The 72,089-nt window shown below is 39.9% G+C and overlaps 1 protein-coding gene and 1 non-coding gene across 2 annotated transcripts; both read right to left on the reverse strand.

Annotated features, from left to right (window-relative positions):
• Positions 1–4,342: 4,342 nt before the first annotated feature.
• trnar-ccu (transfer RNA arginine (anticodon CCU)) lies at positions 4,343–4,415 on the reverse strand. The gene has a single exon. It is a non-coding gene; the product is annotated as a tRNA-Arg (tRNA).
• A 17,252-nt stretch (positions 4,416–21,667) lies between these two features.
• Positions 21,668–37,157, reverse strand: uqcrfs1 (ubiquinol-cytochrome c reductase, Rieske iron-sulfur polypeptide 1). The gene is made up of 2 exons (XM_072279655.1): positions 36,860–37,157; positions 21,668–22,635 (listed from the first exon to the last, which is right to left on the reverse strand). The coding sequence occupies exons 1-2, from the start codon at positions 37,068–37,070 to the stop codon at positions 22,025–22,027; spliced, it is 822 nt and encodes a 273-aa protein (XP_072135756.1). The 5' UTR covers positions 37,071–37,157; the 3' UTR covers positions 21,668–22,024.
• Positions 37,158–72,089: the final 34,932 nt, after the last annotated feature.

Here is a 72,089-nt window from a genome sequence, read left to right on the forward strand (position 1 = left end):
ATGGTCTGCATCCCAGAGTGCTTAAGGAAGTAGCCCAAGAAATGGTGGATACATTAGTGATAATTTTTCAAAACTCATTAGATTCTGGACCAGTTCCTGAGGATTGGAGGGTGGCTAATGTAACCCCACTTTTTAAAAAAGGAGGGAGAGAGAAACCAGGGAATTATAGACCGGTTAGCCTAACATCAGTGGTGGGGAAACTGCTAGAGTCAGTTATCAAAGATGTGATAACAGCACATTTGGAAAGCGGTGAAATCATCGGACAAAGTCAGCATGGATTTGTGAAAGGAAAATCATGTCTGACGAATCTCATAGAATTTTTTGAGGATGTAACTAGTAGAGTGGATAGGGGAGAACCAGTGGATGTGGTATATTTGGATTTTCAAAAGGCTTTTGACAAGGTCCCACACAGGAGATTAGTGTGCAAACTTAAAGCACACGGTATTGGGGGTAAGGTATTGATGTGGATAGAGAATTGGTTGGCAGACAGGAAGCAAAGAGTGGGAATAAATGGGACCTTTTCAGAATGGCAGGCAGTGACTAGTGGGGTACCGCAAGGCTCAGTGCTGGGACCCCAGTTGTTTACAATATATATTAATGACTTGTATGAGGGAATTAAATGCAGCATCTCCAAGTTTGCGGATGACATGAAGCTGGGCGGCAGTGTTAGCTGTGAGGAGGATGGTAAGAGGATGCAGGGTGACTTGGATAGGTTAGGTGAGTGGGCAAATTCATGGCAGATGCAATTTTATGTGGATAAATGTGAAGTTGTCCACTTTGGTGGCAAAAACAGGAAAACAGATTATTATCTGAATGGTGGCTGATTAGGAAAAGGGGAGGTGCAACGAGACCTGGGTGTCATTATACACCAGTCATTGAAATTGGGCATGCAGGTACAGCAGGCGGTGAAAAAGGCGAATGGTATGCTGGTATTTATAGCAAGAGGATTCAAGTACAGGAGCAGGGAGGTACTACTGCAGTTGTACAAGGCCTTGGTGAGACCACACCTGGAGTACTGTGTGCAGTTTTGGTCCCCTAATCTGAGGAAAGACATCCTTGCCATAGAGGGAGTACAAAGAAGGTTCGCCAGATTGATTCCTGGGATGGAAGGACTTTCATATGATGAACGACTGGATGAACTTGGCTTATACTCGTTGGAATTTAGAAGATTGAGGGGGGATCTGATTGAAACGTATAAAATCCTAAAAGGATTGGACAGGCTAGATGCAGGAAGATTGTTCCCGATGTTGGGGAAGTCCAGAACGAGGGGTCACAGTTTGAGGATAAAGGGGAAGCCTTTTAGGACTGAGATTAGGAAAAACTTCTTCACACAGAGAGTGGTGAATCTGTGGAATTCTCTGCCACAGGAAACAGTTGAGGCCAGTTCATTGGCTATATTTAAGAGGGAGTTTGATATGGCCCTTGTGGCTAAAGGGATCAGGGGGTATGGAGGGAAGGATGGTACAGGGTTCTGAGTTGGATGATCAGCCATGATCATACTGAATGGCGGTGCAGGCTCAAAGGGCCAAATGGCCTACTCCTGCACCTATTTTCTATGTTTCTATGGATCTTATAGAAACATACAAAATTTTGAAAAGGATAGATAAGGTAGAAGTAGGAAAGTTGTTTCCATTGATAGGTGAGACTAGAACTAAGGGACATTGCCTCACGATTCAGGGGAGAAGATTTAGGTTGGAGATGAGGAGAAGCTGTTTTTCCCAGAGAGTGGTGAATCTGTGGAATTCTTTGCCCAGGGAAGCAGCTGAGGCTTCTTCACTAAATATATTTAAGATACAGTCAGATAGATTTTTACATAGTAGGAGAATTAAGGGTTATGGGGAAAAGGCAGGTAGATGGAGCTGAGTTTATGGACAGATCAGCCATGATCTTATTGAATGGTGGGGCAGGCTCGATGGAACAGATGGCCCACTCCTGCTCCTATTTCTTATGTTCTTATGTTCTTATTTTGACGAAATTACCAGAGTAGTTGATGAAGACAAGGCAGTGGATGTTGTCTACATAGTCTTTCACAAGGTCCCACATGGGAGGTTGGTCAATAAAGTTCAGACATTCAGCATTCAAGATGAGGTGGTGAATTGGATTGGACATTGATTTTATGGAAGAAGCCAAAGAGTGGTAGTAGATGGTTGCCACTCTGACTGGTGGCCTGTGACTAGTGGAGTGCCACTGGAATCGTTGCTGGGTTCACTGTTGTTTGTCATCTATATCAATGATCTTGGACGATAATGTGGTTAACTGAATCGGCAAATTTGCAGATGACACCAAGATTGGGGGTGTAGTTGACAGCAAGGAAGGCTATCATGGCTTGCAGGATCTGGACCAAAAGGAAAAATGGACTGAAAAATGGCAAATAGAATTTAATGCAGTCAAGAGCAAGGTATTGCAGTTCTGTAGGTCCAATCAGGGTAGGACATACACAGTGAACAGTAGGGTGCAAAGGAGTGTGGTAGAACAAGGGAATCTGGGAATACAGATCCATAATACATTGAAGGTGGCATCACAGGTAAATAAGGTCATAAAGAAAATTTTTGGCACATTGAGTACAGGAGGTGAGATATTATGTTGAAGTCATATAAGACATTAGTGAAGCTTAATTTCGATTATTATGTGCAATTTCCCTACAGGAAAGATGTAAACAAGATTGACAGAGTACAGGGAAAATTTACAAAGATGTTGCCATGTCTGGAGGACTTGAGTTATAAGGAAAGATTGAATAAATTAGGAATTTATTCCTTGGAATGTAGAAGATTGAGAATAAATTTGATAGAGATATACAACATTTTGAGGAGTATAGATAGGGTAATGCAAGTAGGCTTTTTCCACTGTTGGGTGGGACTACATCCGTAGGTCATGGGTTAAGGGTGAAAAGTGAAAAGTTTAAGGGGAACATGAGGGGAAACGTCTTCACTCAGAGGGTCATAAGAGTGTGTGTTGAATGAGCTGCCAACACAAGTGGTACATGCAAGCTCAATTTCGACATTGAAGAGATGTTTGGATAGGTACATGGGCGGTGGAGTATGGAGGCCTATTGTCAATATAAGTAGGAGTTTAAATGGTTTCAGCATGGAATAGATGGGCAGAAGGCTAGTTTCTGTGCTGTACTTTCTATGACTTTAAGCGAAGATGCTTTCAAAAATAAAGAAATGAGAAGTTTCTAAATATCAAAAAATACTATGAAGAGCAGTAAACAGTAAAGAACAAAATCAAATCATTATCTGCTATGATCACTCTTTGCCTTTAAAACTGCATCAATTCTCTTAGGTACACTGTCATGCAGTTTTATAAGAAAATCAGCTGGTATCTTGTTCTTCGAGAACCTGCCAAAGATCTTCTACAGACTGTGGCTGTCTCGTTTAATTCTGTCTCTCCAGGTAATTGCAGACAATCCTGATGATGTTAAAATCAGGGCTCTGTGGAGGCCATACCATCTGAAACGATATTAAAAACCTAGGATGCCGAAGACTTTCGCACAGTACTGTATGTAGATCTTACATTTGGTACCAGGAGGGGTAATAAAACTGTTTTGGCATCAATCCTCTGGAATTGCTCCACTTTTCTTGATCAGAATTTATTTCCTTTATCGTCACTCCCAAGACACTAAAAAGGCAATTGGCTGTTAGGCAGTATTTGAGGGGTTGGTCCATAACTACGATAGAGCTGCATGAATATGGGCTGCACCCATACTAAACTCCCTTTAAGTTTTAGCATGCAGCCATGAAAGTCCTTGTTTCCATAAGTTATCAAGTGGAGCCACGAGATGAGACTTGTGAGAGTCTGGAGCTTAGAAAAGTGAGTGGGAAGTGATTGAAAGTCATATCACATACAATGTTGTCTTCAAAGACTGGATGGAGAGAGGAAATATTTTCTTATGGGAGAATCTAGAATTAAGGCTCATTGGGTAAACTCATGTGTCATCATTTAAAACAGAGTGAAGATGTTTGTTTTTCTCCCCACCCCAGAGTAACACAGGTGTTTGTAACCCTCCTCCTCAAAAGCAGATGGAAACAGAATCTTTCCGAATAACTTTAAGGAACAGGTAGAGAGATTCTTAATTAGTAAGTGGGGGGGGGGAGGGAAGTGTGGGGTTACCATGAGTAGATGGAAATGTGGACAAGAGAAAACTTGCAGCTGCTGGAAACCCAAACAAGACACACAAAATGCTGGAGGAACTCAGCAGGCCAGGCAGCATCTATAGAAAAGAGTACAGTCGAAATTTCAGAATATAGATTATCTTAATTGGCATCAATAATGCTTACTGATGTGATTAGACTCACAGAAAGAGAACTCAGGACAAGGAAAAGCTGCATTTATAAAAATTCATCACCCCAGATGGGACTCGAACCCACAATCCCTGGCTTAGGAGGCCAGTGCCTTATCCATTAGGCCACTGGGGCCAAACATATCATACTTTGCATCATTAAGTGTTTTTTTTTGCTTTTTCTCCCTTTTTAACATATAGAAAAGTAGTTTGAGTTATGGAATATCAATGTTTATGTAAATCCTCCCGTAATTTTGAAATGATTTATTTAAAATTGAAAAGTTTGCTACAGAAAAGCAAAGATCTTAAGAAGTTGTGAAGGAGGGGTAGCAGCTAATTAATTCAAAAGACAAGCAGCACACATAAGATGCTGGCGGAACTCAGCAGACCAGGCAGAATCTATGGGAAAGTGTAAACAGTTGACATTTTGGGCCTGATGAGTTCCTCCAGCATTTTGCGTGTGTAGCTTGGAGATACAGAGTTTAGTTTGCAATTATCTTATTAAATGCCGGAAGAGAATTGAGAAACTATGTGGTCCATTGCTGATCCTAATTTGTTATTTTTGAAAGCAGATATTCCCAGTTTTCAAAGACTTTCTCCAGTAAATCTCTTAGTTGTAAAAGAGCTTCTTTAAATGGTACATGAACCCCTGTCTGCCATCAGACAAAATAGTGATGACCATTTTTACAGCTCAGTCAATGTCAGAAGTCAATGATGTAACACACAATAATTGTAATTGAGACAAAGTATAACTGTGTCAGGCTCCAATGGATTGGAACTTGACTGCAAAGTTAGCTTTATTTATGCATCTAGATCTGTGGAATCTTAGTTGAATAGAAGTAGAACAACTAAACTTCCCCAACCAGAAAGCAAATTAAGATGTTTAGAGGCCTGAATAGGCAATACTGATTATGAAACAAATACCACTCTTCAAATCTATAGCTCCGTGGAAGTTAACAAAGACATGGTATCTATCTTTTTGCTGAAACTGTCATCTGCTAAAACAAGAGTACAAAAATAAGCTGGTAAAAAAAAGTTTGAGCCAACCTAGAAAAAGTCAGCATTAAATGTGGTTCTTAGTCGAAGTCAGGCAGAACTAAAATCAATAATCAAAACTGAAGGAAAGGCAATACTTTTTCTTACAAATGTTGGAGCACATCAGAAATGAATAAAATGAATTGGATTGGAACTTCAGCCTGAAAGACTTGTGTATTTTTGTAACATCCCAAGTGAAATATTTTTCCCCCAAAAGACAACAAGTTTAACAAAGTACACAACTGCTGAATAGATATATAATGCATTTATACTTGCTTTCCTTGATGCCACTGGATAAAACACTACTTTTCAGCTGACTGATCGAATATTCTTGAATGATGGTTTGATTAAATGGAGAACATTGCAACTTCACTAAATATAGTCAGCTAATGCAAAATCAGTCTGTTTTTAGCTGTTTTTGTTGTATTGATTTCAACAGCAATTCAGAAAGGTTAATTTGGGTTATAAACCAACATTTGCAGAAGATAGATCTCAGAATATCAGCAGCTGAAGCCAAATTTGTTCTCTTGAAGGAAACTTCAATATAAACACTAATGATATTGGATTCAGATTCTTTGAAACTCCTTGTCTGAGAAGTATGGATTTGTTGTCTTTGTTATCCTTTCAACCAGACAGGCAACAATACTGTAAATTGAAATCAATAGGCAAGGTAAAGATATAGACTGTTATAACACACTCTCAAAACTGTAAGATCACTTGCAGAGGTTTCCAACCTTTCATTTGTTCTTTAAACATTGTGATTTAAGACAGAAATAGCAGCCCAGCTCTTTAATGGTTCTCAAAATGTAGCTTAAACAGGACCACTCTTTTAACTATAGCACGCAATGAATCTGATTTGTTAGTGAACATCATTCTGGTTATTTATCCACCAGAAATTACCAGGGATCCATCCAGTATGGGAGTTTTACTCTGCTCTAATATAAAATAAAAAATGCTGAAAATACTCTGCAGGTCAAGCAGCTTCTGTATACACAGAAAGAAAATTAAATGTTTTAGATCAAGGACCTTGTGTTGCCCTTAAGGCATTTATTTGACTTTGTTGGGTCTACGCTTTAAATGATTTGTTTGTAACTATTTTCTAGTTAAAGTTAAAGGTTGATAATTAAGTTACAGTATAACAAAGGTAAATTCATTGTCTATGGTATATCGCGGCATGCGGTGACGTCACCTCCAGTTTTGCCACATCTTATGTATTACCTCCAGTTCGGGAAGGTGTAAAGGTGGGTGCCATGCGTGCAGCATGATCATGTAGAGCTCCGTTTCTACCCACAAAGAAACATTATAGAAGCAACGCCTTTTCACCATGCGATGTTAATATGGAAGAGTGAACAGTAAATGGTTAACCTTACTACGACTCTGTCTTCATTGGCTTCAGTTTAACTTGGTGTTTAGTCAGAGTTTCAACACATTGCACGAGAACACTACAGACCTGAATGGGAAAAGTTGCAGGTACATCATTTTGAGTTCCAGAGAAATGGGGAATGAGCAGTGAAAATAAAGAAAAAGGTCTGTGAAAGAAAGAAACAGGAGAGGTTTGAGTGACAGATGGTGATGGTTCCAATCGGGGAGAAAATTAGTGATTCAGTCACCTTTTAATTTTTACTCAGTTATGCTCAGCCAGTCAAGAGTATCCAGGAATTAATTGTGAACTTTCAGAAGGGGACGACAACAGAGAACGCACACCAGTCCTCATTGAGGGGTCAGCAGTTGAAAGGGTGAGCAGCTTCAAGTTCCTGGGTGACAACATCTCATAGGATCTTCCCTGCAACCAGTACATTGATATAATCATGAATAAGGTAAGCCAGAGGCATTTTGAAGAGGTTTTTATGTGTCACCAAAGACTCTTGCAATAAACAGGATCACAACAGCCAATGTGCAAAAGACAACAGATTGTGCAAATACAAAAAAAGAAAAAAATATATAATATAATAAATGAACTCCAAAACCTGGGCTTCTACATCTCTCTCTTTAACTGGATCCTTGACTTCCTCATTGAGAGAATACATACAGTGAAGATCAAAAATAACATCTCCTCCTCACTAGCAACCAGCATAGGTGCACCTCAAGGATGCGTGCTTAGCCCACTGCTTTACTTTCTCTACACCAACAATTTGTGTGGTTAGGCACAGCTCAAACTCCATTTATAAATTTGCCAATGAAACAACTATTGTTGGCAGAATTTCAGATGGTGTTGAGCAGGCGTACAGGAGTGAGACAGATCAGCTGGTTGAGTGGTGTCACAACAACAACTTTACAGTCAATGTCAGTAAGACCATGAATTTGATTGTGAACTTCAGGAAAGGGAAGTTAAGGAAACATACACCAGTCTTCATCGAGAGATCAGCAGTGGAAAGGGTGAGCAGTTTCTAGTTCCTGGGTAACAATATCTTTGAAGACCTCTCCTGGGCCCAACATATTGGTGCAATTACAAAGAAGACATGTCAATGGCTATATTTCATTAGGAGCTTGAGGAGACTTGGTATGTCGCCAAAGACACTCGCAGATTTCGAGAAATGTAATTTGGAGAACATTCTAACTTGTTGCATCACCATCTGATATGGAGGGGCCACTGCACAGGATCAGAAAAAGCTGCAGAAAGTTGTAAATTCACCAGCTCCATCATAGACACCCCCCGCACCCCCAGCATCAAAGACACTTTCAAAAGGCGACATCTATTATTAAGAACCAACCAAACACCCAGGACACCCAGCAATGTCTTCTCATTGCTACCATTGGGGAGGTGATACCAGAAGCTTAGACACACACCCAGTGTTTCAGAAATAGGTTCTTCCCCGCTGCCATCAGATTTCTGAATTGACAATGAATCCATGTACAGAACCTCACTAATATTTTTTTCTTTTTTTTGCTCGCTTTTTGCACTACTTGTTTAACATAATTTATATACAGTATATTTCTTATTGTCATTTGTATTTATTATATCCTTACCATATGCATTGCAATAGGCTGCTGCTGCAAAAGAACAAATTTCATGACATATGCCAGCAATATAAAACCTGATTCTGAAGTAAATATTGAGAACAGAAGTTGCTGAGTCCTTGAAAGTGAGTCAGATGGTTGTGGAATCAGTTCAGTGTTGGAGCGAGTGAAGCTACTCCCTCTGAATAAACACTTCTTGGGCTTCCAGCCAGGCACAGGTATTGATTATAACCAATGTTTTGAAGACAAACTCGGCCATCTTCTTCAGGGATGATGCCTGGGTCTGTCTAGCCTAGTAGTATTTATACCCCTGTAGCCTGTCCCCCTGATTGGTTAATCCTCATCTAATCAGGTTTTCACTTTCCCACCTTGTTTACGATCGAATTCATTCTTATTTAGAATTAGATCTTCACCTCTGTTAAACTTCTTTTCCTCTAGATTTATTTCAATGGTTTCTTTTACCAGGCGGTTACAAAAGCCACTGGCATAGCAGAATAGTTTGTGCCATTGAAGACAATCCTATGGCCATTGCAAATGCAGTGTTCTGCTATCACCAATTTCTCTGGGTAACACAAATTGATACATCTCCTGTGCTTCTTGATGCAGAACACTGCATTTGCAATGGGCATAGGATTGACTTCAACTAAAACTAGAGAAAAAGGATTTTAACAATGATGAAGGTCTCACTGTAAGAATTTGATTGAGCAGGTGGGTACTTCAGTCCACTGAAGCGAGAAGTTAAAAATATCAATGAATCAATCAGCCAGTTGGTTAGCACAGGTCTTCAGTACTTGGCCTGATGCATTCTGCGGGTTCACCCTCCTGAAGGGTGCTCTCACCTTAGAGAATGAAATTACAGGGCCCTCGAGGGTTGTGGAAATTTATAAAGATGTGCTTGTGTTTTGCCAAAGCGAGCATTAAAAAAAAATCACTGAGCTCCTCTGTGAGCGAAACCTTGTTGTCACATATATCAATTGGTCATAGCACATTTTCTACTTCAGTGCTATTTTTCTGTATTGTCTCCATGTCTTCCTTCTCTCAAACTCCAGAAATCCATTCACTGTTTTCAATGACGTGAATGATGGAGCTTTCAGACCCATGCACCACTCTTCCTTTTCCCTGCCCTCTGGGAAGAATTCCAAAGAAACTCAATTGTTTGTGCAAAGAATTTTCTGTTTCAGCTCAGTTCTAAATGACCTACTCCTTATTCTGAGACTGGAACCCCTTTTAATAGTTGTGACTTTTGTGGAGACTACCAAGATCTCTCCTCACTCTTCTAAACTCGACAGAACAGACACTGTGTACTCTTCGTTTCCTCACATGGTAACATTGTCTGGTATTAGTACAGACAAATCCTCATTGCATTCTCTCCATGGCAAATATATCCAGTTTTAAGCAGGGATACATAATCTGTAAATAGTCTGGACTGAGTTTCCTACTTTCACTCCTCTACTCAATCCTCATAATCCAACATATCAACTGCCTTCTGGACTTATTAGGCCCCTTTGAGCTTCAATATTTCCTACATCTCACTGTTTCAAAGATTATTCTGCTTTTCTGTTTGTGTGCTAAAGAGGATAACTTCATTTTTTCTACTTTATATTAACTCTGAGTCTCATTTGAGAACATATGACATCGAGCTTGCTCTGCTTTTTAATAAAATCATAGCTGATCTGGCTGTGGACTCCGCTCCACCAAGTTGTCTTTTCCCCATTAACCTTAATTCCCCTGCTATGCAAAAAAAAGTCTAACTGTATCTTAAATATATGTAATGAAGTAGTCTCTACTGTTTCCCTGGGCAGAGAATTTCACAGATTCACTCATTTCTGGGAAAAGCAGTTTCTTTTCATCTTCATCTTCAGTCCATCCTTCCAAACCTTGAGGCTATTTCCCGTGGTTCTAGTTGAAACAATTTTCCTGCCTCTATCATATCTAGCCCTTCCATAATTTTATGTTTCAATAAGATCCCCTCTCATTCTTCTGAATTTTAGCAAGTATAATCCAGGCAACTCAATCTTACCTCAGAGGCTAGCCCCTAATGTCCAAAATCAGCCAGGGAGATCGCCCTTTCATTACGATAAAGGGTCTCAGCCCAAACGTCAACTCTTTATTCCTGACCTACTGAATTCCTCCAGCACTTTGTGTGTGTTACTCTACATATTCTATGCAGCTTATTTTACATGCTCTCCAACATGCAATTATTAAAATCTTGTGTATCACCTTCACAAAAATACTACTCCCAATAGAAATGAGGAAACATTTGCCCCAGTAGCAGAAATGGAATCACAGCTGGATATGCATATAAATTCTGCTTTGAACTGTTTTTTTTGCATGAATTACAACTTTTTGGAGGAGCTACAAAACTTCTCTGTTCACTAACAGTTCTGTTATCACGTTTATTGTACTGAAATGCTTTACATTACTGGTGGGAAGAAGATCATTGCAAATAAAACAATACAATAAAGAGATATTTGTGTCCGTGCTCATTTATTAGCTTTTCCTGATAAAATGATTAAAGCATTAATTTTTCTACTGCCCATTTTGTTGATTGCTGTTCCATAATTTTAGAACATGTTATAGCATGAGTGTTAATCACTGTTTAAATAGTTTATGCCTTTTACTAAAAATTGTTATTAAATCTTTGGTGCAACATATTATTGTAATCTTTATTGTTGATATTAATATGTTATACAACAGAGAACCATATCCAATTAAACAATTTCTATCCAAAGAAAATGGAAACTAGTTTCCTGTTGCCATTGCAACAGCACTAACTGTATTTTACAATTTTACCATTTTATTTTCTACAAAAGGTAGATAAAAAGATCAAACAAATAACATCTTCCAATATTTCTACCAACTGCATGTTTTAGTATTCTAGTTTTGTATTGCAATGACAGCTAAATGGTCGCATTCATAAAAACTGCCCAAATATCAAAAGGGGAAGGAAAGGTCACCAACCCAAAAGGTTAGTTCAATTTTTTTTCTCCACAGGTGTGACCTAACCTGCTGAATACATTCAGCCTTTTATGTTTAGCTCAGATTACCAGCTTCTGAAGTTTTCTTTTGTTTTTTTTTCAAAGAAAAATGTACTAACTTTTTCTGTTATCTTACCTGGAGTGCAAAATTTTTTTTAAAATGTCAAATGGGAAGAATTAATGATCCTAATTATACTTACCTACTGTAAACTTTGTGCATCAACAAGTGGATTGCAAATCAACTGAGATTTTAATACAATCTTATATTCATTTTGATAAATTCATTGCCTTGGTACAGAATATTGTATCTATCAATCTGTGAACTGGTACATTGGGGTCTAGAAATACTGAGTTAGAGTCTGTTAACCTGTGTACCAACTTAAAAAATATGTTACCCTACTAGTACTAGTATGAAAACCTACAAGACATAAGGGCTTTCTATCTGGTTTTGTGTTTTGCATTGATCATCATGGAAATGATGTAGATTATTTCATATTGAAATCTCCTTTCATGCTATTATAGTCAAATCCATTAAATATCAATACTGAAATTATTAAAAGTAATTTCCATTATGGAAGAAAGTAATTTTCTTCCCAATGATATCTGTAATTGTGCATAAGACATATCAAAATGCCAGTTAAGCAATAATCATTTTCATACTCAACTATTTCCAGATTTGGCATCCATATGATTTTGCATTGGTTACTAAGTCTGTTTGAATTGATTGCTTGAATTTAGCTTTGTCACGGATAATGCCAATTCTAAATTCAACCCATTGCTCACTCCTATTGTTCTTTTCAAACATATTAATGATCAAGAATTTTGAACTTTTATTGTTGAATTTACTTTCCAGCCCTCTTTTCTCCCCACCTACACATTAATATCAATGATGGCATTGTTTAACAAATATCCAGGCAACAAATCCAACATGTTATTTAAAAGAATGGTGTGTTCAGGGAAGAACTGGAGTGATGATTTAAAACAAGATTCTTCCTGCAAATTGTAAAGAGACTGAATACAGAACCCAGTTGACAAGTGGACATAATCACAGACCTGCCGAAAAATTGGCACTCATTAAAGATCATGAAGGTTTTATGGAAGAAGCGAATCAATGTAACAGATGCCATAGGATGACTTTTCTAGGTGGGATTAAATCAGATTTTGCACTGGCATAGAAATTTCTTCTACACAACTTCTAGACTATGTACCATAGGCACTGCAAAAGGTTGATCAAGGTCTTTTTATCCAATAAACTATTTTGTAAATTCAATTCATGCAAATAGATGTTAAATTCAATGGTACCTTGATTGATAATTATCAAATTGTTCAATCCTTTGAAAAAAATCATAAAATTGCAAATATTGGACTTGATTAAACAATACATAAAATAGAAACTACTTTGGAACTGTGAAAGAGTATTTAACCTAAAATACTCACCCTCTCTCATCCTTTCCAGAGATGTTGCCCGCCCTGTTGAGCTTTTAATTTGCTTAATTTGAACTGGAGATATTTAGCACCCAATATTCAATTTGATATATTCATTCCTTCAATTTGTAAGTAATGTCACTAATGCAAACTTTATTTGCACTTTGCTATTACATGTAAAATTAAAAGGAAAAAAATAAGCTATACAGAGGAAATATTCTGATTCCTATATCTCATACACTTCATGAATACTTTGGTAAAGGACAAGAAACTCGCATTTTAAGTCATTAAAGACTACCTTTACTACATTCAGGTAGCTCACTTTACTCTTTCTGGGTCCTCTATAATTTGAGAGGGAATTTTGAATCTGACGTAATAAACCTCTTGGTTTATCGCAAAAGCCTTAACAAAAATTAGTCATTGTAACTGTGTTGTTAGTGACAATGGGTACATATTAATTTGCAACCTTATTCAGAGACCAAAATGTGTGTTAATTTGGGGGAAATTGTCTGTATATTGGATATTCTGCTGAATGTAATTAGTAGGTAAAGGTGCTTGACTGATTTGGGAGAATTCAATACTAAGAATGGTCACCCAGAATAGACAAGGTGCAATGCTGTAGCTGTACTTAGTTGCAGAAAGATCTAAGAATTAACACATAAGTCAAACATCAAAAATCAGATGTATACATGCAATCAATAAGTCCCGGTGCCCAGGGGACTGCGCTGGTTATGATAAACTAAACCGCAAACATACAAAAGCCAGGTTCAATCTGAGTTTAGCTCATTCAATGACAAGAAACCTTGAGTTGAAGAAATCCCCTCCCACTTGGATGCACATCCAAATCAGAATCTGGTTTATTACCACTGAACCAAATATCATGAATATCAGAATCAAAGATGGTGCCAGAGGGCAACTTCTCCCAGTTAAATTCTTCTTCTTCTAATGCCTCCAATTTCCATTTCCAGATGATTGGGGTCCTGTCAGAATCTGTGATCTACAGCGGCACTCAAACTGCAGTTCTTCACAGTGGCACGTTTCCGTTTTGGGAGCTCATCGATTGATTGCGTTTTCAATATCTCCAGGTGTGGCCTGAAGTTGGGCATCTTCTGGGTGCTGCCTTGTGTGGCCCCGTGGACACGAATTCTCACCAGTGTGATGAAGTGAAGCATCACGGGGAAGCTGTACACCAGGAGAGCGAAAGAGGCTGAGGTCTCTGCACTCGGGTGATCACCTTCTCTCCCTCCTGATGCTGAGTGAGAGTTTGCTGCCGATTCTCGAGTTGGAGAACTCGAAATAAAAAGCGACGCTTCAGACTGTGACTGTAACATCGAAACAGTGACTCTTTGTCTCCCCTCTCTCTGTGGTAGGAATGATATTTGCCTCTCCCTGAGCCTGAATTGTAGGAAAGAACAATTAGTTTTTGATGTACTGTAGGCCATGGTCTCTCTTTGGAGCTTTGCTGTTGCTTGCATTGTTGTTAGTGGGAATGCTAATGATGGAATAAGTGGAGGGTTGATTCCACTTGCTGTTGCTTGTGCGTGGGAAGGGTCAGGGGGCTTTGGAGTTCTTAAGTTTTTCTATCATTCATTCTTTGGGTTTTTCTTCTGTTTTGAGGATGGCTGCAGAAAGTAAGAATTTCAGATTGTATTTTGTATACACATTCTCTGGTATTAAATGGAACCATTGAATCATGAAATTGGTGTTTTTGGGTCAGCAATAGAGTGCAAAAATAAAAATTACTATAAATTACAAAATAAATAATACAAAAAAGGAATAACAATCACATGTCTTGCGGAAAACTGATGGCGGAGGGGAAGATGCCATTCCAATATTGTTAAGTCTTGTATTACTTCCCCAATGGTAATAACAAGAAGAAGCATGTCCAGGAAGGTAGGGGTCCATAGTGATGGCTCTGTCTTCTTAATGCCCTGTTTCTTGAAGATGACCTTGACAGTGAGGAGGAGCATGCTTATGATGGAGCTGGCTGAGTTTACAACTCTCTGCAGCCTCTGTACATGGGAGGCTTAATACCAGGATGTGATGTAACCAGTCAGAATGGTCTCCACCAAATATCTATAAAAATTTCCATGGGTCTATGGTGACATACCAAGTCTCCTTAAATTGCTAATGTGGTAGAGCCACTGGATTGCCTTCTTAGCGGATTTATCAGTGATTTGGGCCGAGGATAAATCCTCCGAGATGCTGATGCATCAGAACTCGAAACTGCTCACCCTTTCCACCGCTGACTCGCGCATTAACAGTGAGGCAAAAAGATAATGTAATACCCTACGCTCCTGTCTCCTTTCAGGTCCTGCTTTTATCTCATTCCTGCTCCCCATTTTTGAGCTGAAAACACTGGCATTACTGAAAAAAATTGAAGTCTAAGGGCAATGATGAAATGAAATATGGCAATGAATAGAAGGCAGAAATTAATTCTAATGCTTTATACAATAACTAATTTGAATTTAACTTAACATATTACACTGATCTACAATTCAATGGAGGTCGGTGACCAGTGGTGAACCTCAGGGATCTGTTCTGTGACCCCGTTCTGTTTGTGATTTTTACAAATTACCTGGATGGGGTAATAAATTTGTTGATGACACAAAGGTTGGGGATGGTGCAATTAGTGTGGAGGGCTGTCAGAGGTTACAGCGGGACATTGATAGGATGCAAAACTGGGCTGAGAATTAGCAGATGGAGTTCAACCCAGATAAGTGTGAGGTGGTTCATTTTGGTAGGTCAAATATGATGGCAGAATATAACATTAATGGTAAGACTCTTGGAAGTGTGAGGATCAGAGGGATCTTGGGGTCCGAGTCCACAGGACACTCAAAGCTACTGTGCAGGTTGACTCTGTGGTTCAGGCAGCATACGGTGCACTGGCCTTCATCAATCGTGGGATTGAGTTTAAGAGCCAAGAGGTAATGTTGCAGCTATGTAGGACCCTGGTCAGACCCCACTTGGAGTACTGTGCTCAATTCTGGTCACCTCACTACAGGAAGGACGTGGAAACCATAGAAAGGGTGCAGAGGACATTTACAAGGATGTTGCCTGGATTAGGGGGTATGCCTTATGAGAATAGGTTGAGTGAACTTGGCCTTTTCTTCTTGGAGTGATAAAGGATGGGGGGGTGACCTGAAAGAAGAGGACAAGATAATGAGAGGCATTGATCATGTGGATAGTCAGAGGCTTTTTCCCAGGGTTGAAATGGCTAGCAAGAGAGGGCATAGTTTTAAGGTGCTTGGAAGTAGGTACAGAGGAGATGGCAAGGGTAAGTTCTTTTTATTACACAGAGTGGTGAGTGCGTGGAATGGGCTGCCGGAGGCGGCGGTGGAGGCAGAAACAATAAGGTCTTTTAAGAGGCTCCTGGATCTTAGAAAAATAGAGGGCTAAGGGTAAGCCTAGGTAATTTCTAAGGTAAGGACATTTTCGACACAGCTTTGTGGGCCGAAGGGCCTGTATGGTGCTGTAGGTTTTCTATGTTTCTATGTTTATCATACAAATTTTTGGCTCAACCACCAGATGGCACTCTTGCAGTTGAGAGGATGAAATTACCTATGAAAATCAAATATTGCAGAAGTTTAAAATAAAAACAATAAAAATCATACTCACTCAGGGTACATCTGTGGGTAGAGAAGTGCACAGGGTCAAAAGCACTAGTTTAGGAATCTTATGAGATCAAACACACAGATACTGGAAGTAGAGAATAGAATTGAGTCCTTGCAGGGTAGGACAAAGTGTAGTTGAGATAACAATGGATGTCAATAGACTTGTTATGGATGCTGGTAATTAGCTTACCTCCAACTTTGACCCATTGGTTTGTGGCCTCTTTCATTGGTATAACGATACCCAATGCAAGCTTGAGGAACAAAGACCCTTGATCTGAACTGGGAAGGAGAGAAAAGCTAACACTACAAGGATGGTGGGGATTGGGGGTGGGGAATGTCTCTGATAGGGTAAAACCAGGGTTACTAAGAGGTTAAAATGGCCAATGATTGATTGAGCAGTTAGAGAGTGAGAACAAGTGTAGATAGAATGCCATTGACAAAAGATTGCAGGAGTTATGAAATATGGAAAATGAAATCTTGCCAGCAAATGGAGCTGAACATGTTCACCAATTCCAGAGCAAATAGAGGGGAAAGAAGAAGCTAAGCCAAGATTTCAGAGGGACGATTGATGCAGACAATGAAATCAAATTACCTTAAGTTGTAGGATTCAAAATTTAGTTCAGAGGTTTGCAATGTGCCCAGACTCAAAATGAGTTGTTGTTCATCAAGCTTGCACTGGGTATCATTACAACAGTGCAACAGGCCACAGACCAATTGGTCAAAGTTGGAGATAAACCAATTACTAACATCCATGACAAGCCTATAGACTCCCATTGTTATCTCAACTACTCTTTGTCCCACCCTGCAAGGTCTCAATTCTATTCTCCACTTCCTGTGTATGTAGTGTTTGCTCTCATAAGATTACTAAACTGGTGCCTCTGAAATACATTTTTCTTCTTCTTAAATGATGGTGTCCCTTCTACCATTGTTAACAAAGCCCCTGAAGTAATCCCATTTATCTCCTGCACCTCTGCTCTCACCTCCAGGACAGGGCAAGGATAGAGTTCCCTGGTCCTCATTATTCAGCTCGATATCCACTACATTCAACAGATCATTCTCTACAACTTCTACAAACGTCAGTGTCTGCACCACCTGGACTCCCTAGTCCTCCCTTCTGTTGCCAGCAATTCCTACCCCTTACAGCACTTTCCTTTGTTATCACAAGTAATTGAAAGTAATCCCTTATTATCTTCCCTTTTCAAAATTCAGGTACCCAAAGAGTCTTTCCAAGTGAAGCAGTTACTCATATGCACTGAGTGTTCACATTGTGTTTGCCTCTGTAATAAAGAAACCAAATTGCCTGGGTAACTGTTCAGTGGAGCACCTGTATTCAGTCTATAAGAGAAACCCTGTTACCTCCATCCCTCCCCAATCTACCAGTTTGTTACAATAAGGTCAAACGCAAACTTGAGCAGCACCACTTCTTCCATATGATACTCAGGATCTGGCCTCAAAATTGAATTCTACATGTTCAGATTACTTGATTTCTATGTTTGTGTCAGTAGTTCATTTGTAACATTAGTTCAGCTTATTTCCATCCTACTTTTCTTGCCGGAAGTAGAGGACCAACTTCTACTTTCTTCTGTCCACATTTTTACCCACTAACTGGTCCCATTCACTCATTTGCAGGTACCTACCACCCCTACAGCTTACACTTTTCTTTCCTTTTCAGTCTTTGACCTGAAATGTTAACTGTTTTTCTTCCCACAGAAGCAAACTCACCTGAGCATTCCAACATTTTCTGCTTTTTTTTTATTACCCATGACCCTGCAGCACAACAGTTCCAACAGAACCTTATTGATGGCCATGATTCAAAATACCCAACAGTATGATACAGTTTGTGCATATATATGCTACAGTGCTTATAAAAAAGTATTCACCCTCTCGGAGGTTTTTAAGTTTTATTGTTTTACAACACTGAAGTACAGTGGATTTAATTTGGTTTTTTTGACACTGATCAAGAGAAAAAGACTATGGTGTCAAAGTGAAAACTGATCTCTACAAATTGATCTAAATTGATTATAAATATAAAACACAAAATTATTGATTGTGTAAGTATTCACCCCTGTAAATCAGTATTTAGTAGATGCACCTTTGGCAGCAATTGCAGCCTTGAGTCTGTGTGGATAGATCTCTATTAGCTTTGCACATCTGGACTCTGCAAATTCTCCCCATCATTCTTTACAAAACCGCTCAAACTCTATCTGTTCGCATGGGGATCATCATGAGTGACAAGCCCTTTTCAAGTCCAGACACAAATTCTCAATTGGATTGAGGTCTGGACTCTTAACTTGGCCACTCCAGGACATTAACTGTTGTTTTCAAACCATTCCTGTGCAGCTTTGGCTTTAAGCTTCGGGTCATTCTTTTTCTAAAAAACAAATCTTCTCCCAAGTCAGTTCTCTTACAAACTGCAACAGGTTTTCCTCCAGGACTTCCCTGTATTTTGCAGCATTCTTTTTACCCTCTACCTTCACAAGCATTCCAGGACCTGCTGCAATGAAACATCCCCGTAGCATGATTTAGCTTCCACCATGCTTCACAGTAAGGATGGTGTGTATTTGATGATGTGCAGTGTTAGGTTCACACCAAACATAGCATTTAGTCTGATAGCCAAAAAGATCAATTTTGGTTTCATCAGACCATAGAAACTTCATCTTGCTGACTTCAGTCTTCCATATGCCTTCTTGCAAACTCTAGCTGAGAGTTCATGTGAAATCTGCCCCCCCCCCAGCAGTGGCTTTCTATTTGCCACTCTCCCATATACCTGCAATTGGTGAAGCACCTGGGCAACAGTTGTATGTGCAGTCTCTCCCATCTCAGCCACTGCAGTTTGTAACTCCTTCTGAGTTGCCATAGCTCTCTTGGTGGACTCCCTCACCAGTCCCTTTCTTGCATGGCCATCAGTTTTTGAGAACAGCCTGGCAGGTTTACAACTGTGCCTTGTTCTTTCCATTTCTTGATGATCAACTCACCTGTACTTGAAGGGCTATACAGTGACTTGGAATTTTTCTTGTATCCATCTCCTGACTTGAGCTTTTCAATAACCTTTCTGCGGAGTTGTTTGGAGTGTTCCTTTGTCTTCATGGTGTAGTTTTTGCCAGGATAGTGACTCACCAGCAGTTGGACCTTCCAGATACAGGTGTATTTTTACTACAATCAGTTGTAATACCTTGACTGCACACAGGTCTCTAAAAACAGATCTCCATTTAACTGATGATGTGACTTCTAAGACCAAATGGGTGCACCAGTGATGATTTAGTGTTTCATATTAAAGTGGTGAATACTTATGCAATCAATTATTTTGTAAACCTGCCAGGCTGTTCTCAAAAACAAATCATTGTAACAATTTTAATCAATTTGTGGAAATTTGCTTTCACTTTGACATGAAACAGTCCTGTTGATCAGCATCAAAAAAACCCAAATTAAATCTACTGTGATTCAATGCTGTAAAACAATAAAACATGAAAACTTCTGGGGGGGGGGCGGGGGCAGGAATACTTTTTATAGCCTCTGTATATTTTTTATAACTAAGCTACCGGCAGATTTATTTTAAGATATATTCCTCGCCTTGCATTCTGCATACAAGTCAAAAGAGATCTAATTACCTTGGCCAGCACCAACAGTATGTTAAATTTGTTAATAAAACAGCGAGGGCAGAAAAAGATTATTTTCACCAAATGTATAGACACAATTATATTGTACAAAATCTCTATTAAATCTAATACTGTAACAAGTGTACAAGGCGCTTGTCAAGTTGGCACCATGCTAGCATAGTGGCTAGCTTGATGCTATTACAGCTCGGCACTCTTTGTAAGGAGTCTTCATGTCCTCCCCATGGAATGCTTGTGTTTCCCATGTTTGCTCTGGCATCCTCCCACAGTTCAAAGATGTACCAGGTAGGTTAATTGGTCATTGTGAATTATCCTGTGATTAGGTTAGGGTTAATTGGGGTTTCAGGGGCTCCTGGGGTGGCATGGCTCAAAGGACCGGGAGGGCCTACTCCTGCTGTATTGCTAAATAATAGTTTTTATTTAAATTAGATTTAAAATAATGAAGTCACCATCAAATAAAAGCTATATTAGGAATACTCAGTTCAGCCAGCATCTGTAGGGTAGTTTCAGCACTGTGATTTTTCATCATAAAGGAGAAAGTTTAAATATCAAATGATTCAAGTTGCAGGGAAGGGGAGGGGTGGAGAGAACAAAGGGAATGTCCATTACTGGGTGGAGACCGAGAGACAGAATGTGACATTGTGTTGGTGCTGCTTGTCAAGAAAGGGTGAAGGTTTATTGATCACAGATGATGTGGCTGGAAATACAAGTAACAAATGAAGAAAAAAAACAAGATGATGCAAGTTTTACCACCTTCAGTAGGATGCTACCAGAAGTGATATCTTCCTTTCTCTTCCCAGCAATGAAGAGTCCATTTCCAATACATTGCTCTGCTTCACTCTTGTATTTCTGAGCACTTTTTCTTGCAACTGCAGAAGATGCAATGTGCATTTTTACCTCCTTCTTTCCCGCCATCGCTGGACTGAAACTCCAAATTGAAGCAGCTATTTGGTTGCAATGTTTTTAATTTAGAGCTTCCAGAAACAAAACAGAGTGGTCGCATTTTACAGAACACTTCCAGGCAATTCACAAGAATGAGCCAATTTTCAAGTTCCCCATCATTTTAAATTCACGTTTCCACTTAGCTCTTTGCCTTTGCCCTCTTATATCCGTTCATGCATCCTAAGTTTACACCTCCTCTGGACAGATCAGCAGCAATCAACAATCCTTTGTCATCTTTTCTCAGCTAACACATTTTTTTTGATTTCCTTTCTGTCACAGGCATTCCCTTTGATCCAACTTTCCTCTCCCCCTCCCCACAAGTTGAAACACGTTTGATGTTTTTAAACTTTTACCAGTACTAATGAAATGACATCAACCATTCCCTCCTTCCTTCAGGTAGCACCTGAGAATTTCTAGCAATCTTCCTTTTAATTTCAGGTTCCAGCATGTGAAGATTTTTTTTGATTTTCAAGAAGTATCACATAAATTCAGACATTTATTGTACTTGGATTTCTTGAGAAACTGCTGGTTTAAACTCTACAGAACAGATTTTGGCTACTTCTTAGGATAAACTGTACAGGGATACAGCCATGCTGGATACAATACTTTTTAAAAAACACACAGCAGATAAATAGAATTTAAGCTCCATATTTTGTTTGACTTTTACAGTACAGTGAAATACAGTAAGTCAGAAATTATAACTGGTCCCCACCTACATTCTCATTTAGAAGTCATGAATACCAGTTGTCTGCAAGGTGCAACTTTAAGAAGCTGTAAACACATCTATAGTACAGATATTAAGCAGAAGCCCATAAGGATAGGTTAGTTTACAATATTGTAAGGTTTATTTTGTTTAGGCAGGAAATATGAATGTTACATGGGTGTAGAATTAACTATAGGGTTAAAGTTCACAAATCCAATAAGTAACTAGGATTTTCCTAGTTCAGATAGTAAATCAAAATCAAAGATAATTTCTCAAGAATAGAACCACAATTGCTGGCCAAGGTAAAATGGATATTTATTGAAGACAAGCATTTATTGAAGACACCATACTGCTCCCATTCCAAAAGTAAATCACAAGAATTACCATAACAGGTTGGTGCAATGAATGTTCAATTTGCCATAGTATTGATAACACAGCAGTAAAACAGGAAGGTCTTCAATTTAAAGTTATCAAATTTAACCTACAATGATAACTTCTTCATTAATGAATTCATATGGAGGAACTTCCAGATTAAGAGGAGCTGGGCCTTTTCTGATTCTCCCTGATGCATCATAGTGGGATCCATGGCAGGGACAGTAGTAGCCACCATATTCACCTGCATTTGCTATTGGTACACAGCCCAGGTGAGTGCAGACACCAATGACAACAATCCATTGAGACTTTATTACTCTATCAGAATCTAACTGTGGATCACGCAACTCAGCTAGGCTCACTGCCTGCTCAGTCTCAATTTCCTTGGATGAACGGTGGCGGATGAAAAGAGGCTTGCCTCTCCATTTGAAGGTCACGTTCTTGCCTTCTGGAATATCACCCAACTTAACTTCGATCTTAGACAATGCCAGCACATCAGCAGAGGCACTCATGCTTGTGACAAACTGGGTGACAACATTCTTTGCAGCATAGGCACCCAAAACAGCTGTAGTCCCAGTCAGCAAGTAGGAGAACCCTTTCCTGGTATCACTGCTGCTCTGTGAAGACTTTTTGGAATCTTGAACATCTTGCCGTCTATAGTCAGAGAAATCTGGAATGGTGACATCACTGTGTGCATATCGAATTGTAGACAAAACTGCAAAAATCAAATGACAAAAAATTATTTCAAACTGATATACTTAAACAGCTGATCTAGATTATTTCCAGCTTAAACAGTTTTATTAAGATTAAGGTATTTTTCTTCCCCTGGCTAGTAGTACCAAAGACAAACAAAAGTTTTGCTCTATTTCACTGTTGGCATCATGTACATAATAAATAGTGCCCATTTGGAAAATTAATCAATTTTTTCATTGTCAATGTACAAAAAATTTGGAGTATTACTATAAATTACACTTTTATAAATAATATAAATTATATCTGCATATACGATAGGGTCTTTTAAGAGACTCCTGGATAGGTACATGGAGCTTAGAAAAATAGAGGGCTATGGGTAACCCTAGGTAATTTCAAAGTATACGTTCAGTACAACATTGTGGGCCGAAGGGCCTGTATTGTGCCGTAGGTTTTCTATGTTTATCCCTGCTCTAACCCATGCCTCATATTTCCACATCTGACTACACACTGACCATTCATCCCCATTCCACTCTGAAATCTGCATCTTTTATCGCTACTCACATCGTCCACATTAGCCCCAAGATTGATCCGGGCACTGACTTTAAATTTCTCAATTTTGCATGATTTTGCTCCACTTAACAATCAATTGCAGCATTATCTGATGCCAAGGTATACACTTTCCTTTCATGTCACCTTTTGGCTTTCCCAACTGCAATCACTGTTCAAGGCCCCAGCTTCTAGAATTAGACCCTAACTTTTGCTTATTGTTTACCCCCTCTTCCCTACAGAAATTTACCTCCAATCAATGTTTAGTCATCTATACTTGCAGTTTCTTTAACCAGGAAGCCCTTTTTGGCTGATAACATTCATGAAACAGAAATAAGAAGCCAAGGCATTATAAAGTATAAATCATTTGCATAAACAAATAAACAGAGGTTTGCACCTCAGTTCATGGAAAACATTAAATCACTTTCTTCTCCCAGACAGGCACAAAAGATTCCAAGGCTATTTTTAAGAGGTGCAGTGGTATCCAATATTTAGTTTTAATTAATCACATTTAGTATAACTGTCATACTTTAGTCATTGGAGACTACACTTCAAGGCTTTCTTGAATGTAAAGTGCTCTGAGATACTCTAAAAGAAAAATGTAAGGAAAATATGTGCTGGTATCTCCCTCTTTCTCTCCCAACTTCAAGATTTCTTCTGCAAGATGGGCTTTGTACATTTCAAAAAATAAAACTAAAGTTAATTGCTAAGTTAGCAGATAATGGACATTAATCAAACATATCATTGCACCTTACCAGAAGCCAAGCACAGTATTACATCCATTAACATGTTCTGGCCTTGCTATGTCATAATTTGAAAGTTAACTACTTCATCTTGTAGTTTCTGATAAAGTTCAGTTTTGCTTCTATCTTGGTAATATTATGAATAATTGGCCTTGATCACCTTTCCAGTTCTGAATTTGAAATGATACCTGATAAAGTATTGCCAGCAGTTTGGTCTTATTACAATGAAATAGGGTAATGAAAAATGTCATGAAAAATGGTAAAAGTGATGGTTTTATACTAAGCTTCCATATAAAGTACTGATATTATAAGCAAAATATTCAGCACTGCAAATCATATGCTCAAATTAATTTAGCTATGGCACATTTTGCAATAAGAGGACAAGTTTAGAGATAGGTCACTGAATTTCCAAAAATATGATCCAAATATTTGCAACAATTCCTGCTTCATGAGTGAATTAACTCAAATCCAAATTTATTTTGTTAAAAGGTATTAAGAGCAGTAAATGAGGCACAGTTGCTACAAATGGATGCAACATCTAGCACCTCTGATACGTTTTTGGTGCCATGGTGTGATTAAGTATACTTCTATAATACAGACTACATTCCAAATTTGAAATGAGGACCTGTGATTTCCTTGTTTAAAGCAACTTATGTGGAATATAAAGCAGTATTATTGATCCATGAGGCCAAGCAGAAAAAAGGCGAACTAACAGTTGTCTGGTTAGACCTCGCGAACGCCTATGGGTCTATTCCACATGACCTCATCCTAGAAGGACTCGACCACTACTACATCTTAGTGGCTATTCGATACATGATCACCAGCTGCCTAGGAGGATTCAAACTCAGATTTACATCAGCCCATTTCACAACTAGTTGGCAGGACCTCCAGAGGGGGATTCCAACAGGGTGCACCATCACCCCCATCCTATTTATTATGGGAATGAACCTCCTATTATCAGCAGTAGAAGATGTAACGCGCGGCCCGACGCTGGAGTCAGGCATTGTTCATGGACGATATCACTATAACAACTGTGTCACAAGTCCAAGCAAGATGGGTATTGGAAACCCTGGGTAATGTAGCCACTTGGGCGAGGATGCCTTTCAAGGCCAAGAAGTCCAGGTGCATGGTGATATCAGAAAGGGCAAAGTTACTAGCAAGTTTAGCCTCCAAGTTCAGGGTGAGGTCATCCCTTCCATCGAAGATAACCCGATAAAATGCTTGGGGAAGTGGTTTAATGTGTCACTGACAGATGGGGCCAATGTCACCAACGCTGTGAAGCAGACAGACGAATGGCTGAAGAAGATCGACAAATCCGGACTTCTGGGTAAATTCAAGACCTGACTGTACCAATACGGCATTCTGCCCAGGCTTCTCTGGCTCTGCACACTTTATGAGTTCCCCATGACTGCCGTAGAGGGCATCGAGAGGAAAACCAACAAGCACCTGTGGAAATGGTTGGGAGTCCCCCCAAGCTTCTCTTCAGTGGGCCTCTACATTCGTTCTGGGCAACTGCAGCTTCCCCTGTCATCTGTTGTGGAGGAATTCAAGGTGGCAAAATGCAGAGCCTTATTAAGCTTGAGAGATTCCAATGATGTCTTGGTAAAGCAAGCAGGCGTGACAACCAGATCTGGGCGCAAGTGGGCAGCCAATGCAGCTGTGGAGGAGGCAGTGTGTGCTCTGAAGCTGCAAGATATCATCGGCAACCCCTGCGTCAGACAGCAAGGCCTCGGCTCAGTTCACTTCCAGAAGTGGGGAAACGCAAGCATAAGGAACAGGCATGATTCAGGCAGAAGTACGGATCTGTGAGGAAGAGAAGCGGATTTCAAAGGCAGTGGAACAAGGATCCCAGGGTGCCTGGACAAGACGAGATCTGCCTAAGCGCAAGATCTCATGGGCAGAGTTATGGAGACTGGAGCCCTTCCGTATTTCCTTCCTCTTGCAATCTGTGTATGACACCCTTCCTTCACCATTATATCTGTACACATGGGGGATGAGAGGACCCGAACTGTAAGCTCTGTGGTCAAAAGGGGTCACTGGCTCAGGCGTCCGGGCGTAAAACAGCTCTAACTCAAGGACGGTATAGGTGGCGCCATGATAAGGTGCTTCTGGCTCTTGCCAACAAGCTAGGGCAGGAGAGATGCAAGAAGAGGATGGCTGGCACAGATTTGAGGAAGGCCATCACCTTCATCAAAGAGGGAGCTAGGCCTTTCGTAACCAAACAACCAAAGCCCAATCTGTTGCTAACGGCCAGGCCCTGGGAGATGAGGGTTGATGTGGGAAGGAGGTTGCAGTTCCCGGATGTGGTGCACACAACCCTATGCCTGGACATTGTACTGTGGTCAACCGAAGACAAGAAAATAATTCTGGTTGAGCTGACTGTGCCGTGGGAGGAGGGATGGGAAGAGGCCCACAAGAGAAAGGCCTTGAAGTACCAGCCCTTAGTGCAGGAGTGTAACGACAAGGGATGGCAGACATGGTTGTTCCCTGTGGAGATCGGCTGCAGAGGTTTCCCAGCCAAATCAGCATGGAGGTTGTTGTCAGATCTGGGCCTGGACGAAAGGAGCAAAAAACAAGCAGCTCGTAGGATGGGGGAAGAGGCAGAACGAGCCTCTTGTTGGATTTGGAGTAGGCAAGAGGAGGGGAGCTGGAAGCCAGGAACAGATGGGCAGTGATTTGGCCACCACTGCCGGCCCACCAACTGGAGAGTGTCGTGGTTAAGGGTCGAAACACTCGGTGAAGGTTGGGAACTTCCTGATGACATCTGCTCCTGGCTGAAGGCTACAGTTACCTTATAAGGTAACTGGAGAATGCACCCTAACAGGTGTATGTAACAAGTAACAAGAGTTGCAAAATAAGAAATATTATTAGATTTTCTGTAAACGTATTTATTATTCCAGTTAGAACTGAAAAAAAATTTTAAACATATTTTACATTGATCTCTAGCCACTTGGAGCCTTGAGGAAACCAGCTATCATGTGTCTCACCTACTTTTGTTCAGAAGAAACAAAATCCTTTAAGATAAAAAGCAGAAAGGGGCATATAGTTTATCAAATACAAATAGATCCAAGCAAAACTTGACAAGCAATTATGAATGTTTAACCAGAGTACAACATTGTAACACTGGATTTGCATAGGTCATTCTGCCCTTTTGATCTATTCTGCCATATGCTTAGGTCAGTCCGACTGTACATCCCATAATTACCTGTCAATTACCTCGCTGATTAATACAAGAGGCTAAACATCTCAAAAACAAAATCCTCAGATTTAGTGATTTATTTGAGACACCAATCCCTGTGTGTGATGGTGCTTCTTTTCTCCCAAATGGCCTAGATCAGATTTTAGTCATTGTGACAAAAACAACTGTTTCAAAGTTGTAAATACTTCAATCTAAATCATTTTTCACTTTATTTATTCCAGGAAGTTCAGAACTATTTTATGCTATATCTCTCAGCAGGATATCTGGCAACATGCCTGGTGAATCTATATGGTATCTCTTACAAAATCAAAACATTGTATGCAATGCTCAGAACAACAGAAAGAACTTTAGACAAAAAAAGTCACCTCACATGCTACCTCCCTTTTATATTCTATATATGTCTGGTCATTTTGTTGATGTGTACATAAACATTTAAATTGCTTTGGACTTGCATGGTGCCTGGTTCGTTCCATTTTCAATTTTTCATTTGTTTTGGTAAATATCTCTAGCTGTAAACATGCTAAAACTGAACTGCAGAACAACACACACAAAAACGCTGGAGGAACTCAGCAGGTCAGGCAGCATTTATGAAAAAGAGTAAAGGTGATATTTCGCGCTGCGACCCAAGACCTGCTCAGTTCAGCCAGCTTTTTGTGTGTATTGCTCTGGAGTTACAGCATCTGCAGATTTTTTTGTGTTGAAATGCAGAAATTGTGTTTGCTAATATACCCTTAAGGAGTTTATGTGCAACACGTTGCTGTCTTACTGTCCCTAGATTATAAATGTCAGTCTAAAATGCACACCACCTATTTTTTTTGACAAAGATCTTACTCAATTATATGGAGGGATATGGTATATGGAGGAATTTAAGGTGGGGGGGTTATATGGGAGGCAGGGTTTGAGGGTCAGCACAACAATGTGGGCCAAAGGGCCTGTACTGCGCTGTACTATTCTATGTCTATGTCAATTAAAAGAAAAGCCACTAAATAGTTCCAATATTCAAGCTGTAATGAAAGAAAAACTTGCAGTGGACTGATTTAGTAGAGTGATTTCTGGGGTACCAGCACTAATAGTTAGGAATATTAGGCTGGTAAAGCAGTTATTCACTGGAACATAGCAGATCGAGAGAAGATCGCATAAAAAACTATAACATTCAAATAGGATAAGCCATTCCAAATCCAGTGAGGATGCTGTCGATAGCTTGAGGATCCAGAATCTGGGGTCACATCCTCAGGATAAATATATCATTTAGAACTGAGATCAGGTCAAATTTCTTCATCCAGAGGATGGTGAACTTTTGAAATTTTCTATCATAGAAAGCAGTGGAAGCCAGATAACTAAATGTAGTCAAGGAGAAGATATTTCTTAATAGGAAAGAAATTAAGTGATGTGTAGAGAAAGTGGGTAAATGGTATCAAAGCAAAATAGTCAGTTAATTAGTCCTGATCACGTTAAATAGTAGAACAGGCTCGAAGGACATTTGTAATGTTCCTATTTTCAATCTGACACCTCTCAGGGTTCAAAATGGCCAGCTCAATATGCTTTGCAGTAGTATTTCTGAAGTGTAATCGTTGTTATAAGAGGGAAATTCAAGGAAGTGATAATGGTTACGCTATTAGCGACCGCAAACAGGGTTCAATTCTGCCACTGTCCATAAAGAATTTGAACATTCTCCCTGTGATTGTATGGGTTTCCTCCGGGTGTTCCATTTCCTCCCACATAACAGAAAAAAAGATGCACAAGTTAGTACATTAATCAGTCACATGGATATAATTGGGCAGAACAGGCTCATTGGGCCAGAGGATCTATTGCCATGTTGCATCCCTAAATGAAGCATAAATTAAGACTAATCTTATAATTGTATTCCCTATTATTCAGTTGGAAATATGCAGTCTAAGAAGAGCTGCCGTAAAACCATGCAAATGAACAATTTTCCAATTAGTTAGATAAGACAGCACAAATAATATAGCTAAAACAATAGTGTCCGGAAACAATGTCAGTGGTGCTGGTTATGGGGGAGAGACAAGAAAGAAGTAAAATGTGTAAATTAATCCTGGATTTAGCATTCAGCCATAGCTAGCATGAATAATTCAGGATCTAATAACTCATCTGGAGTACAGTATTGAGGTATACTTTGAGAAGTGAAAAAATTCTGATGAATTACTTTCTTAGTGAGCTTTTACATTCTGTAGATAGTTTAAGGTACAATATGTTGAATATGTTGAAAAGAAGATTTGCATGAAAGCACCTTAAAGCAAACTATTTATTTGATATAAAGTGTAGAGGAGTGCAATCTTCAAGATTTTACAGGAGAGAATTTAATGAGAACTCAAGTGATTAAAAAAACTTGTAAAATGGAATTTTGAGGAGTGACCTTAATACTTCCAGATTTAATTTGTTAAACCACAGATGGAGAAACGGCTTATTTTAACTTGTTACATACCCACAGGTTTCGTTTACTGTGGACTGTCGCTTTAAGAGCCTGAGTGAGGCAGGACAATGACGTCAGTCACAGGCTGAAGGAGTTTGCTTCAGATTTTTTTTACGGGGGGGGAGGAGGAGGGGGGGAGGGGGAGGGGAGGGGAGGGGAGGGGTGAGGAGGAGGGGTGAGGAGGAGGGGTGAGGAGGAGGGGTGAGGAGGAGGGGTGAGGAGGAGGGGTGAGGAGGAGGGGTGAGGAGGAGGGGTGAGGAGGAGGGGCACCTTCAGTCATAGTAGAGAGAGACTGGGGAAGTTGGTAACTTCAGTTTGTCACAGTTGAGGCTTGGAACTCTCCTATGCCCACAAGAGTGGGTTGATATCAGCACGCAGTGCACAACAAATGTGTGACTGTCACTTCATATAATCCATAGGAGTAGATTCTGGGGATATCTTGTGGGACCACTTGTGTAGCCCTTACCCGGGCATGTTGTGTGGTAACCACTGGAAGACGATATTCCTGTGACAGATCACTTTTGATGATAATTTGTATGTGGATTTGGAACGACACGACAGACAAGATCTACAGCTACTATTATCTTGTTTTACCGACGTGGATCTTGTGGAATACTTCGTACTTACCTTCCCTCTCCATGACAACGTGGATTACAAATATCTCTCTCCCATCGTTTATTCTGTAGATTATTGAACTTTCCTACTTTACCATCTCAAGACTCTAAGCTTTGTTCCCCAAGCTCAATGATTTGGAAGTTATATTTATACACATGTATACACATAACACCCGTTAACTTTTGTTTATCTTGGTTGAGTTACTATATTATAAGTAGGTACTAATAAAGATAGTGGTTTTAACATTAAAACCTGATTCAGTGTGAATTCTCTTGCTGCTGGTTTGTTTCTTAAGGCTGATTTATACTTGTGCGTACTGGCTTACGCTGTAGCCTACGCAAGTGGTCTACGCCGTTGTGAGCATTTATACTTGTGCGTTGGTGTGTCTGCAATTCACTGCCAAAACGCTAGTTGGCGGTGGGGTTTATTCAAACAATGGTGACTGAATCTGAAGGAGGGTGAATTTTCTGTGCTTGTCTGGCCACTGAAAGACATGGACAAGGAAATGCATTTCAAATATTTTCGGATGTCGGCAGGTAGATTTGACGATTTGGTTCATCGTCTCCAACCATTTGTTTTGCTTCAGGTGGATGTCAACAGGCTGTAGCAGCTAGCTACAAACCGGCGTCAAGCACAGGGTCCTCCATAATTTCAGAGGTCTGTAAAGCTTTATGGAAAGCACTGCAGCCAGAGTTCCTTCCCTGCCCTTCAGTCGCCCAATGGGAAGCTATTGCAGCGTAGGAGGAAATGCGATGCTACCAAGCGGACCAATCACAGTTGTTGCGGTCTGCAACGCCGCGACACGTAGTTACCTTTTGGGAGAGGTGCGCGTTAGGCTGCGGCGTAGGGTTTGACGTAGCGTACAGTGTAGAGTACGCCACTATGCCGTACCTATGGTGTACATTTGATGCACAAGTATAAATTAGCTTTAAAACATTACAGTTCGTAACAAACTAAACGAGGTGAATTGTTACACCTCTAAATGCTACTAACAAGATAGTATGAAACTAAGAATAATCTTCTCAGACACTAACCACTGATACAACTTCAAACAAATGGCTTAATTAATAACACAAGAAATTCTGATGATGCTGGAAATTCAAAGCAACACACAAAATGCTGATGGAACTCAGCAGGTCAGGCAGCATCCATGGAAATGAATAAACAGTCAATGTTTTGGGCAGAGACCCTTCTTTAGGACTGCTCATTTCCATGATCGTTGCCTGACCTGCTGAGTTCCTCCAGCATTTTGTATGTGTGGCTTAATTAAATCTAGGTGCTCATCCATGATAGACCTGTATTCACTTGCTGCTCAAATCCCGTCCCACTTTACAGGTAATGACAAGCCACACCAACCAGTCATCACACTTCAGCAACAATCAAAACATCTAAAACAAGATACATCTTTGAGGCTGTTGCAATTGTGATAGCAAATCCCATGTAACTCGTGAACCTAACCAGGCTGAAGAACCTTCCATGATATGCAAGACATATCAGCAAACTGGAATCAAAACTTGCATGGTGATGGGAGGCAGAGAGTATTGGTGGATGGTATATTTCTGACTGGAAGTCTATAACAAGTGGTGTACTGCAGAAATCAGTTCTGGGACGTGGCTGGGTGAAATAAACGGTATATAAGTAACTTGGATGAGAATGTAAAAAGCTTGATTAGTGAGTTTGTAGGTGGCACATACATTAATGAAGCCACAGAGTGAAGAATATTGTCCAATGATAGAGAAGGGCATAGATCAGACTTAGTGGGTGAAACTTAATCCAGACAAATATGAGGTAATCACATGCAGAATATAGGGTTGGGATCTTGGGAGCAATGATACATGGACCATGGGGTACAAATACATAGCTAAGTGAAAGTGGAATCACAGGTGGATAGTGTAGTGAGATGGCATTTACAGTCGACCTTCACTAATCCGACTAGCTGTAATCCAGTTCCTTCAATAATCTGGCAATGATTATGCTTAATGTGATCCTTCTGTAATTCAGCATTTTCACTAATCCAGCACTCCTCAGGTCCCAATGATGCCTGATTAGTGAAGGTCGACCTGTAGTATGTTTGCCTTCATCAGCTGAGGCATTGAATGCAAGAGTTGGGATGTCATGTCACCAATGTACAAAATATTTGTTAGACCATATTTGAAGTTTTATGACCTATTCTGGTACTGTGTTATACGACAGTTGTTGCAGCCATTGAGAACGTGTAGAAGAGATTCACCAGGTTGCTATATGGAATGGAAGAATGCTGTTATAGGAGGAGATTGCATAGGTTGGATTTATTCTCATTGAAATGTAGGAAGTAGGCGTTTAGGAAATTGAGGGGTAAAGATAGGATAGATAAGAGTCTTTTTCTGGTGGAGGAGTCTAGCACCTATGGCCGAAAAAGTACACAAATGTCTCCACTTCATCAGGAATTTACATGTCCCCAAAGACCCTCACAAACTTTTAATGATTCACCAAATGATCCTATTCGGATGTATCACACCTTGGTGTAGCAACTACTCTTCCCGATACCACAAGAAATTAAAGATAGTTGTGAACGCAGCACAGTCCATTACAAAAAAACAGCCTCTCTTCCATCTTCATTTCCCACTGCCTCAGAAAAGTAGCCAACATAATCAATTTTTGTCCTCCCCACCCCTAATTAGCATTGGAAAACATGCAGCATCAGTCTGAAGGAAAGATTCTATTGGGTTGTTACAAGACTCTTGAATAAACCTCTTGTACAATAAAGATAACTTGGTCTTTCAACCTAACCCTTTGTGGTCTTTGCACCTTATTTTCAATCTACACTTTTTCGAACTGTAAGTTTGCTTTTCTTTTAGTACTACCTTGATGTACTCATGTTTGGAAAAATCTGGATGACATGGAAAACAAAGCTTTTCACTCTATCTTGGTACATGTGGCAATAATAAACCAATTAAAGGGTACAAGTTTAAGATAAAAGGGGTGAAATTCAGAGGAGGTCCCAGTATTTTTCCAGACTGATTATCTGGAACAAGTTATCAGAAGAGGAGATGGAGGTAAATATGATTATAACATTTAAAAACTCAAAGTTCAATGTAAATTTATTATTAAATTACGTATATGTTATCGTGTAGTACCTCGGGATCCACTTCTAACAGGCATTTTCAAGTAATATGAAGTACAACAGAATTTTACAGAAATCTATACATAAACAAGACTGACAAACAACCATGGTGCAAAAGATGACAAAATATGCAAACAGAAACAATACTGATAACAAGTTGCAAAGAGGCCTAAGAGGGAATCTGTAAGCAGAGTACTGGTGAATGAAGTCATCCACAACAGATCAGGTCATTTGGACAGTTTTTAGATGGGAAAGGCAGACAGTGATAATGGGCCTAATCCAGGCTACACAGTTAGTATGGACAGGTTGGGGGGGGGGGGGGCGGGGAGAGAGAAGAGCAGAAAAATTGTTTCTGCACTGTGCAAAAATGTAATTCTGTAAAATTCAAATCAAAAATTACTATTTAAAATCAAAATGAAATAATGTTCAAGAAATTTACTAATTATTATTAATCTACAGTATGTAAAAGAATTCAACTTCATATTTGCTAGTTACCATTCAGTGTTAAGAGTGCACATAGTGATTAAAACCTCCAGGATGCAAACCCTAATGTCTTCTTGGTGCATTTGTAATACTTAAGCGACATATTCAACCTTGCATAGTCACTGCAGTTGTGGCCTTTGTACATAGTTTGTCTACCAGTACTGCACTTCCTCTGTAACTGTGACACTGTATTCTGCATTGCTGTTGCTTTTCCCCTTGTATGAACTTGTTGTACTGATGTGCCAAAATTATCTGTACCTCAGTACCTGTGTTAATAGTAAATGAATTTACCAAACAACACCAAAACATATGGTGAAGCATCTAGAGAAGCCAGATTTTTGAGAAGCAGCTTCCAAATTCGCCAATTTAAATCTGCATCTACCATCACAGAAAGTAACTTTTCCAAGTTTCTGATCAGTGGTGAACCCGGATGCCCATGATGTGGGATCTTACAATGATAATAATCACATTCTCTTACTGCAGGTGCATTTGCTCGGCACTTGCACGACGCAGATGTTACTTGCTCATTTACACCATAGGCTGGATGTCACTGAACTGGTTCTGCTTTCCTCAAATTAAGGAATTCTGAATAAGATTTAACACAAACCGGTCGCAAACATTCAATTGTCACTTGTCACTTTATAATGAAGGCAAGATCATACAGCTGAAGACGTTGTCCTAAAGGAACACCAACAGCAGTATCTTCCTTTTGCTCTGCTTTGGGGCTGACCACCCATGGGTTCAGGATCAATGTAATCTTCTAGGAAGGTTTAGTTTGTGCTCAAATGACCTCGGGATAAAACTAAGAAACTTAAGCTTACTCAGTTGAAACAATGACCATCTCCAACAATTTACCTACACTTGGTATTTCATGGTACATCTTCACTGGAAGGACTGCAATGGTTCAAAGCAACGGCTCCTTACCATCTTACGGCCATTTAGGGATGAGCAATAAATGTTGGGTTGTCAACCAATACACAGATTACAAAAATAAATTTCAGAAACAATTATGGTGAGGCAAAACAGACCAGATCAATTGTTTTCTCCCTTGAACAATAAAGAAAATCTTACTGGTGAAAAAAATGATCAAATATAAAAGGAGGTAAATTAGCATTGCTCATCGATTAATGCTCAAGAGTGTTCCAAGAGATGGAAATCAAAGGTGACCATGTACGTGGGCAGTTCAGGGCTGGATCTGTGATTGAAAACTGATCAGACCATGTATTATTTACCGTTGATACATTTTGGCAGTAAACATGTATAACTAAGTGACCTTTCTCTTGACTTGCCAAGTGCATTACTGGGTGCAAGTCAGCAATGTGGCAGAATACTCCCACCTTTCCTATATGTAGCTCCAAGAACATTCAAGAAAATAATCCAATACAAAGCAGTTTGCTCAAATGGCAACATAAGAGGGATGCACACGTTAGAATGCTGTTCCTGGACTACAGTTCAGCATTCAACGCCATAATTCCCTCCAGACATGACGGAAAGCTCAGAGACTTCAGTTTGCACCCCGCCTTGTACAGCTGGATCCTATTGGATTGGCAGCAGGTGGTAAGGATGGGCTCCCTCACCACAGGTGCCCCCCAGGGCTGTGTCCTGAGTCCCCTCCTCTACTCTCTTTACACCCACGACTGTGTTGCCACACTCAGCTCCAATTTGCTGATCGGATTTGCAGATGACATGACATTGATTGGCCTTATTTCTAGCAGTGACCAGCCAGCCTACAGAGGAACGGTTAACACTCTGACATAGTGGTGCCAAGATAACAACCTCTCCCCCAATGTCCAAAAAAAAACAAAACAGCTGATCGTGGATTACAGGAGGAATGAAGGCAGGCTCATCCCAATCAACATCAATGGGACTGCAGTTGAGAGGGTGAGTAGTGTCAGTTCCTCAGTATACACATCACAGAAGATCTCACCTGGACTGTACACACCAGCAGTGAAGCAAAAAATACAGAACAGCATCTCTTCCATTTCAGGTGACTGAAGAAGTTCGGCATGAGCCCCCAAATCCTCAAGACCCTCTACAGGGGCACAATAAGAGCATCCTGACTGGCTTTATCGTGCCTGGTACAGGAACTTCACCAACCTTGATCGCTAGGCACTGCAGAGAGTGGTACGGGTAGCCGAGCACATCCGTGGATGTGAACTCTCTTCCATTGAGGACATTTCCAGCAGGATATGCTTAAAGAAGGCCTGGAAGATCATCAGAGACACCAGTCACCTCAACCATAAACTGTTTCAGCTGCTTGTCTGGCAAACTGTACCACAGCATGAAAGCCAGGACCACTAGGCTACAGAACAGCTTCTTTCTACAAGCCATTAGACTTCTAAATTCACATGTCTGTACTTTGCAACAGAGCCATAATGCAAAGATTTTTACTCCGTCACGTTGTGGGACGCATGTAAGATTTAAATAAATTCAAATTCTTTCTCTAATGTAACTAAAGTCTATTTTATTTACAACAGTAACAATTTATAGGCCTCTGCAATAGCAAATTCACCATCACAATTCCATCTTAGGAGCAATGTGGGAGTACCTTCAACAGTACTGTTGCCCTTCAAGACGTTACCAATTAACCGCGAAACTGAACTTTAAATCCGGCCTTTAGCAAAATCACAGCCACATCCTGAATTTAAAAATCCTCACAAACAACTATCAAGGTGCGCACAAGCACTGAGCAGAACTCAGCTAGAAATTAATAAAAATTTAAACCAAGACAAGTCTTGATAGCCTGCTTTAAATAAGCCATGTTTTTCGTCCAGACTGCTTAAATTGTAAGCAGGATGGATAGCGACTTAAAGCTTCAACTAGGGCTCTGGTCGACGTAGCCAGGCATACCAATAAGGATAATTGTATATGATAACTTGAATCAGCTATGTAAATTGTTATTTTAGGCCCCGTGATTTAAACTTGCATGTTCCTCGGTGACTGATAGTTTTTAAAAGACGTCTCACGGAACTAGTTATGGCAAGGTCACCTGAAACCTCAGTTCAAACTTAGGCCAGTTGCAACTTCCTAGAACCAAACCACACGACAGAAAGCACCGTGAGGGCAATCAGAGGACTTTCACCAGGGTCCAGACCCTCACAGCCAGGCCCGAGCCTCCAGACTCACCGTTGAGGCCGGCGGTGGCGGCAGCACCTCTCCGGGGCGCCTGGCCCATCAGCGACTCCCTGCACAGAAACGGCCGCTTCAGGTCCAGCAACACTGCGTCAGCCTTGGAAACCAAGCCGGGTACCAGGGGCTTCAGCTGCGACGCCACCGTGTTTGAGGTGGCGGACAGGTACGGGGCAAATGCCCCGGAGCGGAGGGTAAACGACAGCATTGGGAAAGAGCCAGCCGGCAGGACTCGGGTAGGCCTCAGCAACGACCTCCTATGGCCCAAAAGGACGAGTGGCGTCAGAGAGCGCGCAAGCGCAGAGGGGCCACCATTACGTGAGCGCAGAGCCGAGGCCGGCTGGCTGCAAATGCGCAAGTGCAGACGGGCCACCATCCGTGAGCGCAGAGCCGAGGCCGGCTGGCTGCAAATGCGCAAGTGCAGACGGGCCACCATCCGTGAGCGCAGAGCCGAGGCCGGCTGGTTGAGAATGCGCAAGCGCAGATATAGGCTCGCTGAGGTGGAAGTTTTTGCAGTGGCATCTGTGTGGTTGTGCGTGTTCAACTTGTACGTCCATGAACTAGAAACAAAAATTTGAGAATCTAATTTAGAACAAAAGAAACGAATCGCATTATTTGCAGCAACGGTGTCCATGGGTAGATACAGCCTAGTCCTGACGAAGGGTCTCGGCCTGAAATGTCGACTGTACCTCTTCCTAGAGATGCTGCCTGGCCTGCTGCGTTCACCAGCAACTTTGATGTGCGTTACACACACAAAATGTTGGAGGAACTGTGCAGTTCAGGCAGCAGGGAAATAGTTCACGTTTCAGGTAGAGACTCTTTATCAGGACTGATACAGTCTGACTTTGCTTTGGGTTATGCGATGCCTTAAGGGTGCATAGCCAGTAAGACTATGTGTTTGACTAAACCCAGGGGCTGGCCTTTTGGGTGGCCAAATTACTGAGTGTGAAATTGAAGAGATGTCCTTTCAAGTAATGGAATAGGGATAGTAACCTTTTACTTCGTAACCTTTCACCTTTCTATATCTATGTGAAAAGAGATACGACGTTGTTTTGTAATTCCTTTAAATCAAGACTGCATTTTACCGGCAATAAGTGCAGCCACAGATGTACTACAGGAAAAAACAGCCGCCAATTTGCACAGAACAACCTTCTGTCACACGTAATATGGCAAACGCCTGGTTAATTGGATTAAATTAAATTACAGCTTTGGATATTGTAGCTGTTGTGTATTCAATATTTGAGTAATCTTGTAAACATTGTGTAAGCATTCTTTGTTTATATAATTCATTATGGTTTATGTAAAAATGTGAATTGCACATACCATCATGTGTGTGCCTCAGTCAAAGTCAATGAGAAATTTCAGACTTGTGTGTCTTCCTTTCAATGAGTTTAATTTGTTGAAGTTACAAAATATAACATTGGCGACAAGGTACAGTATTTTTCAAGGGAACCCAAGATGGCTATCGACCTGTTGAGGCACAGCGAGGAACATTCAGTAAAAAAAACACCACAGGATGTGCAGAAACTGCTGAGTTTTTAAAAAGGCAGAAAACAAAAGAATTCAGGGTTCAGTACCAAGTGATAATAATCATTTTAAAAAGAGGAGAAATGGCTGGTTACAGCAGAACGATAGACATATGATTACACGACAGATAACTGGATTTTATATATTGAGCAAATCGAACAGTATTTTAAAGCAAATGAAATAGCCAATGAGAAATGTGCCAATTTTGCTGAGTACATTGGATTTAAAGGCATACAGCTTACTTCAAAGTTTAACTGCCCCAACCAAACCATTTGAAATTAGCTTTGCTGATATTGTCAAAGTGATGCAGGATCATTTAGAACCAAAATCATTGTTGATTGCCAACACTTTAGGTTTTGTAAGTGGAATCAAAAAGAAGGGGAGTCAATTTCAGCATACGTGGCTGAATTCAAGAGATTGTCCAGGCATTGTCAGTTCAATAATGGGTTTAATGATGCACTGAGAAATCAGTTAGTTTGTGGAATCTTACAAAAAAGCATTCAAAAATGTTTCTTAACTGAAGCACAACTTACATTTAAAAGAGCAGTTGAAATCACTGTTTCAATGGAAACTGCCGACAGAGACACACAATTGAATTGCAGTCAGTAGGGATAGTGAGTGTGAACAAAATTGCAGTGTCTAAACAGAAACCAGCTGGGCAAACGAGTTGTGTTACTGTTGTGGCAGGGTCTCACAGACACCAAGGAAATGCAGATTTAAAGGCAAAACTTCTGAAAATGCAACAAAATAGGATACGTACAAAAAGCATGTCGGGCAGAAGAAAATAAATGGATAGCACAGGGAAGAGAAGTTAAAAAGTCAAGCTGTAGTTTCAAAAAGAGTACTAACCTGCATGCTGTTGATGAAAAATCCTGTAATGTTGAGAGTGACACTATGTAGCCTGAAATGCACAATAACAACAGACAAGCAATAAGGCTTACACCAGAAGTGAATGACAAATTAATTAAAATGGAATTGGACACTCGTTCAGATGTTTTGGTCATTCCATAAAATGAGTTTGAATGGGATTTCAAAGGTACCAATCTGAAGCCTGCAGATATCTAACCGAGAATGGATACTGGAGAAAAGATAACTTCTGTGGGAATGACATCTGTAACAGTGAAATACAACAACCAATAAGCCATATTAAGCTTGTATGTGGTAAAAATAGGAGGGCTAGCATTGTGGGGGCATGATTGGCTGAGACAACTACAACTTACTGGAGATCCATTCACTACAATAGTATGCCACATCCCCTACAATAAAGTCTGCTGAAAGTAAATTAAGAAAGGTACTGGATGATGCCACAACTGTCTTAATGCTGAACACCATGAACCATTGCCCAACAGAGGACAAACAGGTGTTGGTGCCAGCCTCTGTGCCTCTGGTTGGAAAACATTGGACCAAGGAAGGACCATGCTACTCAGAGGAATTGTGAAAGTGTCAAAAGCAGTGGTCTGACTACAGCAGTTTTTGCAGGCGACATACCTGAGAAAGATTCTGATATGTTATTCAGGCAGTTACATGTGAAGTGTGGCTTGCTTTTAAGCTGGAAGAGAGTTTAAGGAGCTTTAGGAAAGTTGCAAGCATTCGGCTTTCGTGAGGATAAAGAACCAGAATCTACTCTGCCTGCATTAAGATTATTGCATGAAGTTCAAGTGGGAGACAAAAATCTGCTCGAGTGTCAATGCAAAGACCAAGGCCCAGCTGGATGAATGGAAGGCCAGAAGGAAAGGAGCCAATGCAGATGCGAAAAGAAGATTCATCAGTTGATGTTGTGGATGAGGAAACGAAAAGGAGAGATCAAGTTGTAAAGGAAGCAATAGAAGTATTAAAAGAGAATACTCCATTGAACTATTGTATATGTGCATTCCCACGATCAAAATGCACAAGATAGGAGAAGAAGAAGCGTGCTTATCGCTGTCAGAACCACTTCCTGCCGTCTCAGAGTCTGCTCGTACAACCACCACGGAGGAGGCCCCAGAACCTGAGATTGTTTCGCAGCCACAAGTCTTAACTGTTAAGCAGAGTGATCCCCCTTGTCTGGAAAAATAATATTCCACAAGAGGAAGAAATCCTCCAGAGCGATTAAATCTTTAGGCCTGAACGGGACACTTTAAAATTTACTGTGTGTGGATGTCTATATAGTAGTAGTATATAGGGTGTATAGTGGAGATGCATTCACTGCTGAGTTGAAATGTATAGCTAAGCAGGGAGGAATGTTATGCATTTAATATTTTAGTGATATTTGAGTAATCTTGTAAATATATTGTTTGATTAAGCATTCTTTGTAGTTTATATAATTGATTTTGGTTATATGTATAAATACATGAATTACATATGCCATCACACTACCACATGATACCTCACTTAAAGTAAACACTAAGTCAAGCTCACATTTTGAACTTCAGTGCCTTCCTTTGTATTCAAAAGTCCAAAGGTTCATTTATTATCAAAGCACGTATCTGTATAGGCAATGTAACTTCATTGGACCTGTGATTATGAAAGAGCAGTTAGAATGCACGGTAATTATGGGAAAGGTTGAAGGGAAGAAAGCAAGAGGAAGACAAAGACAAATGATGATGGAGACAGCAGCCAGAGGACTGGAAATGAATACCAATGAATTGATCCACTTGACCCAAAACAGGTGTGTGTGGGCCATGGCAGTCAAAGCTCAAACTGGACGTGGCACCTGATGATGATGATGATGTATCTGTATACTGCTTCAAAATTTGTCTTCTCCAGAGAGCCATGAAACAAAGAAAGAACAAGAAAGTGGTTCAGAGAGAAACATCAGACATCATTTGTTTAATGTTTTGGAGTTACAAAATGTAACAGTGACCTTACTCACAATCCTCCATCTTAAAAAGTGAAAGTTCTACCAGCTGATACACTACTGACATTTCTGAGGAGATGTGAAATGTTTCTTAAATATACATTGTAAAATTCTGATTCCAACCTGGCTTCTTGCAGGAGATTCTCCAGGTTTCAAATTGTTATCTTTATGCACTCGTAAAAAAGTATGTAATCAATTCCTTATTATTATTTATTCAATTATTATGCAAGAAGTGTTCATATGTAGAAGCCTCATAGAGTGTAAATGTAAAATATATCATAATAACACAATAATTACATTCTATGATTAATACACTTTAGAATGCTGTCTCAAGTTTTTGTTTTCTTCTCTGCACTGAGTTGCATGACTTAATGTTTCAACATGTTAACAGGTGAACCTTTGTGCTTCAGGTTTAGAGAAAGAAAATTCAACTAGAATTTTGTTGATTCTGAAAATGACTTATTGATTCTTGTTGAAAAGTGCATTTAATTAAATATTATTTAAAGTTCATGCTAAATTTCAGGATCGATGGCCTCAACAGTTAAAAAGATCATTAATTTCTACTGTCTTCACTCACATATAATAAATGGACTGTTGGATGAGGCCTCTGCAAGGAGATACCAACATATCTGCACCCATTTCAGAAGTCAGATTTGGATATTCAATAGCTATATTTTTTACACATTACAGAATTATTTTCACTATAAAATTGATTACAGAAACAATAAAAAAAAATCGTATAATACAAACTAGAACTACCAGCCTCTCTGTGGGTGACAAGGTACCATATATTGTGCCTAAACTTTGGTAGATAAATCACACTACACCAACAGCTTTTTGCTTTAGTGAGAAAAAACAGAAATCAAGCTACAAATCAATTTTGACACAAAACAGAATGAGAGACTGGGACTGTTTTCCCTGGAGCAAAAAAAAAAGGCTGAGGAATGATTTTATAGAAGTTTATAAAATGGGATGTCAGTCCCTCTTTCCCAGAGTAAGGACATCTCAATTTGAGAGTATAGGTTTAGGGTGAGAACAGAATAATTTAGAGAGAATTCAAGAAGTAAGTTTTTCACATGGAGGATGGTGGGTATATGGAGTGAGCTGCCAGAAAAGGCAGGTACAATTACAATGTTTAAAAGACATTTGGACATGCAAATGGATTGGAAACTGTTGACCATAAATTATACATATCTTTACAAGAAAGAAACCAATTATAATAAAAAATACCCAATTCCATTTTAGTGCAAAGTATTCAAAGTGGCTATAGTGTGGTGAAACTCTAGTGATTAGTGTTATGCTTGCTTGTGCCAGAACTGAATGGTTGAAGGGAAGGAACTATTCTTGAACCTGGTGGTGTGGGACTTCAGACTTCTGTACCTCCTGCTTGATAGTGTGAGAAGGTTGAATATTGTTCTCTTGAAGTAACTCCTTTAGATACTAACAACAGTGCGGAGTGATGTGAATGTGATGTATTGGGCTTACTCCACTATTCATTGCAACTGTTCAGAGTCTTGCGTATATAGGTTGCCATATCAGCCCATGTTCCAACCAGTGAGGATTCTTTCAACAGTAGATCTGAGAACATTTGCTAGATATTTTGTGACAAGCCAAATCTCCTCAACCTCCTAAAATAGTAAAGAAGCAGGCACACCCTCCTTACGATTGCATCAATGTGCTGGGCCCAGGAGAGACATCTGAAATGTTAACACACAGAAACTTAAACCTGCTGACTCTACTGCCAATCCCCCAGTGTAGAATAGCTCATGTTCACCTTTCTTCCCTCTCCTGAAGTCAACAATCAGCTCTTTAGTTTACTGATATTGGGCGAGAGTTGTTGTCATGGCACCACTCGGCCAGGTGTCCTACCTTCTCCATATGCTAACTCATCACCATCTCAATGGTGTCATTGGTGAATTGGTAATGGCATTAGAGTTAGGCTTAGCCACACAGTCATGAAGTTCATAGATAGAGAAGGAACTGTTGATTAATGTGTTTTATTTATTTATTTCATAATTAATTTGCATTTTTCTGGAGAAAGTACTACTTCTTTAGCACAGGTTTTATGGGTCACCAGTGCGGTAACTTGAAGCAGTAAGGACAAGTTAAAGATAAAAAAAATTAGTTGACATAGATGGAGTCCAACTACGATATGTTTCATCTGATTTGCAACCCATATTAAAAGAAATCCTGCACATTCATCTTTCACTCTTCACTGTATAAGAAGCGAGTCATCTCCAAAGCTGAGGAAGTGCCAGAGGAGACATTTTATCAGAATATCTTCCATTCAACACAATAAACGCAACAAAAATTAAATATCCATTTTGAATGACTCATTCATCAGAACTGGTGTTACTGTGAATTCATATATCACTCATTCTTGAAAGCACAATTTTTAATGGAAAATATGCTGAAAAGGTCAATACTTTATTTAAAAAAAAAATCATCAAATGATTAAAAACTTGAGCATCTGGGTAAAAAGGCTCCTGACATGGAAGTTACTAGGGAATTGAATATCTCAAATATCTCCAGTCCTGAAAAAAAAAATATTTTATAAAAAGCTGTCTGTAATAAAGAGTTTCTTAAACATGCTAGAGAAAATGTGTCTAATATACACTCAATGGCCACTTTATTAGGTACACCTGTACACCTGCTCATTAATGCAAATATCTAATCATGTGGCAGCAACTCAATGCATAAAAGCATGTAAACATGGCCAAGTGGTTCAGTTCTTGTTCAGACCAAACATCAGAATAGGAAAGAGATGTTATATAAATTGGTTTGACTTTGGAATGATCGTTGCTACCCATCGGGGTGGTTTAAGTATCTCAGAAACTGCCGACCTCCTAGGGTTTTCATGCACAACAGTCTCTATAGTTTACTGAGAATGGTGTGAAAAACAAAAAAAAAACATTCTACAAGCATCAGTTCTGTCAGTGAAGATGCCTTGTTAGTGATGTATGTCAGAGGAGAATGGCAGACTGGTTCAAGCTGACAGGAAGGTGATATTAACTCAAATAACCTTGCATTACAACAGTGATGTGCAGAAGGGCATCTCTGAATGCACAGCATGTTGAACCTTGAAGTGGATGGGCTACAGCAAAAGCAAACCATGAACATATACTCAGTGGACACTTTATTAGATACAGGAGGTATATAAGAAAGTGGCCACTAAGTGTAATTTGAGGTTCCAAAAACAGCTATATAGCTTAAGGATCCGCAGCAGGCCCTGTAAACCTGACTTTCCCCAAAGCTTTTTGTGTGTATTGCAGCATTGACTGGCCACGGGGACTAAGAATAATTAGAATTTGGGCACAATAAAACATTTCAGAAGTCCAAATGAGAACTGTAAAAATGGGATTGTAGCAATAAACAAGATCAAATAGGCTGTAATGAAGGAGACACATCAGACTGCTGAAGCTGGGATCTAGAATAACAAAATAAACTGTTGGAAAAACTCAGTGGGTCAAGCAGAATCAGTGGAGGTCAAAGGACGGTCAAGCTTTTGGGCTGAGACCCTTCATCGGGTTGTAAAGAATATTGTGAACAATGGTCAGTGAAGTAGATTAATGACATGGACCGTCATAAGGAGGAGCTGGAAAGTCAGAGTTTGACATGCAAAATAAGTATGCTCAGCCTTTGGTTAAGAGGAAATTTTAGAAAGTTAATGAAGGTTTGTCAATAGAACATGGGTTGGAACGCTAATGATAGAGTGATTGGACACAATAGATGGCTGAGTGTGGGAGGAGCTATACTACATGATGTGAAAAAGATTGAAGGCACTGAGTTACAATACATGACGAAACACAGGAATATTCTAACCTAGCCAAATAGATAGGCTCAGCATTGTAAGAGTTACTCAGAACAAAGGCCTGGATATGTGCAGTTATTGTTGTGGCCAAGTTAGAGTATCAAAAACCCTAAACACCAAATTCACGCTTTGTTAAGCTTGGTCAAAAGTAGTAGCAGACAGTGTAGGGGCTCCAGTCTTGTCAATATTGAGTTGTTTGAAGTTATAACAAATACATGATCTAATAACAGCTGAACAGCAACAATATGCATTTATATGTGGGTAAAGTCCCAGCGCACTTCTCTTGATCATAAAAATGACTGTACATGTCAACAACCCAGATATATTAAGACCTGACAAAGTGATGCATTTTGAGGAAGCTGTCAGTAGATGTGGAAAAGGTTTAGAGAGAAAAAATATGAAAAAGAAGGACCAACACAACTGAAGACAGTGACAATGTTTAAGGACAAGCAGTTTGGTGGCCCATGTTTCCCAAAGTCAAATTTGGAAGAACCCAGGATTCCTTGAGAGACGTATTGCTGAAGGATATTGGACACATTGCGGGGCAATGATGTAGAAAGATTTAGGTGCACCTACGAAGTTACAAAAGGGAAAAAAAACATAGCTAAGGAAAGTACTGAGATGCAAACCTGGAAATATCCATATGGTCCACTTATTTGGTTAATTGTCATCTTGCATTTATGTGTTTCTTAAGCTTCTAAAATGTCAATCTGGTGTCATACTTACAAGACAAAATATAAACGCTGCACAAAAATCTTGAAATACTAAAATAATTTGATTATCAAATAAATGTCCTTTTCTGTTGCAAGAAGAATGATCATAAGATGGTTATAGTAGGTGATTTCAACTTTCCACATATTGATTGGGACTTCCATACGGTAAAAGAATTAAATGGGATAGAGTATGTCAAATGTGTTCAGGAAAGTTTCCTTAATCAGTAAATAGAAGTCCCAATGAGAGAGAATGTGATACTTGTTCTGTTATTAGGGAAAGAGACAGAGAAGATGAGAGAAGTTTGTAGGGGAACACTTTGCATCTAGTGATCAGAGTGTCATTAGTTTCAAAGTAAATATGCAAAAAGATAGGCCTGGTCCATGGGCTGAGATTCTAAATTGGAGAAAGGCTAACTTTGATGGTACAGTATCAGAAATTATCTGATAGTACTTTGTAGTTTAATTTATCGAATTTACTTTTTTAAGCCTTCTTTGAGTGATTTTTTTTTTACTTTGGAAAAATAAAGGTATTAATTCTTTTTTGGATTTATTTAAAGAAGATAGATTGATGTCTTTTGAACAATTAATGGATAAATATTCTCTTTCATACTCACACTTTCTGCAATACCTTCAAGTTAGACATATTTTACAAAAATATTTAAGTAATTTTCCTTACATATTGGAGGCTGACTTGTTAGATACTATTATGAGTATGAATCCTTCAATCAAGGGTTCTATTGGAAGAATTTATAATTTATTATTACAATGGAATAAGCGTCCTTTATCTAAGATTAAACAGGATTGAGAAAAGGAACTCAATTTGACTTTTATGACGGAGGATTGGATGCAGATTTTGAAGTTGGTTAACTCTTCTTCAATTTGTGCTAGCCATTCATTGATGCAATTTAAAATTGTACATCGTTATCATTTGATGAAGGAGAGACTTTCTAAAATCTTATCTAATGTTGATAGTTATTGTGATAGATGTAAAACTGAGATAACTACACTGACATATATGTTTTGGTCTTGTTCTATATTGGAACAGATCTGGAAGTCAGTTTTTTCAACAATTTCTAAAGCACTTAAAATTAACCTACATCCTAAAAAATTAACTGTACTTTTTGGAATAATTCCTCAAAATATTCATGGTATTTCTGTGTCTGACCAACATGTTATTGCATTTGTTACGTTGATAGCTAGTAGGACCATTTTGTTGAAGTGGAAGGATACATCAGCTCCCACTTTGTCACAATGGTTCTCTCAAGTGATGCTATGTCTTAGTTTGGAGAAAATTAGAAGTCGAACCTTTGAACCTTTATTTGATTTTGAGAAAAGATGGGGCTCATTTGCTCGTTATTATCATTTGAGCTAATTGATAGATTTTTTCCATGATCTAATTGTAAATTTTTTGGTATATTTTCTTTTCTTGCTGGCGGTTTGATGTTTATTTTTAGAAGCTTTTTGTATGACGCATGGCTCCGGGGTTGTACACCATGGGTTCTTTTTTCTCACTTTTTCTGCTTAGTAGGTTTTTTTTTGTAATCACAAATTTTTTTTCAATCTTTAAGATAACGGCTTTTTTGATACATTGTAAGTGTTGTTACTTCAATGTACTCGTGTTATTTCTTTTGTATAATATAAAAATAAAAAGTTTTGCAAAGAAAGAAAGAAATTATCTGGTTAGTGTAGATTGAGACAGGCTCTTTTCTGGCAAAGGTATACTTGGTAAGTTGGAAGCCTTCAGAAGTGAAATTTGGCAGTGCGAAGCTTGTATGTGCCTGTCAGAATACAAGGTAAAAATAACTGGTGTAGCAAAACTTGGGTTTCAAGAGATATTGAGGCCCTAGTTAAGAAAAAAAAGGAGGTGCTTAGCAGGTGAAGGCAGGTAAGAACAAATTAGATATTTATGGAGTATAAGAAATGCAAGAGAACACTTAAGAAAGTAATCAGGAGGACCCTAGCAGATCAGGTGAAGGAGAACCCCAAGGGATTCTACAGGTATGTTAAGAGCAAAAGGATTGCAAGGGACAAAATTGGTCCTCAGTAACATCAGAATGGTAATCCATGTGTGGAGCCAAAAGAGGTGGGTAAGACTTTAAATTTTTTTTTTGCCTCTGTATTTACTCAGGAGACAGACACTGTGTCTATTGAAATGAGGCAAAGCAGCATCAATTTCATGGATACTATAGAGATTTCAGAGGAGGAGGTATTTGCTGTCCTAAAGCAAATCAGGGTGGATAAATCCCCAGAGCCTGACAAGGTGTTCCCTTGGACGTTACTGGAGGCAAATGAAGAAACTCTTGGTGCCCTATCAGGATATTTAAATCATCCTTAGCAACAGGAGAGGTACCAGGTAATTGGAGGATAGCTGGTGTTGTTTTGCTGTTTAAGAAAGGCTCTAAACATAAAACAGGAAATTATAGGCCGGTGAGTCTGTCATCAGTTGTGGGAAAGTTATTGGAAAGTATTCTAAGGGTCCAGGTATATAAATATTTGGATAGACATGGACTGATTAAGAAAAGTCAGCATGGCTTCATGCATGGTATGTCATCTCTAACTAATCTGAGAGAGTGGATGAAGGCAATAGATGTCGTCTACATGGACCTTAGCAAGGCATTTGACAAGGTCCCGCATGGAAGACTGGTCAAGAAGGTTCAGTCACTCGGCATTCAAGATGAAATAATAAGTTGGATTAGACATTGGCTCTGTGGGAGAAGCTAAAAAGTGGTAGTAGTTGGTTACCTCTCTGACTGGAGGCCTGTGACTAGTGGAGTGCTGCAGGGATCGGTGCTGGGTGCACAGCTGTTAGTCATTTATATCAATGATCCGGATGATAATGTAGTTAACTGGATCAGCAAATTTGTGGGTGACACCAAGGTTTGGGGTGTAATAGACAGTGAGGAATGCTATCATGGTTTGTAGAGGGATTTGGATCAGCTGGAAAATTGGGCTGAAAAATGGCAGATGGTATTTAATGCAAACAAGTGTGAGGTGTTGCACTTCAGTAGGACCAACCAGGATGAGTCTTACACAGTGAACGGTAGGGGACTGAGAAGTGTGGTAGAACAAAGCAATCTGGAAATATAAGTCCATAATTTTTTCTTTTTCAATCTTTTTATCAGCATCATAATGATAAACATAACATAGTATTAATACAAAGTTATCGGGATTACACTGTCATAATTAACATATTTAAATATAAATCCAGTTGGCACATGGGTATTAAACCTCCCAATTGTACAAGATACAAATATAATATACAAAAAAAACATGAAAAAGGAAAAGAAAAACTAAACAGGAAAGATGTAAATAAGGTTGACAGACTCCAGAAAAAATTTGTAAGGATGTTGCCAGGTTTGGAGGACCTGAGTTATAAGGAAAGATTAAATTGGTTAGGACTTTATTCCTTAGAATGTAAAAGATTGAAAGGAGTTTTGATAGAGGGATACAGAATTATGAGGGGTTTAGATAAGGTAAATGCAAACAGGCTTTTTCCAGTGAGGTTGGGTGGAACTACAACTAAATGTCATGGGTTAAGGGTAAAGGTGACAAATTTAAGGGGAATATGAGAGGAAACTTCTCCACTCAGAGTGCCGTGAGAGTGTGGAACAAGCTGCCAACACAAGTGGTGCATGCAAGCTCGATTTCGATGTTTAAGCGAAGTTTGTAAGGTCCCATGCAGATTAATGGGGGGAGGCATTTTGAATGGTTTGGCATAGACTAGATAGGCTGAAAGGCCTGTTTCTGTGCTGTACTTAACTGTTGTAGGTTTTTGTAAGTAAAATGAAGTGAGGCATTTTATATTTAATAAAACCCATAAGAAATTTTATTGAACCCCAGAAGCTAAACACAAAAGCGCGCTAAAAACCCTTGTACAACAACATCATCACATCAGACCAGCCTCTAAAATGTTGGTGTTTGTGAATTATGTACGTTTCTCCTGAATAGGTTACCCTACACAGGCTCCCTCCCCCACCCCCAGAATTCAGTAAAACTGGTACTGTGAGCCTGTCGGAGGCTCTGACGAGCCGCCCGGCTCGGATCCTATCCTCCATGGGTGGAGGAACTGCAGTTGCCTCTGGCTCATCCAGAGGTGTGTTGACACACTCATGGTCATGTTGAGATGCCAGAGCATGGGCAGCGGAATATTCCAAATCTTGGAGCACCGGTTTGTGACCTACTGCAATACATTCAAGTTTAACCCTCTTATCTATGATAAATGTCTTTTCTCCCAGTTCCAAAACGTGGAATGGGCCATAATAAGGAGGCCTAAGGGCCTGTTGGTGTGTGTCATGGTGGACGAAAGCAGACTCTAGATGAACAGGAACACAAGCATACAGTACAACCATGATGGGAGGTAGGAATAGGTGCCAACACTCATCCATCAGGAAGGCCCTCAGAGCAGCCTTTAAGGAGCAGTGAAACCATTCACAGAGGCTATTGGACTGTGGGTGATAAGGAATGGGTGATGGATCCTAATGTTGAGGTTCTGGGCCATCGCAGCCCAGAGGTCTGAAATGAACTGGGGACTATGGTCAGAGGAACTATCAGATGGGGTGTCAAACCGAGAAACCCGGGTGCTAATGAACGCCCGAGGCACATCTGTGGCCAATGTCGATACTAAAGGGATGACCTCTGGCCATCTGGTAGTATGGTGCACCGTGGTAAGGTGCGTGAAACTGCTGGGGGTGGGGATAAGAGGTCCACATTGATATGGTCGTTCAGGGCACCTGAACATGATGATTAATTTTTGCCCACTGGCACTCCACACAAGTTGCAGTCCAAGCACGCACATCCTTTCTGAGGCCGTGCCAAACAAACTTCAGTGCAACCAGTATCTGCGAGGCCTTCCAGCCCAGATGAGAGAGGCCGTGTATGGAGTCGAAAGACGTCCATCTTCAGTTTGCAGGCAGGATGGAGCGAGGGCAACAGGTTGAGACATTGCACAGTAGAGAAACTCCAGCTTCCCCGAACTTAATGCCAGCCAAATGCAGGCCAGTGACTGCTGTTCGGCATGGCTAGACCTCTGGGTTAGTTAACTGGAGGGCTGCCATGCCAGCATAGACAACCACTATGTGTAAGGCCTCAATGGTTGGCCGTGAGAGGCAATCAGGCATGGCATTATTTTTCCCCTTGATGTATTGTATACCTGTTGTGAACTCAGGTATGTAGGCCAGGTGGCATTACTGCTGTGCAGATCAAGAGTCTGATATTTTGACCATCACACGCACGAGGAGCTTGTTACCAATGAATGCTGTGAAATGGTGACCCCCTAAAAGAAAACAAAAATTCCAGATCGCCAGTTAGGAAACTAGAAGCTTACGGTCAGACGTGCTATACTTCCTTTCGGGGGGGGGGGGGGGGGTGCGGATGGAGCGCGTGAAGAAGGCAAGTGGCTGCCACATGCCTCTGACCAGCTGTTCATGTATAGCACCCACAGCATAGTCCAAGGCGTCAGTAGTAATGGCTATAGGTGCATTGAGGAATGGGTGCACCTGTAGGGTCATGTTAGAAAGAACTCACTTGGTATCACCTAATGCCATGGTCATGTTTGCTGACCAGTCAAGTACTCAATTAGGAATATTGCCTTTAAGGGCCCTAAACATTGGGAGGATAAGTTCAGCAGCTTGATGAGTGAAGCGGTGATGGAAGTTCACCTTGCCTAAAATCTCCTGTAATTTTTTAGTAGTCGGGGGCGGTGGGAAATGCATAATAGCAGCTACTTTTGATGGGAGGGGTTTCGTACCTTCTGTAGAGTTGGAATAACTGAGAAAGGCAATGGTTGACAAACCAAACTGGCATTTTGCTGGGTTAATAATCAACCCGTGTTGGCTTAAACACTCAAAAAGTGTGTAGAGATGAGATATGTGTTTGGATTTGGACGAACTGGCAAAAATTATGTCATCCAAGTAAACAAAAAGAAAATGTAAGTCTTTTACACAGTGTCCATCAGCCATTGGAAAGTCTGTGCTGCATTTTTCAGTCCAAACGGCATACACAGAAACTCAAAAAAACTAAATAGGGTGACTGTAGCTGTTTTTGGAATGTTCTCCGAGCATACAGGTATCTGATGGTAGCCCCTAACTTGATCGACTTTGGAAAAAATTAATTTTCTGGCTAAACAAGCTGGAAAGACTTGGATGTGTTGGATCGGGTAACGAGCGGGGCTAGAGGCCTCGCTAAGGCATTGGTAGTTAACACGTGGGCGGCAACCACAATTGGACTTGGGGAACCATATGGAGGAGTGAAGTCAGGGGGCTTTTTGACTGGTGTACAACGTCTTTCTATGTTGGCAGACTCAGCCTTCGCATTTGCCAGCTTTTCTGGGTCCAGCCTATATGTGCAGGCATGGACTTGGCGGGCCATTTCTGGGAATGTGTTGTCCGACCCCACGTTTTGTGACTGCAGTGGAGAATGTAGGCTTAGTGAGGTTTGGGAATTTGCGCAGCAGTCTAGTAAACTCACATGTGGTGGTTCATACGCTTGACAGAGTCATAGTGGGGAACGTACTGGGGGAGCTGGGTAACAACCCAAAGTCTTTGACATCCACAAACTGGCAATTCTTCAGAGTGACCAGCAGTCCTTGGGCACACAGGAAATCTACACTGAGCAGAGGTCCAGCCCCTTTAGCTGGGATGAAGTCCTATGTGTAATGTTGCCCACTGAAGCAGACCGTCACATGTTGTGTCCCATAATTCTGGATCTTGCTGCTGTTGGCTGCCTCCAATGAGGTTTTGTCGCTCACTGCCTTCTCATTGATAGGCAATGCTGCCAGCACACTCTCTTGAGCACCCATATCACACAAGATCGTCGCCCTGAAAGGGTGTCCATAATGTATTATAGATGTCCCTGGCAGTTGGAACCCACAGTGTTCACAGACTTCTAACATCCTGCTGTGCTGGCATTGTCGAAGCTGCAAGGCGGTCAGCACTTCTTAGCCTTCGCACCAAAGTGTGTGTGGTAAAACACAGGCCCGGTGTCATCTGTTTCACAGCCGCAGGCATCCTTGTGTCGAGGGCCTTGCTAACTGGGCTCATTGAGGCAGAGAAAGGAGGAGGAATGATGCCCCACTGCCCAGCTTAGGGTAGACTATCAGCCATTTCAGCAAGCTCCCTATAGTTGTTCACAGATGCATTAGAGAGGGCTATGTGAACTTGATCAGGCACTTGCTGCATGAAGAGTTCTTCAAAAGTAAAACAAGAAACGTGATTTTCCAGGAGAGACAGCATGTGGTCCATTAGCTCTGAGGGCCCAGCATTGCCGAGACAGGGTAAGGACAGCAACTGTTTAACACACTCAGACTCTGATAGTGCAGAAGTCCGTAAAAGGTGAGCTTTCAGTGATCAGAATTCACCATGTTCAAGCATAATCTCACGGGTGTGGAACTGCTGAGTGACACGACCACATAGTAGAATTGGGTGTCATCAACAGTGATTTCTTGCAGTGCGAACTGGCCCTTGGCTTGTACAAATCAAGCATCTGCACTTTGCTCCTAAAACACTGGTAATTTCAAAGTGACTGCATTGGCCGACATAATCAATAACTTTGGAATTGTCCTGGACCATCGGGGTAACCAATGTAGGTTTTCGCAAATGAAACAAAGTGAGACATTTCATGTTAATGAAACCCGTAACACATTTTATTGAACTCCAAAACCTTAACACACAATTGCGCTAAAATCTTTTATGTAATAATGTCACATCAGACCAACCCCTTAAAGGGAAACCCCAACTCACTGTTGATGGCTGTGAATAATGTTCATTTCTCCCAATTACGTTACCCTACACAATGACTCTGTGACTCTATAACTTATAGCAGTTGTATTAATTGCTTGCTTGCAGGACAAAATGCTCAAAAAGATCCTGCGCCTATTATTTGCCCCATATGGATGCTGGCAAATCTCAGTACAAAGCAAATAAACTCCCAAATTTCAGGAATAAGTAAGAAATAATACAGATGTGAGAAATTTGAATAAAAGGATAAATTGCAGAGAATTAATTCTAGGTCAATAAGCCTTTATACAAAGAAGAGTCAGATAGTCATTTCCAGTGTAAAATCCATCATTGTTATAAAATAAAAAATAATCATGATCAATTCTACAGTATTAAAATCTTCAAAAATAAGCAGACAACAGGCACTTCAGCCATAAAATGAAACCAAATAAATAGGATAAATTGCAAAGTACCAGATAGTGACTTAAAAATGATGTAAAGTGTTTAAATAAAAGGCTACAAATAGTGAACATGATAAAAAAAATGTATGTGGATATAATTAAGAAATAGAAATGGAAAAGCCAATGATATAATTTGAAGTGTGGATTACAAAACATCAGTGACAATTTGATACAAAGTTTTTTCCAGACTATTCAGAGAAATATGTAGAAAAGTCACTGAGCACTCTTTTTTTACATAATTAAGACAAAAGAAGAAAGATAATGCAAATTCCCAAATTAGAAGATACATTGAGAATGAGTCTTTTCCCAGGTCAACACATTTCTAGTCAAAGAGGCTTAATATACTTGACTAATTTCTCAGAAGTTAAACAGAGCAAATAACTGATTAGAACTGGGGCAAACAGTTAGAAAGTGGTGATCGCAGTGTAGATTCACTGAAGGAAAAGAAAAGGATAGCAAAACAAAAATATGAGAGTTTTAATCTGAAAGTAAAATTCCAAATTTCACAACTAGAGGGATCTAGCTCTAAGTTGACTGGGCAAACTACAAAATGCAGGTGAAAATATTCTGTTTTAGGTGGTACACAAAGTAAATATATTCTATAAAGGTAAAAAATAAGAGTTGTATGTATAAAAAGAGAAATTAAAGCTAAATCCAAATATAAACCAGAGCCAATCAAAGCAAAATGTATCTATGAATCCTCTATTCTTGATGTTCTCTACTGTTCCAACAAAGCTCAATGTAAACTTACTAAACAAAACCAGGTCCCCTGCCTATGAACATTGTTACTTTGCAACATGGAATTCAACAATTCTAGAAAATCATGTTTTCAATATTCACTTTACGCTTCTCTGATAATTTCAGTTAACTCTCTTTGCATTTGGGTTGCTAACTTTATTACAGTAAAGTCTAACAATACCTTTAGAAATACCACAATTGAAGAAGATCTTAGTTTAGACTTGCAAAGCATATGACTGAATGGATAAAATGAGCTCAGTAAATGCAGTTTTTAGAAGGTATTTCATCAGAGACATGCTAAAGCATACATTTAAGTTGTACTGTATGAAGAGAGCTAGATCTATCAAAGCAGCCAAGAATTTAAATTCAAGTAATTATATGAATATAAACTTCAAAAAGTATCAAGAAATGATGGCCACAAAGCTAACAGACAGCAGCAAAAACCCATCCTATTCATTTGTGTCCTTCAGGGAAAGAAATATCCCATCTTTACCCAGACCGTCCTACATTTGACTCTAGATCTACCATTGTGACCCACTAAACTACTCAGTCAAAAGGACAATAAAGGTTGGAATTGAACGCCTGCAGCACATAGGTTTCTTGAATCATTAAGTTGTGAAAAGGGAGAATGTAGTTGTATAAATAGAAATGTGATTTGCTGTTAGGGTAGATTACTTTGATTAGAGTGGATACTCGCAAACAGTATGATGTTTAGAAACTATTTTGAAATTTAGCCAAAATGATCACATGATATAAAGAAGCAATTATGATACAGGCAAGTTGTATCTTATATGATTTTGTCATTTGGATAAGCAAGGCAGCACTATGAGGATCATGGTTTTTAATTTCTCTAGTGCCTTCAATACTATGCAGCCCTCATTGCTGGGGGAAAAGCTATGTTCAATGTAGGTTGGCGCTCCATTCTATCCTGGGTAATGGACTATCTGACTGGCGGACCACAGTTTGTGCGGCTTCAGAACTGCGTGTCAGATATGACTATAAGCATCACTGGGGCCCCATAGGGGACTGTATTGGCTCCCTTCCTGTTTACCCTGTATACCTCAGACGTACGATACAACACTGCAGAAATTCTCTGTTGATTCAGCAATAGCTAGATGTATAAAGGGAGGACGGGATTATGAATACAGGGCCCCAGTGGAGGACTTTGTCAAATGGTGCAAGCTGAATCATCTGCAGCTCAACACCAGTAAAACAAAGGAGATGGTGATGGACTTTAAAAAGACTAAGCCTGCATTGCCCCCTGTTACTATTGATGGTGAGGACATGGATGTGGTGAGGACCTACAAGTACTTGGGGATACACCTGAATGACAGACTTGAGTGGAGCACCAACACAGAGACTATGTACAAGAAGGACCAGAGTTGCCTCTACTTCCTGAGGAGACTGAGGTCCTTTGGAGTGTGCAGGTCTCTCCTTCACATGTTCTACCAGCCTGTTGTCACTGGTTCAATCTTCTATGCGGTGGTGTGCTATGGCAATGGTGTCAATATGGGTGATACCATCAGGCTCAATAAACTGATTAGAAAGGCTGGCTCTGTTATAGGAGTCAAACTGGACACATAGGAGGCTGCAATAGAACAAAGGACCCTATGGAAAATCCTGGCAATTCTGGACAATGTTTTTCAACCTCTGCCTGCCACCTTGACTGAACAGAGGAGCACTTCTAGTAATCGACTGAGACAACTGTGCTACTCCGAAGAGCACTATATGGGGTCAATCTTACTCTCGGCCATTAGGCTCTGTAATGAGTTAACCTATAGCCAGGGAAATGATGGCCCTTCCTGTTAGACTGTTTGAAGTAGCTTATTTTTTATTCTTTCTTACTTCTCTACTAATATTTGTGTATTTGTATATCTGTGCACTTGTAATGCTACTGAGTCACTGTAATTTCCTTTGGGATCAATTAAAGTATCTGATGCAAATCAACAGGCCATTTTACATCTGACTTCAATGGATATATAAATCAAGATTGCAAAAAGGACTGCTGATTTACTAAAAACCATTTTAACATAAAAACATGGAGAAAAAGCAAAACTGTGCCCTGAATGTTCATTTACTAACTGAGAAATAATGAGGCTTGATGATTCATTACCAGCTTGTTTTTCCAGAAAATAATAATCCATTAATCGAAAATTAGAGAGGCTCACAAGAATAAACTACGACTTACTGTGAATGTTAAAGATACTACTTTGTTGTTTAGCCTATTTTCAACAAACTGTATCTTCTAATGTGTGCATCTTCTCCAAAGTGCAAAGGATTCAGAATCCATTTACTGAAATGACATGAACTACCAAACCCAATAGGCTATGTATACAAAATGCAAATTTGCAGCACTGGGATTAGAAGGATTAATGCAATACGAAGTGATCCTCTGGATCTATGATTGATTGCCTTAGGGAGGTGAAAAAGAATTTCACAATATTTTCCCAAACTAGGTCCTCCTCTTTGAATTTGTGTCATTTTAGAAATTGTTTCACGAGGTTTTGGGCTGCGCTGTGCCTAGTATGCATGTCACTATTTGTTCTTTTTTCCTTCATATTTACAAACGCATATGCTATGTCACCAAATTGTGTTTGGGAAGAATATATGGTTTAAACTCTTTAAGCTTGTTGTCCTGCTTTAAAATAATCAGCATTGTATTTATTTATAATACTTCTCAGCAGGGTACTTGATCTTAGGGGATGTGAGGGAAACTGGTGGGGTCTGCCTAACAGGTAGAAAGGCTAATACAATTTCTTTAGCATGTTCTTTTCAGTACATTACAAACTATGGGGAAACATCTGGAGCATACAAGATGTAAATTCGTACTGAAACAGGCTAGCTGTGCCCGGAAACAAACTAAACCCATAACAATTTAGCTTCCAGATTCTTTGGGTTATCAGTAAGTGACTAATTGGATTTAATTTATTCTCATTCATTCACATTGAGCAAATTCTGCAGTGGAACATATACTACTGAAAAGAATGAATTCAATTATGAAGGCAAAAGCTTAAAGAGCACTGCTTGGAAAAGAGTTGCAGCGATTTTTGGGGTTAGCACATTTACATTTAGCAAATGACTTCAGCCACCAGTCTTTGGGACTGTGCATATATTGTAGATTTAATTTGGAGTACAGCTCTGAACAATGGGTTCCTAAAAACTATGAATCCCAGACCAGGCAATGCTGATTAAAGTTCATGGGATGTCTGTGATGTTGCTGTGAATGGGGAGGTGAGAAATTGGTGTGTGGTTTCAAACAAAGCTTTGTAGATATATTGTAAATATGAAATTGTCCTTTGATGTTTAGCACATAAAATGTCAAGCCCTACGTTAGGCCAGCCCAACCTTTCAACCAAAAGTGTCTCCATATGATGCCTGCTGTATCTTGTTTTGTCAAATAAAGGCACTGCTTCATACCTGCCAGTACTTTTCTCTAGTGACTTCATTCACACTACAACAATAACAATGAAAAATAAAAGCTTGCTGTTTGTGAGGGCAGCAGCTTAAGAATCAGCATTTCATCAGTCAAAATAAAATTTTAAGGCAGTGAATGTTTCTAACAGATCATTGACCATTAGGAGAGCTACACTAAACCAGCCTTGAGATTTATGTATATGGGAGAAAATACTTTGAGAGGATAGTAGGTAAGATATTCATTGGCTATTACGTAGTCACAGCCAGCTTTGTATCTACATTGTTAATTTTAATGTAATTACTGAAAGCTGACCCAATTCATCATCCATTCAATGATTATCCCTTTGTTTCCTAATTGAAGTCACAGTTAATTATACATTCCTTCATTTTGCCTTTTAATTCCAAATATCATTTTGGGGAATTTGTATCCCCAAGGCAAGTGTATCATTCCTGAGATACGGTGGCCATAACTGACCGACAAGTTTGAGATGGCATATCCCCAAGCTTTTGTATAATTGAAGCTCCATGCTTTCACTATTGTATTTCAACAGGCTTCAAAGAAAGGAATACAGGCCAATATTCAGTTGGCATTATGGTTCCTAACTGACCATAGGCTTCACTTTGATGTAAATATAAGATCCGAATGCCAGGAAAGAGAGAGCAGATGCTCTTGAAATCAAAATAACAAAAAGCTGGCAATATTACCTCGGTCAAAGTGCATCAGTCTAAAATTCTCCAGTTATTAATGCTGTGGAGAATACTTATGGTGAATGGAGACCAATTCTCAAAGCTCCTGTTGATTCTCAGGAAAATGCCCTTGTACAAATTTTCTTCAGCTGCTTTTTTACAGATAGTCCTTTGGGCAAAGATAAACATATCATTTCCCTTTCTATTTCCTTTCTGTACCTGTTCTAATAACATGCCCAAGATAATATATTCTGGAATTTTCAAGAACCTGACAGCAATCTAACTAATTTGCAACTTCCTATTTATCCCTGCTCTAGCTGAGGGAGGAGAGAGAGGTGAAGACACGTTAATTGCAGTTGATCTGTCATGTGGAGGTGTAGGTAAAGGGAGATGAATAAAGACAGTATATAAAAACAATGCTGTTAAAAAGCAGGAATTGCTAGAAAAACTCAGCGAGTATCCATGGAAAAATAAACAGCAGATGTTTTGGGTCTGTTTACTTTCAGAACTGAAAAAGAAAGATGCAAATTAGTTTTCAGTAGGAGAAATGTTTTGGAGAAAGGGAAAGCCTGCGATTAAAAGCAAGAGATTCAGCAGATGCTAGAAAACTTGAGTAATACATTCATTTGTGATAAAATGAATTTACATGGCTTAATGACAATTGTTACCAGCACATTAAGCTTTGTGGTCTTTATAATGAGTCATTAATGGTAAGATGGTGGGACCTGTCTGGTGGACTAGATTTATATGTGCAGGATAATGAAAACTTAGGCCATGTCCACACTACGCTGGATAATTTTGAAAACAAAGCTTTTTCTTTTCGTTTTGACCTTCCATCCACACTTAAACGGTGTTTTCAGCCCCCGAAAATGGACATTTTCAGAAACGGTCTCCAGAGCGAATAAATCTGAAAACGCCTAATATCCATTGCAGTGTGTACGGGGTAACCGGAGCTTTTTAAAACCACTGTCATGACGTGCCGGAACAGATGGTGGCAGCGCGGCATTTCATTGTTTTCTTCTTATTATTATTATTACTACTTTATTGTCGCCAAATAATTGATACTAGAGCGTACAATCATCACAGTGATATTTGATTCTGCGCTTCGCAGAACCTAACAATTTCAGAACAGACGGCAACGAGACTGAAGCCAGAAGAGTTAGAAATGTACTCACCAAATACTTTGACCCATAGCTTATTGAATAAATAAGTATACTCACTTTGCCCTGTTTTCTGTCCTTGCTTGTATGAAGGTGCTTTACCTATTTATGCAAGTACTTCTCTGATAATAGATGTCTAACAGCCTAATGTAACATTGTATGGAAATACAAGATAACACTGATGCAGACATGTTTTATACATTTAACAAGGTGCTTTATTAATGCAACAGAGTTAGTCAGTTTTTCAATGTTTGTCGTCAGCCGGGTCATACTGTCCGTGAACTCCCTGTCGGATGCCTCCATATGCTCCAGTATTTGTTTTTTTTTAGTTTTAAGCCCTCCTGCGTGAGAGCCAAGAGCAATTCCTTTTAAGTTTTTCTACTCTGTAACTGGACAAACACGCACTAAGTATATCATTTCCTCTTCGCTTGTTTTCTGTGTGTCCTGAGCATAACCAGTAGGAGGAGATTTGCCCAAATATCCGTCTAATGTGGACAGAGATATTTTAAAAAACGCTTAGTGTGGACGCCTATCGTTTTTAATCGAAACCGGCGTTTTCAAAGTTATCCGGCATAGTGTAGACGTAGCTTTAATCACATGATGTAAAAGCGATTTAAAAAAGCAGGTCAGCAACATCTGGAGGAAGAGAAACATTTAATATTTGAGATGCCGGAAGAGAAAGAGAAATACATTTAACAAAATGGTGGTGTAACCAAGGAAATTTCTCTGATGAGATTATTTTACTTACTTCATTCTGATTCAAGGCCAATCGATGCACAATTGAGATGAATCCTATGATATTGATTGAGTCAAATACAAGTGTGTTTCTCTCCTTTATCTCACCAGAAAAGCTATTATGTATTTCATTGATCCATCGTGTAGTTCAGAGCTGATTATTAAGATTACCCTGATAAGTTATTGGGTGTTCTACTTTTGAGACATATAGATCCCAGACTGAAAACATCAAAATTATTGTAAGCCAGCAGGATTAATTATTTATGAAAACTTAAAATTAAACTGAATAATTCATCAACAGCAACTTCTCGGCTACCATTTTTGCCTTCTCTGGCAAAGTTGATTGCAATAATACATATATAGGGAAGAGCTTAAAATGCAATTCAGACACTTTTAGCATTCCTTTACTTTGACTTTCAAAAGTCATTTTCAAATTCTAATCCTGTGTTACAAACAGAATGCTGATGGACAATATTGTGTATATGCTGTGGAATTAGAATTCTCAAAGTGCCCTGTTTACTTCAGATAAATAGGCGGGCATTCACGCCAACCTTAATCTTTATGCTAGACAGTCAGTAATATTCAGGCTCATAAACCCTTGTGAAGTTCAGCAGTAAAAGCCTACCATATTTTTTTCGACACCATGTCACATCCTCATCCTTCACTATCACTGCCATGATTAGTTTATAACATCCACCTCAGCTGAATATTTCAGGTGCTGTAACAAAACTGTATAGTCCTTGTTATTCGAAAAGGCAGATAACCAGAAATTGGATCAAATGCACAGAAATCAGTTTAATTTGTTGTGCATTGCATTAGCTTTCCCTCTGGATGAAATTGCACCTGGGTACCTTTCTGAATGACATCAGCTGTACATTGCTGAGTTTGTCCAGCGTTTTGTAATAACCAGAACCATGAGGATGACAACCATAAGATAAAACAACTGAATTAGGCCATTCGATCCATCGAGTCTACTCTGCCATTCTACCATGGCTCATTTATTATCCCTCTCAACCCCATGCTTCTGCCTTTGTCACATAACTGACACCCTGACTAATTAAGAAACTATCAGCCTCTGCTTTAAATATACGCAGTGACTTGGCCTCTATAAAATATGTGGGTTATAATCGAAGGATAAAAATGGCTGGAGTCGCTATGCACTTTAGCGCAAGGATGTTTATCAGGAGTGTCGAAAAACAAACTTACAAAAATTAGCGGAAATAGTGAAAAGAAAAATACCAATACTTACAAAAAGATATCTACCAGAAAACACAATAACAGGTCAGTTTCTTGTCTAGTGTGAAGTCCCCTCTCTCTCTCCCTCTCCCTTTCTCTAAATGAAAGTGATGATCCCTGTTTATCTGGCACCAGGACATTCCATCTTTAATTACCAACAAAGTTAACTTAAGGCTGCACATGAATTAGAATATGATGCACCCCACAATGTAAATACAATCATATTACAAAATAAACAGAAATACACAAGCAAGATATAAACATTTACACCTCCCCATTACTAAAACAATGGAATAGTCCACTGTGTACAGAGGGAAAAGCACTATTAAGCCAGCCCTTTAGGACCAATTATTAGAATATACCAGGGAAGTATTTACAATCAGTGCAACGAAGGCAGAATGATAAGTCTGTGTGTGTGTGTGTAAGGAGTGCATTGACCAAGTGCTCTCCATCACAGCCTCCACAGCTGTCTTTGGCAATGAATTGCACAGATTCACCACCCACTGGCTAAAGAAATTCCTCCTCATCATCTATGTTCTAAATGGACATCCTCCCCCCTCCCCCCCCATTCTGAGGTTCTGCCCTCTGGTCCTAGACACGCTCACTATAGGAAACATCCTCTCCACATCCACTCTGTCTAGGCCGTTCAAAATTTGATAGGTTTCCCTGAGATCCCTCATCATTCTTCTGAGCTCCAGCAATCACAGGCACAGAGCCATCAGAAGCTTATCATGTGTTAACCCTTTCATTCCTGGAATAATTCCAGTCAACCTTCTCTGGACCCTTTCCAGTGCCAGCACATCTTTTCTTACATTAGGGCCCAAACCTGCTCACAATACCATTAGTGTGGTCAGACAAATGCCTTAGCAAGCCTCAGCATGACACACTTGCTCTTATGTTTCAGTCCCCTCAAAATGAATATTAACATTGCATTTGCCTTCTTTACCACCAACTCAACCTGTAAGTTACCCTTCAGAGAAGGAAACCTTGCACAAGAACTTCCAAGTCCCTTCGCACCTCATGGTGTTTGAATACTTTTCCTACTTAGAAAATAATCTGCACCAAAGTGGATGACCATACACTTCCCTGCACTATATTACATCTGCCACTTTTTGGCCCATTCTCTCAATCTGTCTAAGACCTTCTACAGACTCCCTGCTTCTCCAACACTAAATGCCCCTCCACCTATCTTCGAATCATCCTGAAATGTTGCCACAAAGCCATCAATTGTGCCATCCAAATCATTGACATATAATGTGAAAAAAAGTGGTTCTAACACCAACCCCTGCAGAACACCACTAGCCATCAGCAGCTAACCAGAAAAGGCCCCCTTTATTCTTGACCTTTACCTCCTGCTGGTCAGCCAATTTTCTATCCATCTTAGTATTTTTCCTGTAATACCATGGACTCTTATTTTGTTAAGCAGCCTCATGTGCTGCACCTTGTCAAATGCCTTCTGAAATTCAAGTAAATAACATCCACTAACTCTCCTTTGTATATCCTGGCGGTTATTTCTTCAAAGAATTCCAACTGATTTGTCAGGAAAGGTTTTCCCCTGAGAAATCCATGATGACTACAGCCTATTTTATTATGTGCCTCCAAGTACCCCTCAGCCATACCCTTAACAATCGACTCTAACATCTTCCCAACCACTGAGGTGAGACTAAATGGCCTATAATTTTCTTTCTTGTGCCTCACTCCCTTCTTGAAGAGTTGAGTGAAATTTGCAATGTTCCAGCCTTCGAGAACATTCTTGAATCTAGTGATTCCTGAAAGATCATAATTAATGCTGCCACAATCTCTTCAGTCAGTCCTTTCAGAACAATACTTACAAAACGCTGGAGGAACTCAGCAGGTCGGGCAGCATCCGTGGAAACGATCAGTCAACATTTTGGGCTGGAACTCTTCCTCAGGACTGAAGAGGGAGGGGGCAGAGGCCCTATAAAGAAGGTGGGGGGAGAGTGGGAAGGAGAAGGCTGGTAGGTATCAGGTGGAAAACCAGTAAAGAGAAAGATAAAGGGGTGGGGGAGGGGAAGTAGGGAGGTGATAGGCAGGAGAGGTGAAGAAGGAATAGGGGAAAGCACAATGGGTAGTAGAAGGAGGCAGAACCATGAGGGAGGTAGATCCTGTCTGTTATGGCAGAAGGAGCGGAGGTGCTCGACGAAGCGGTCCCCCAATCTGCGTCAGGTTTCACCGATGTAGAGGAGGCCACACCGGGAGCACCGGATGCAATAGATGACCCCAACAGACTCACAAGTGAAGTGGTGCCTCACCTGGAAGGACTGTTTGGGGCCCTGAATGGTGGTGAGAGAGGAGGTGTAGGGACAGGTATAGCACTTACGCTTACAGGGATAAGTGCTGGGTGGGAGATCCGTGGGGATGGACGTGCGGATAAGGGAGTCGCAGAGGGACTGATCCCTGCGGAAAGTGGAGAGGGGTGGAGAGGGAAAGATGTGCTTAGTGGTGGGGTCCTGTTGGAGGTGGCGGAAGTTGCGGAGGATAATGTGCTGGATCTGGAGGCTAGTGGGGTGGTAGGTGAGGACAATGGGAGTTCTGTCCCTGTTGTGGTGGCGGGAGGATGGGGTGAGGGCTGAAGAGCAGGAAATGGAGGAGATGCGGGTGAGGGCATCATTGATGATGGCAGAAGGGAAACCACAATCTTTAAAGAAAGAGGACATTTGAGATGTCCTGCAATGGAAAACCTCATCCTGGGAGCAGATGCGGCGGAGACGGAGGAACTGGGAATAGGGAATGCAGAATAGGGAATAGAGGTATAGTCAAGATAGTTATGAGAGTCAGTGGGCTTGTAGAAGACGTCAGTGGACAGTCTGTCTCCAGAGATGGAGACCAAGAGATCGAGAAAGCGGAGAGAAGTGTCCGAGATTGACCAAGTGAATTTGAGGGCTGGGTGGAAGTTTGAACTAAAGTCGATGAAATTGACAAGATCAGCATGGGTGCAGGAAATAGCACCAATGTAGTCATCATTTCAACACCCTAGGCTGTATTCCATCTGGTCCAGGTGACTTATCTGCCTTCAGGCTTTTCAGCTTCCCAAACACCTTCTCCTTAGTCAGAGCAATTATACTTCCGTCCACTGAAACTCTCGAATTTCTGGCATACTGCTAAGTTAACAAATTTCACGTCACATGCTGGTGATAATAAACCCAATTCTGATTCTAACTCTTTCCCAGTGGAGACTGATGCAAAACACTATTAAATTCATCTGCCAGATCTTTGTTCCCCCATTACTACCCCTCTCGTGTCATTCTCCAGCAATCCGATGTCCAGTCTCACCTCTCTTTTACACTTTATATATCTTGTTGGACACAGTTGCATCATCCTCCTTTTAGAATACTTCTTCATCTTTGCGATGAGTCTATCCAGTGCCTTCCGTGCTCCCCCCAGAAAATGCAGCCATTGCTGTTTAGGCGTACGTTGTTAGTATTGTACCTTTCATACCTTTTCATTTAAGATACCTAAGAACTGCAGTCTGCTCATGATTTGCAAGTGGCTGCAAATAATTTTAATTCCAGCCAGGTAAGCATAAATGTTCATTGAAGACACATGATAAAATTGGCCATAGTCGGTAAGGGAAACACTTACCTGTTGGAATTCTTTGATGAAATAACAAGCAGTATAGAGAAAGGAGAATCGATTGATGTTGTGTATTTGGATTTCCAGAAAGCCTTTGACAAAGTGCCACACATGAGGTTACTTAACAAGCTACAAGCCCATAATATTACATAGAAGATTCTAGCATGGATAAAGCAGTGGCTGACTAGCAGGAAGCAAAGAGTGGGAATAAAGGGAGCCTTTTCTGGCTGCTGGTGACTAGTGGTGTTCCACAAGGGTCTGTGTTGGGACCAATTCTTTTTATGTTATATATTAATGATTTAGATGATGGAATTATCAGGTCTGTTGCAAAGTTTGCAGATGATATGAAGATAAGTGGAGGGGCAGGTAGTTTTGAGGAATTAGGGAGGATACAGAAGGACTTAGGAAGTGGCAGATGGAACACAATGTTGGGAAGTGTATGGTCATGCACTTTGGTAGAAGAAATTAAGGGGTTGACTATTTTCTAAATGGAGAGAAAATACAAAAAAACTGAGGTGCAAAGGGAGTCCTACCGAAGAGTTTCAGCCCGAAACGTTTACTGTACTCTTTTCCATAGGTGCTGTCTGGCCTGCTGAGTTCCTCCAGAATTTTGTGTGTGTTGCTTGAAAGTCCTTGTGCAGGATCCCCTAAAGGCTAATTTGCAGGTTGTGTTAGTGGTGAGGAAGGCAAATGTGAAGTTAGCATTCATTTCAAGAGGTCCAGAATGTAAAAGAATGTAAAAGCAAGGATGTAATGGGAAGAGTTTATAAAGCACTGGAAAGGCCTCACCTGTTGGAATTCTTTGAGGAAGTAACAAGCAGTATAGAGAAAGGAGAATCAATTGATGTTGTGTATTTGGATTTCCTTGGAGTATTGTGAGCAGTTTTGGACCCCTTGTCTTAGAAAGAATGTGCTGAAACTGGAGAGGGTTCAAAGGAAGTTCACAAAAATGATTCCAAGTTTGAACAGCTTGTCATATATAGAGTGTCTGATGGCTCTGGGTCTGTATTCATTGGAATTCAGTAGAATGAGGGGTGATCTCATTGAAAGCTATTGAATGGTGAAAAGCATTGATAGAGTGGATGTGGAGAGGATGTTTCCTATAGTGGGAGAGTCTAAGACCAGAGGACACAGCCATGGAATAGAGCGGCTTTCTTTTAGCCAGAGAGTGGTGAACTTGTGGAGTTCGTTGCCACAGGCAGCTATAGAGGCCAAGTCTGTATGTATATTTAAGGCAAAGGTTGATAGATTCTTGATTGGTCAGGGCATGAAGGGATACAGGGTGAAAGCAGGAGATTGGGGCTGAGAGGAAAATTGAATTAGGCATTGATGAAATGGTAGAGCAGATTCAATGGGCCAAATGACCCAATTCTGCTTCTATATTTTATGTCTTATGGCCTTAGTGTTGCTTTGATGTCCAGTTTGCCTGTTTGGAAATTGCACCTAATTTCATCCAAAGGCAGCCTTCAACAAGAAGATCTTCACGGAAGGGCAAACATCCCAACCATTGTTCCTTGATAATTGGGAATTGTTCACCAAACTCCCAAAGCAAGTATGGTCTCTGGCTGAGAGTATCTCCCTCCCCCTGAGGAAATGGAAGCAAAACCAAACAGAGAGCAGAAACTTTGTCCAGTCTTTCTCTGTGAGAAAGCTATCGTAGGTGTTGAGCTGACAGAGACATTGTGCAGACATAGTGCAGTCACCCAGGCTGAACATGGCCCTTGAAAGACCAACTCTTGAACAGCCTTTCTGTTCAAGCCCGAGCACCAAGGTCACTGAGCATACCAAGACAAGACAGAGATGCAAATGAAAGATTCTAGGCAACTCTTACTATTCAACAGTTACTTTAGGAATTCTCAACTATCATTAGCCTTTAACATGAAAATTTAGTTTGTTATTAACACCTGAAATATGTATTATGATTGGTACCCAAATATGCAAATGATGGGATTCAAAAGTGCACTAAATTTCTATTGGATCTATATTTGTATACAGCTCGCCGATTTCTGAATAAAAAGAGCATTTCTTTGTTCAGTCTTCAGGGCAGTGTGGTGTCAGAGGCCATGCTGTTCTGCTTCTGCACATGAAAATGAAGTATGATTGAAGAACAAATGCATTCTTCTGAACTACAGTGAGTACAGGCTCAGTGCCACTAAATACTCCTCATACATTAACCTTTTCATTCCTGGGATCATTCTTGTAAAGCTCCCCTGTCCGCTCTCCTGTGCCAGCACGTTTTTATATAAATGGCTGAAGTTGCTGATCATTTCTGCAAAAATTATATTTAGAACTGTTGGGTCCATTCTGGTGCTGCACTTTCTATTGGTTGTCAAGAGCAACACACTGGCCATTTGCTGTATGAAATCAGGTTCGTGGGTTTGGAGAATGGGGACAGAAGACACTCATTCCTGGTGAATGAGCTAACTGTCCTACTTACAGCACAAAACAGACACTAAACAGTCAGTAAACTCTTCAAGCTAAACTCGGATACAAATACTTATCAAAACAGCGCCCAAAGTGGCAGGACAAAACAGACATTAAACACACACACACAGTGGCAAATACTTCTCTTAAGAATGTGCCTGGGCCCTCTTTACTGCAGCACACCTCCACTGTTTACTGTTTCTGTGGCACCCTTGACTACCTGGTCCACGGGACGCCAGAGAGCGAAAAGAGTCCATGTGGTTACTGTGTACTAGATTTAAACACTACCAGTGCTGTGACATTATCAGCTACTGGTAGTCCTGGGAGAGAGCTGCAAAGCTCCTTACATGCACCAATCCCCATCTCTGACGAGGAAATGGCTTTCGATGAATGGGTAAATTAGACACTTACTGCAACATCCCACTCCTTCAAAGACACAACAGCATGACACTTGGCCCACAGGCTAGTATAACACCTGTGGAATTTGCACTATGTTACACACAAAACAAAACACAATACAGAATTATCAACCCACCAGTTATTACCCTTTGTATTACAGTAGTCCACCAGACTCCTGATGCCCCAAAAGACCACCAACTTGCCCCTAGGGTTTAGTAGTTATGAACTGGCCCCTATTTTCTGACTGCTGGATATGATCAGCCACGTGTGTAATTTTCCCAGATTCGGTGATGTAGGAGCAGCACTCCTGACCAATCACAGCACAGGTGGCACCTTTTCCACGAGCAGCTACACTAATTCCACTTTCAACAGTTTTTATCTTTAGTTAGTTTCTGTTACTTCCCATGCCTCGTTCTCGCATGGCTTCTTTTTCCAAGTTCTCTTTTTTTAATATTCAGTAAAACTGGTTTCCATCTGTCCACAGGTGAAGCTTTCTAACGTTACATATTTGGGTTTAATTAAGCTGGGTTACATCTCTCACACAGAGAATTCTAAAGATTCAGTACTCCCGAGGAAAGGAAATTTCTTCTAATCCCTGAATGTGACAACTTCATTTTTACACAGTGACCCCCTGGGTTTAACACCCTATTCAGTTGTGCATTTACTGTCAAGCTTAATAAAAACTTACATGACTTAATACAATCATATTTTTTAAATTCAAGAAAGCACAATCTGCTTATTCTTTCCACAAAACAAAATCGCAATGCCGGGAATGAATCAGATAAACCTTCACTCCAGTCCATCTAATGCATGCATATTCTTCCTTAGGTAGGGAGGACAGGTGCAGTCTCACCATGCTTAGAGCTAAATGTCTCCACCCTTAGACTCACACCTCCAAGTTCAAAGTTAACTTATCAAAATGTGTATACGTTACCACTTACTATCTTGAGATTGATTTTCTTGCGGCCACTTACGGGAAAAAATAAATACAATGGAATATAATGGGAAGCTCTACATAAACAGACAAACACTGACAAAGAACCAATGCGTAAAAGGCAAGCAGCGAAATTAAAAATAATACTTCCCTTGAAAGTGAGTCTCTGAGTCAAAGGATCAGTTCAGAGTCATGGTGAATGAAGTCATCCATGCCAGTTCAGGAGCCTGATGGCTGTAGAGTGATAACTGTTCAGAAACTGGTGGTGTGGGATGGAAATGTAGTCTCTGTCTTCTGAACTGCTTGCTGAAGTTGCACACAGACCTTCAGTGATTTGTACAAAAAGGCACTGATAGACCTTAGAACACCAATGCTTTTCAACCTTTTGAAAAATAAATCACTTTTTTCCCTGTTTCAATGGATGACATTAAGTTCTTCCAGATTATATTCTATCTACTATTTTCCTTGCCCATTTAATTTTATCCATTGTCCTTGACTTTTATCTATTTATAACCACTTGTAGCTTCTCTGTATTCTCTTCACAGTCCACACTGTTATCTAACTTCTTTATAACTTTCTAACCATCAATAAACTTTGAATTCCCTATTTACTCACGATGATTAATAAAGCATAGTCTTGTAGTTGGACTATTGTATCATTATCATTTGATGTAAATTTGTTACATGCTTCAGTAAACCCTTTCACAAACCATATTTTTATATTAGTCATCTCTATGGGTGGAATGGTACCTTAATTGCTCATGGAATGGTATATAAAATTCAGGAAGTTTTGCTATAATTGTATAGGGCATTACCATCATCAAGTTTCTGGTGTAAAAACTCCGGAGTAATTGAGTGTGTCGAAGGTTTAAATTGCCCGCTGTACAGATAATTCTCCAGAAAAATTATGAAGTGCTGTCGAACTTAATTAAAATACTTAGAAGTAAATGGCTCAAGAAGATTCCTCAAGAAAGATGATGAATTGTATTACATTCAGTGAACGCTGAAACATGTTAAATTTAAAATAACCGAATTAAAGACAATATTCACAAAGAGTGACATTTTAAGGTTGATTATGGATTGCAGCATGATTAAAACTCAATGAACAAGACAGCCACAGTAATCAGATCAGGAAGAAGCTTTCTCACAAAAGCACCAGTAGAGATTAAAAGCATTTATCTACTTATTGGTATGTGGATAGGATTAAGTATATTCTGCAAATCTGATAAAATCACTTCTTTCAGTTTGTTCCAATTAAAAAGGACTTAGAGTTTCAGGTTTATCAAATGTTCAGTTATACATTCAGATTTCCACCACTAAGGTATTAACAGTGCCTCAGCATTTAGACAGCCATTCAGAATCAGTTTATGTGCATGAAGCTGAAGGATGCACATTTGATGTATGTTCTGTGCATTTGAAATCAACAACACACTTAAAACAGACTATCATATTTATTTCATTGCAAGATTTTTTTTTAGTTCCCAGCCAACTCAGAACAGGAGGGGGAAGTTTTTAATTTAAAGACCATTTGACCAAAATAACTCAGTGTTATCTACAGGTGACAAAATTTAGGGGAATTGTGCAGAACATTTGTAACACATGTATAAAAGAGGTAAGTGGCGTGAATTTATTTCATGGTCAACAATAGGAAATAACAACATCAACAATAGGAAAAATAAACTAAAAGCATTCTAATAATAGTACAAAATGATCTACTGTGGAGAGGGACTGAAGAACATAAAAAATCACCTTCACCAGGACTGATGATGATCAGGACAGGGTATTGGCCCGAAACATCGACCGTTTACTTTTTCACATAGATGCTGCCTGGCCTGCTGAGTTCTTCCGGCATTTTGCATGCGTTGCTTGGATTTCCAGCATCTGCAGATTTTCTCTTGTTTGTGATTACTATCAGAATCAGCTTATATGGCCAACTGATAGGCCACATTCCATTATAAATGATCATCGATGCAATGGTGTGCTAATTAAGTGATTTGTGAATTCCTACATTGATCTAATTTGCTTCTATATATTCTGGTAAGTTCCCATGTAGCTACTTGTTTTTGAAGAAAGTTGCCCTTTGACACAAGCCACAGTGAACACATACACACATCCAGCTTCAAAGCACCGTTGGAATGTTGAACAGCCTCAAGGGCAAAGGTCTTAGAAATGGAGCAGAAATATGCAAAATGTTGTGGGGAGTTTCAGAAACAGTAATGATATGGAAGAATAGGAAATAATAACTGGCAACATATGAGATCAGTTTAACGTTATAGGGAATTGCTTTCTGAAAGAACAAACTAAATTCAGAAGCCTAAAACATTATTATTTTGAATATAAAAAAAATCTTATTTTTCCAGTGCACATAATATAATTTCTTGACTAGCCTGCATACCATCTGCCAGATACAAATCTCTATTAGCCAATAGTGAACCATTCTATCTCCATTTCCTTGATCACAATGATATTCATGTCTATGATAAATCGGCCTAAATCAACCAAATTTTAAAATTCAGAAGTTCCGGTTTTGTGCATTATGGGCAGCAAGATAGCAGTTTGGAGAAGGGTTGGTGGGATTGGCAAGTTGTATTATAAGATAAATCATTGGGCCAGATAGGAGGCAGATGAAAAGATTGGTAGGGACGTGCATTGGAGATGTACAAGCCAGTGGACTAGAAGTACAATGATAAGAGACAGATGATGGATGGAGAAGTTTATGGGTGAGAAGACAGGAGAATGAGGAGGGAGCCAGGAACGGGAGATGAGGAGAGGTTCGGAAATGGGATGGAAATAAAGATTGCCAGTTCGAAAAGGAGATCTACAATATGGGGGCGGGAATAGCAAGGA

Source organism: Mobula birostris, chromosome 15, assembly GCF_030028105.1.
Source record: "Mobula birostris isolate sMobBir1 chromosome 15, sMobBir1.hap1, whole genome shotgun sequence".
Lineage (NCBI taxonomy): Eukaryota > Metazoa > Chordata > Chondrichthyes > Myliobatiformes > Myliobatidae > Mobula > Mobula birostris.

Coding starts and splice junctions, on each gene's coding strand:
- uqcrfs1 (XM_072279655.1), bottom strand. CDS start 37,070: ATGCTGTCGTTTACCCTCCGCTCCGGGGCATTTGCCCCGTACCTGTCC. Junction 22,636..36,859: donor CGCCACCGCCGGCCTCAACG/GTGAGTCTGGAG, acceptor TGATTTTTGCAG/TTTTGTCTACAATTCGATAT.